The sequence below is a fragment of the Typopeltis vanoorti genome, chromosome 20, assembly GCF_054136105.1.
Source record: "Typopeltis vanoorti isolate ZY-2024b chromosome 20, IOZ_Tvanoo_1.0, whole genome shotgun sequence".
Lineage (NCBI taxonomy): Eukaryota > Metazoa > Arthropoda > Arachnida > Uropygi > Thelyphonidae > Typopeltis > Typopeltis vanoorti.
In genome coordinates this window covers 29,602,017-29,674,105 of record NC_143568.1, presented here as the reverse complement: position 1 = coordinate 29,674,105, position 72,089 = coordinate 29,602,017, and the positions used below count along the sequence as shown (strand labels likewise).

Here is a 72,089-nt window from a genome sequence, read left to right as displayed (position 1 = left end):
GTAAAATATTGTAGAAATCATAAAAAATGCGTTTCCTAGTAGCATTATTTTTTTTTATTGTGGCATCATTCATTATCATAACTGATGAAACCTGAGTTGCTGTTTGTAACTTTTGTGCCATAAACAATTTCCGTAATTCGTCATCAGCTAATTTCGCTTTAAAAGTTTCTCTTCAACCAGCTCATTAAAAAACGAATCAATAAAGCTCTTATAAAATGCTTAAAATGCTCATCTTCTGCTATAACTTTCTTAACTTGATCTGCCTATGTTTCATACTCTAGAGAACCAAAGGCGATATTTGAAATCTTCCAAACCATTTTGTCCTAATGGACATTCAGGATTTCAAATCAGTTGCTTCATTATGACTGATTTGTAATCCTAATGTCTTTTTATGTTTTATTAAGAAATCAAACTTCTGTCTGTCTTTTTTTTTTTTTTTTTTTTTTACAAATGCAGTAACGCTTCTATACGATCCCAGAAATCTTATCGATGTATTCGCATCAATAAAGGCTCTTCGTATCCATTCAGACGATCGTAAATCAATCAGACATTAATCAGACAATCCAGTTATCAATTCCAAACAAGCCCACAAAATACATTTACAAAATCATCATTGGAAATTCGTCTTAACTATGGATGAATTGCAAATGTTGAATGCAAGTATTATTCATTCCATCCGCAGTAAATGTCTCTTCATCGGTCAATAAAACGAATGCATCAGAATTTGAGAGCACTCGAAGAACTACGTTTAGGGATGCAGATGTTCGCCAAATACTTCTTTGATGTTGTACGGCTGAAACTTGCTAATCTGAGTTTGGTGAGTAAGGTCACATCCAAATACCACACGTATGATCCAGTTTGCACAATATGTCAGAATCCATCCACTAAAATTGTCGATTACCGACAATTCAATCGGAAATTTGCTGATGGCATTCCTCAGTAGTAGTTCTCCGCTTGATACTACAAGAACCATAAATGTCATGAATATCCATGTACGTTTAAAAAGCAAACCAGCATCTTTTCAACTAACGCTTTTGGTTATATGTAATCAATGCAACAACACACAACAGAAAAATGCTCCAACATAACTGCATGAACGTGGCTATGTGGCTAACACATGATATTAACAGTCGACAGCATTTGTTTCTTGCAGAGATATTATGAATTGACCGTTACTTCTTAATTCAGATTCATGTTGATTATACAATTTTTGGCTTAAAATTACTCAAGGATCAAATCTCCATAGATCTGCATGGAACCTTTTCATTGTTTTGAAAAAATCAGCAAATTTTCACTGAAATAGTTCTATTTAAATCAAAACTGGGTTGACTGGACAACACTTAATACCAATCTAAAATACGAATTCGTTAAAACCCAGCCCGATAGACAGATGGACGGATAAAGCCAATTTAATCAGGCAAATAGATATCATATTTTTGTGAAATTCATCTAAATTGATAACGTATTAATTTAAGTGATGAATTACTATAAAGATAAAATATCCTAATTTAAAAAATGTGATCTAAAAGTTAAAAGCCACAATCCCTGACCAATATAACCTACTAAGTAGTAGGTTATATTGGTCAGAGATTAGTAGGTTATATAGATATAGCCTACTAAGGCTTTAAAGCCAGTAGGTTTATATCTATTAACTGGGCACATTCTTTTTAAGGGAAGAAATACCATATTTTATGCAAGAGAAACTCTGCCCTTTGCGAGGGCAGAATAACTTATCTGCCAACAAATGAGAAGCGTTTATAATTATTCTTGGTAGTATCTTAACGGGATTCTAACCAAGGGTTTGCATTGGAATCCGGTTGAAGATACAAGAAAGTGTACTCAAACCAATATGTATTTCCTTTTAAACAGTTAAATGAATATTAAGAAAACGAAAAAGAAGAGAGATGAATACATGAAAAATTACAGATTTGTGTCATAATCATAGCGTAAAATCCAAGACAATAAGGACTGACTATCCTGTTTTGACGATTAGCGGATTTAATTTAGAAATATAAATTTAAAAATAGCTGTTTATTTTTATTTCTTTTATAACTTAGCGAATTTAATGAGATACAGACCCTAGGACTTTACGTGCAATTTAATCGTATATCTATACCTGTATTTTAGATAACTTAATGTCTGTGAAAACAAGCGAAGCCATTGACCATATAGTGAACATGAAGTCTGTTAGGCTACAAATCGTTTAAGAAATCATCTATGTCTTCAAACTCTGAGTCGATGTGAGAATGCCTTAAATCACATGGGAAACTAGGTAAACCATAGAGGACTTCCGTGGGGCTCTCTCTTGTCGCCGAATGAATGGCAGTCCTGCAGGCAAATAGAGCCTGTGGCAGATATATGTCCCAACTAGTTACCCTATTGTCAGCCAGTTTAGCCAGAGTGTGTTGTAGGGTTTTGTTGAGCCTCTCACACATCCTGTTACCTTGTGGGTGGTATGGGGTGGTGAATATTTTCTTGATTCGTAGTGTTTTGCATAATTGTAGCATCATTTCAGCCGTGAAGTTTGCCCCTTGGTCAGAAAGGAGAGTCTGAGGTGTCCATATCTCGACACAATACGTTTCAGGAATTTATTTGCCACTGTCTCTGAGGTTTCGTCCTTCAACGCGACCGCCTCCGGGAACCTGGAAAACATGTCTATTGTGACTAAAATATACTTATTTCCCTTTTGCGTAGTAGGCAGGGCCCAGATTATGTCTACTGCCATCGCCTGGAATGGCTGGGCTGGGATCGGAAGCGGCTGCACGGGGGCTTTTCTTCTAATGGTGGCCTTCTTTTGACATATGTGGCATGAAGATACATAAGCTAATACATCTCCCTTCATTCCCCTCCATAGATATCTGCCTGAAATGCGTATCCATGTTCGCTCCAAACCCTGATGCCCTGCCAAATCAGAGTCATGGAATGTATGTAAAATCCATAGGATCATGATTGATGGGACCAGTATTATATCTCTCCATCTTCCATTTATCTCCCGTTTAGTTAGCAGTAGCCCATCATCATCCAGGTGCAATGTCTTCAAGAAAGAGAGCTCACTGGGCATGGGTTCTCCCTTCTCAATTCTTTTATGTACAATACCTCATTTGGGGTCTCTCCTCTGGGCTGCTATGATAGATGATTTGTCCCAAGATTGAAGGTGGGGTTTTTTATTACTATTAACCTCTAGATTGTTGTCGTTGTGTATGGGGCAGGGATTATCATTATTAGTGCCTTGTTCATCACTTCCATTATTTAGGTCAAGGGATCTCGAAAAGTAATCGGCCACCACATTTTTCTTGCCAGGGATGTACTGAGTGTCTATGTTGTACTCTTGGAGTTCCAAGGTCCACCTAATAATCCTCTGGTTTTTATCCTTCATGGAGGATAAGAAAGACAACGGCTGGTGGTCCGACCTTATCACTATTTGTTATCCCAACAACAGGTATCTTAATTTTCTGAACGCAAATACTATTGCCAAGGCTTCTTTTTCTATGACAGAATAGTTTAGTTCAGAGGAAGAAAGTTCCCTACTGATAAATGCTATGGATCGGAAGTCGTCCCCATGCTTCTGTTCCAACACTGCGGCAATGGTGTGGTGTGAGGCATCAGCCGAGAGAAAACATTTCTCCCCAAATCTTGGGTAAGTAAGGACAGGGGTTCTTGTTAATGCTAGATTTAATGAGTCATAGGCATTTTGCTGTTCATTCGTCCATTTAAACTTTCTTCCTTTCTTTGTTAAGTTGAAAATTGGCTCCACGAGCAAGGAACAATTTGGGATAAACTTCCTGTAGAAGTTAAACATCCCTATGTACCTCAGCGCTTGTCTTACAGTTCTTGGGATTTCCGCCTCTAAAATGGCACATACATTGCTATGGGTAGGGATTATACCATTCTCGCTTACTTGGTGGCCCAAGTAATTCTCTTCTCGCAAAAAAAAATTGGCAGAATACTTCAATGATAGTTTGGCCAGGTGCAGTCTCTTCCACACTGATGATATTATTGACTTATGTGTTTGTAAGTCATGTGAATATATGAACAAGTCATCCTGAAAACAGATGACTCCCTTGACCAGGATACCTGCTAGGACAGAATTCACGAGAGACTGGAAAGACATAGCAGAGTTTCTCGCGCCTTGAGGAAGCCTACACAGTTGGTATTTTTGCCATTTCGTTGTGAATGCAAAATACTTCCTATCCTCATTCCTTAACGGAATTTGATAGTATCCCTAATTCAAATCGAGCTTGGAGAAGTATTTTGCATTTTCAAGTCCCAATAATAGCTCACCTATCTTACACAAGGGGAAATCAATCGGCTTAGTGATTTTGTTGACCTCCCTCAAGTCTAAAACGAATCTCAGACCACCATCAGATTTCTGCACTAATATATATGGGCTATTCATTGTGAGTTCGACTTCTCTACTGTCCCAGCTTTCTCATACTCTTGTACCATCGTTTGAAGCTTCTCCATTTGCTTGACCGGTTTTTGGTATTGTTTTACTTGAACAGGTTTCGTCGTGGTGATGTGAACGGTGTGCTCCACTAAATTTGTACAGGATAGTGAGGTGATTTCTTCCGTGAAAACCCCATCATATTGTTGGAATACAGATAGGAAAAAAATCCTCAATTTCCTTACGATAAATCTCGCAAGTTGTATGGCAAGTGGCATCCCTCATTAGTTCCCCTTTCCAGTCGGGACCTCTGTCCATTTGCCTTGTTGTTTTTATTTTCAGCGCAGCATTTGTCCCCCAAATTTTTTTTGTTGTTGTTGTTCTTTGAGGCCAGCATTTTGTCTGAGTTCTACACCACATTGAGACACAGTATTTTTGGCATAATTATATATGAATTGGTATTTTTTCAGAAAGTCAGTTCCTAAAATTACGTGGTCGATTATGCTGGTGGTGATGGGAAATCAATCAGGTCGTGACATAAGTTTAGTTGGGCAAAAGGCAGAGTGATGACCACACTTAATTTTATCGTAGTGTTGAACTCCGTTTTTACCACTCCCATCACTTTGATTGGGTGGACGAGCTCCGAGACTTGGTTTGGAATTAGGTTCCTAAGCTTATTAAATAAAGGCCACGAGATGACAGAGACATGGGCCCCTGTGTCTAAAAGGATCTCACAGGGCACATTTTCGATAAGGCCAGTCATGGTCATCAGCGATTCTTCCTGCTCCCTGTTCATCCCCCCCACACTCAGCATTCTATAAAGACTAGATATGTGCGCATTCCAAGGACCCAAAAGATATCTTGTCGGCTCTTGGAATAGTTATATATTTATATATATGAGCAAGTGGATAACTATATAGGAGTCAACGTTAACAGCCACAGTGATATGCATCAAGAGATAGAAAAGATAAATATGAAGGCCAAACCTGGATATTTTGTAATTTTACATCTCATCTCCTGAAGTCTAGAATATTATCAAGAAAATCTAAAAAAAAATTATGTTCAAGATATCTCGACCAATAATAACCTACCTTCCAACTTCATAAAGGGAGATAATTGGGAACTTATCATGTTTGAAAGAAAAGTACTGAGAAACATTTTGAACCGTCTTACAATCGATACTGAAAACTGTGTGAACGAAGACATAATGAAGAACTGCGGAATCTGCTTCAAAGATCCAACATCCTATAATTTAAAAATAAGTATGAGAATTAAATGGTTTGGTCACGTTTGATAGACTGATGTCCATCAAAAGACCCACGACCCGAACACGATGGATGGATGTAGCAATGAAAGACTTAGTACAGCAGGATGAACACTTTAACCAAGATACAGCTTATGAAAGAGACAGATTGAGTAACCTAATAATGGAAACATTAGACCTAAATGGTCCATTGCTCCGAGTTGTCCTAGTGTTGTACTACCCAAGTGATGACTTACGCTTGGACTCGCCGATAGTTCTTCGGCATTAAACTCTTAGATTTCGATCTCCGTGTTTCGTACCCGGCTGTAAAATAATACGAGATTTACTGTCCCTCTTAACTGGTCCATTCAACTGTTGAAGAAAAGTAATAAGTTAGGTTTTTTTTTTATTTCATGTATAGGTATATAAGTAACTGCGTACTTACCAAAGCACTCATAGAGTTTATTAATCCTGGCAGTATCACTGAATCTTAGTCTTTTTCCATACAGGCAGAAGCGGTTGACCTGATTTTGCCGATAGTCATAGACCCATTTAAAGAAAATGCGTAGTTGTCATAAAGCATAACAGAATTAATATCAAAGTTTTTCTGAAGAAGATTGTTCTCCCAGTAGTTGAATTTGTCGAAGTTGAAAAGCATGTCTTTTTTTAGAAAGAAGAAAACAAATAATAATTAAAATATATTCAAAATAAACTCAGTTCATTTTTAAACAATAATTCGAATCTAGTAATACACTGCAAAACGTTTAAATTTAAAGGGAGTAAAGAGAGATCCGATTCTGAACTAGCTACCGGATATAGTAATAAGACAATTTCCGAAATGTTGTTTTATAGGTATTTTAAGTCATTTTTATTATCTAATGGGAGATTTATTTTTAGTTACCATATCTAGTGTGTGTGTGTGTGTGTGTGTGTGTGTGTGTGTGTGTCTGGGTGGGTGGGTGTCTTCTTTTGCCGATATTTCTGAGTTGTTGGGTTAAAACCTCATTGTCTTTTGCAATCAAATTCTACTTCTTACACAGGCCAGAGATCAACTAAGGAATAGGCCGAAAAAAAGCCAAGAAAATGTCATTTTTTTCTGAGATCAGAATTGTACCTAAGTCTTTCTTCTGCCGATCTAACATCATGTAAGTAAAGCTACATGGGTACTTCCTCCTCCTCCTACTTTCACGTATATTAGGCCTAGTGGCCCGTCACTTTCGTATTATGCATGGCCTATTGCGAATTGAAACGGGACCGCTTCGAGGATAAGGTGACTAACTCTATGCACATGGATGCTTAGTTTGGTGGAAATTTAATGCAACTAGATCTATGATAGGCCTCCATTGCTGCTCTGATAATGTCCGTATAGTTTGCTAAAGGCAAAACAACAATCAATTGATGAAACGTGAATAACGATCTTAAAACTAAGCAATTGAACACGTAGGATAAATGTATTGAATGAGCGTTAAATAAATGAATTTAATAAATAAATATTAGATACAATTTAATTAGATCTGATTCTGCATTTAAATCTCCATACTGACTGAGAAATGTTTAACTGAATTTTATTAATAAAACCCTTTCATAATGTAAAGAAGGACATTATACTTCTATTAGAAGGATTATTATATTCTTACCAATATTTTCATCAATAACATAAGGAACAACACCATTTGGCCACAGTTTCTGCTCATTAATAATCGCATTCTTGTGCTGCGGAAATAAAAATCAAAGACATTAAATCAAACGTTCCTTAAATTTTAAAAAGAGATGGATCACTGGTTGAACCAAGGCCATACTTTATTTCGCTAAGAAAAAGGAATAAATAATGTTTATTTCTACTCTATATTTCTAAACTATTGCACAATAAGGATACAAATAAATACTCTGTTAAGATCTGATGTCAATGCACATACTTAATGAATGAAAAGCTAATAATTAATTAATTATTAGCTTTTCATTAAGCTTAATATTTAGTAATATTGATTATTAATTATTAGTGTTAATAATATACATGTAGTTAAGACACATCGATTATGCTTTTTTGCTATAATTCTGTGCATGAAGGAAGTTATTTACGGATACCATTATTCTTAATTTCAATTGAAAAGACTAATCAAAGAATAAGTAATAACCTTAAATTGCTCTTACCGTCAAGCGTATCGAGGGAATGAGCAAGCGAAATACAGATGCACAGCACCACAGGTAGTATGGAAAGCATCGTCGATTGTCTTTTATTTTCCTTCAGTTTGTCCTGCTGTTTGCTCTGAGATAAGAAAATCTTATTACGAAGCTGTTTTACATTTTTAGTTCTTGAGTGAAGTCAACGGAAAGCCAGATCATGTCTCGTTTGCGACACATTGATTCTAACCAATGATACTATTAGAGGGGGTGCTTATCGCGACTTCCGACTTTTATGACTTTCTCATTAACCTTTAAGAATGAACTCAGAAAAATGCGGAAGGGTTCTGATTTTTTTTTTTTAATTAAGTGATCTTTATTTAAAAAAATGAGAACGAATTTAAGGAATTTTTTAAAAAAATGAAATTTGCTTCCTGAAGAAACTAAAACGCTGTTATATTCGATTCTGTTTCTTTCGTTAAACCAATACGAAAGACGAAATATTTTAATTACAAAACACGTAAGAGGATGACTTCTGCACTAATGCAAGTCCTTTCCCCCAATAAAAAAAAAAAGAAAGGTATGCTTTTCGTGTAATGAAGATGCAGTAAATGCAGAAGCTTGCAGGACTTTCGTCACAGTATGGCGGCGGCATTTTGCCTCACGGAAGCTGCACGTGAATTCATGTCGAAAAACTGCCCAATATTTGTCAGCGCGAAGGACCACATTTACACCAAATATTAAGTAGTGAATGGACTCATATTATTTATGAGTCCATTCACTCAAACGAAAATAGAAAGATGGGAGGAGAACCCTTCCATCTTTCTATTTTCGTATTGAACCAGCTATAAATTCTTTTCTCAGTTTGCATGGGATTCTACCCTAGATACTCATTGACTGTGCTTCTTGTCATCATGGAAAATCTACGGTAGAATCCCATGTAAAAAGAGAAAAGAATTTATAGCTGGTTCCATACGAAGATAGAAAGATGGAAGGGCTCTGGGAAATTCATGTTTTCCATCCGCAAAACATGCAAACTAGCCAGAGTACACATACAATTAACAGTATACTGGCATCAGGGCCTTAGTTGCTTCTTCCCTAAACCTTAACAACCTAACAAGTTTACATTGTGGTGATTTTAGGGCGCCAGCTTTTCCACTTTCCAACATGATAATGCTCTATGTCATAAAACAACAATGTTAATCACGTGTTTTTACAGATTGTTACATTAACAATAACAGTGACCTGCATAGGATTCTGAAAAGAGATTTTTGTGATTATAAGCCTGTGTAAGTTTCCCTGGATGTGCGTGGGTGAGCGAAGGGCGTTTCATCTCACTTTCCCTTAGGGTTTCCTTCATCACCGGCAGGGAAGTCTATTTTTGTTGGTAGCGATGTATTTTTTGAAGAGAAATATTTCTTGTGCGATGAATAGATGAAAGGAGATACCACTATACCAAATATTGCTTCTATCTGCTCCCATATTGATGGGATGGTGGAAATATCTAGGATGCGGATTTGTGTTTCTTTAGTGTGTATTTCTGAATATTTGTTCCTTTCTGTGGTTGGGTTTTGAGGATTAACCATTTTTCCCTACGTATTATCGAATATTGGAGGTGTCGGATGAAGGTATAAGTGCTTTCTATTACTGCAGAGAAAAACATTATTGATTTCAATAATCTTTATAAAGGTTAAATAGTTTTTGAAATGACTGATTTTCATTTCATCTTCCGGTATTCATAATAGTTGCTCTTTCATTATTTCCTCAAATATCTAAAATAGCCTTCGTAGTATACCGACTCAGTCTACCTAGGTATTCTGAGTCTACCGACTCAATATACGTACTCCGTAGCTCAGTCTGTATAGACGAAGCCCGTTGGTCGGAAAGACCTGGATTCGATTCCCATCAGTGACGTCAGGAATGTTTATGTGATCTCTTTCTACGAAAGGTGAGTTAGCCTGTCTCATACGGAGGTTTTTATGGGGTTTTTTCACCTGGAAACTAGGGTTTTTCTCCCCTCAGAACAGGCAAACCGCCCCGTGAACACACACGGATTACAGTCAGAATACTTAAGACGGTCCCTTCCCTTAAGACGGCCACAAGCCTTATTCATCAGCTATGCCGGTCCCGACCACGGATAAAAATAAAGTGGGGGGGGGGGAATTAAGATGGTGCCGTACCTCCCTCGTAAAAAGGGACTCACGGCCGTTGTATCATCATACGAAATGAAAAAAATAAATAAATAAAAATATCTAAAATTGAGTGTTGTTAAAGTTTCTTTGCTGTCGATCCAATTAAATTTTCACCAGTTCCAAAAATATTACTTAGTTTGTCCCATTCTTCTTTTTTTTCTAATTGAACTTTCTGTTTAGAGTGAAGCGTTTCTTCTTTTATAAAAACATTCATTGATTTTTGATAAGCTGAAACTGTTACACCACTTTGTACTTCCCTAATGACTGGTTTTCCCTCTGTTATAGAAAATAGAATAATTCAAACTTATGTTTCAGGTGGTAAGAATATGCTACCGTACCAGCACCAATTTCGAGCCTCTAGCTCGGTTGGAATAGACGAGCCCTTGTTGGAGAGAACCGGATTCGAATCCTGTGTATGACCAAAGGAACCTTTATCACATGTTTCACTCAGATGGTGAGTTAACCGGTTTCATACAAAGGTGCAGGTGTTTATGCCCGAGTGTTTCGTCGCACAAATGGCCCATGTGAACACACATATTATCCATGTCCATATCTACGGACATGGATACTAACTGCGATGGAATAGATTAGCGCCTTACCATCTTAACATTCTACTGGACATTGTAGATCTCAGGCAAAGATCCATAGTAGTCTACCAACTGGATGGAGATTACACGTGACAGGAGGAAACTGTACCAGTTGAAAATACGCTCACACTTACAAATGGAGCTAAAATCCTATAGTTATGGGCTCACCTCCACCAAGATGTTTATAGAAGTGGGATGACTAACTGGACAGTGATTGCACGGATCATTCTACAGTCACTCAAACCAATGTGGAATCCATTTAGTCTTTCTCGGAATGAATAAATCTCATACTGATCTGAAAAAGAGGGGTGCAAGGGAGATTGCAGAATGTTCTTTCTTTTGCAGCTGGCCTGCAAAAGGCCTCCTTGAGGATAATGTTGATGTCAGTCGCCTGCCTTTGCTCAATCTTTCAATTTTCATCTTATCTCATTTTCCAGATACGTGTGTGGTGACGTCGTTGTTCATGTAATTGGTGGTTGGTACTCGTAATTGCTAGTAATTTGCTTTATTTTTTAATTTAATTTTCCTATTTTATTATTTTTTATTTCAAACACAAAGTGCAGCTGTTCACTTCTGATTAGAGATTTTCCCGCTGTTCTCGAAGTATCTTTATCGATATGAACTGTCATTCTTTTAATGTATTAAAACCACTTCTAAAATTCGTATATTTTGTAAATGAAGAAAGTACAAGTGCCAACTTCGAAGCACACTTTTCGATGCGACTTGATAGTAGTGAGTGTTTTTGCCAAAGCTAAATTCGTTCGATGCACATCATCTATGATTTTTTGCATAGCTGAATAATAATAGCACCATATTATTAATAGCAGAATACATTTTCAATAATGTGCAACTTAATAAAGTTTTTTTAGGTAGCAGCCATAAAAAAAGGTACATTTATTTAACAGTGATGTCCTTTTGTATCACAACAATTAATCTAGAGCCATTTTTGGGCTTGCGTACTGCAGGCAAGTTATATGACGTCATTGTAACTAACACTTTCTCAATTGCAAATCTTTTTTTTTTTTTCTAAATTTACTATCAAAAATCGCGAATTTAATCATAAAGTGAAATCGCCTGACAAATCTTAATAAAGCTTTAAATTATCAAATTTTATTAAACATCAACAAATGAATGTGGATTTGTTATCTTAGTACATAGGAATAATAACAATGAGTCTAATAATAGATGCTAATGCATCTTTTGCGAAACGTAAGATTTCCTGGCCAGTTGCACACTTGTGAAGATAAGCAAACATTCACCATATTCACCTAAGATCATCTAATTCTCCTGCTTAAGGAACTATGTACCATCGGGAATCCAAATAGCATCCATTGAAATTTTGAAGTGTGATTAACATCATAAATTTAATGCCACTTCAGTATACAAAATCCGATGTTTCTCCACGATTTAATTGTACTTTAGCAATCTGTATTCTTGCACGGACATCCAGTAAATACAACGTTGTCGAAGGCAATCGTTCCTTCTCCACGAGAACCCAATGTCTGTGCACGAAAGGATATCTATCGGAGAAAATGACATAAATTAAAGACCTTTAATTTTCAATTTCTTTCATTGATTTCTGAATGAATTTATTATTATTATTTTAACATTTATTTATGTTAGCATGTAATTTCAATATGTAATGTGTGTTTGCACCTTTTCAATATAAAGTTGATGTTTTTTTTAAAATGTCTGTTAATGATTTGTTTTTCTCGAAAAGGTTGTTTTTAAATGGTTGTATGTTCTTAATGTACTACCATTTATAAGGATATCATCTCAGATCTTAGGTTTTTTTCAGTTTGGTGAAAGTTAATTGATCCGACAGGAATGAACATCTGCATGATCGAGTTGAGTTTATAAAATTGCAGAAAAGAGTTGAGAGAGAGAGAGAAAGACGAAGGCTGTTTTCGAAATGAGTGTGTTTCAAGAGTATTTAAAATATTTTGATTTGAAATTATACCAAATACTTATTTAAATGTTTCTTCCTGCTGATATGTAGAATCTTTTCCGGATTTTCCCACCATTTATTGATATTTTATTATTATTATTATTTGAAGATGCAGACAATGGGAAATGCTTAGTACAGATCTTGAAATTTGTATTATCAGAAGGTGATGAAATATATTTTGTGCTTTTAAGTGGTATAGCTAGAATTATGCTCTTGTTATATATATATATATATATATATATATACATATATATTTTTTTTTAAAAAAAACAAGAAAAAGGAAAAAGGTTTAATAGTATCACACGACTAGTTTCGGCTTTTTACAGCCTTCTTCAAGTGTTTTTATAAAACAAAAACACTAAACATTGAAGATAAAAACTGCGAACAGCACAGGAAAGTCACTATACATATTTAACGTGAAAACGTTGTAGTTAACGTATTCAAAGCTGTTCCTTTGTTGGCCGCATTGTTGGGTGAGTGGGTGCGTATGGCATATCGTGAGCGCCAGTATTTGGTCACAGCAGAATGACAGTCTGGGAGGTTATAGCTTAAATTATTATTTAAATGTACAGGGTTGAGGGTGATTTCTCTAGATTCTACAGTTTTTCTCTCCAATTCGTCATGGCAACGGAAAATGTTGTTAGATTTATCCCAAAGGATTGTATGCCATGGTTTTCATCATCAGAATCGGCCGAAAAAAGGATATGGCTGGATAAAGCACTGGCACGTGTTCTCTTGTAAGCAATGTTCTTCCTGTGCTCCTCCATACGCAATTCAATAGACTTATCCGTCTGGGCAAAATAAGGGATATCGCAGTCCCACCATATCTTGTACACACTGGGATATTTTAGATTTTGATGGCTGGGCTTTGGACGGCTCACTAGGGAGCGGATCTTAGGAAGCGGAGTAAATAAAAATGCCTACTTGCTTTAAAAATGAGGTTACTTTTACATCAGTAAAAAAAATAATAAAATAAAATAAATAAAATAAACCTGGAAAAAATTTCCTAGTGGTGGTTACCAGAAAATCGAAAGCAGTCTACTTTTCTTTTTTTTTTTTTAAATACAATTTACTTAAAATGTAAATAATATTGACGTTATATTAATAAATAAATCTCGAAATAAAACATCAAATTTCAAAGTAAAATTTTCTATTACTTGAATTTCATTAACGAAATGTGGGCTTGTCTGCCTGTGGAAATGCCGTTTGGTTTCATTAAGCTATTTTTGACCCCCCCCCCTTTTATTCAAAAAATCAACTGTGGAACTTACACATTAACAGACATTTCATATGAATTTCGGATCTACGGCCACAAGATGGAGTGGTTGTCTATAACTCTCTCTCTCTTCCTGAAAAGCCTTGAATCTTTCTTAGCTTAGGCTAGACTTAGGGATAAAGTAACTCGGGTTAGTCACAGCCTTTGGGAAATAAAATACGTTATAGGAGTTATTTATTAAGAAAATTGAATTTTTGTTAAAAGCAGTTCGGGCTTTAAAATCCGCAATATTTTGCTCATTTGAAATGTAAAAAAAAACAATTAATAAGCCATGAATAAAAAAAAATCGAATGTGTACTTAAAAGAACTATAATATAGTGTATTAAAATGTAATTAATATCAGAACTGTAACAGAATGTACACAGAGATTAAAAATATACCAACCATTATCTGATCAGTCGAAAGATCTAAATCGATTGATACTGACTTCCAGGAATCAGATTTTTGGTAAGAAGTAAAAAATGGGGTGAAGCGGTTTACAAGATATTGACGCAAAGCAAACTGTATCCAATCGGCTCCTTCACCATTGATGTAATAGTCAAATGATAGACACGCCTTCCTTGCCCATTGCACGTGTAGCCTAACAGACTTCATGTTCACTATATGGTCACTGGCTTCGCTTGCTTTCACAGACATAAAGCTACCTAAAATACAGATATAGGTATAAAATTAAATTGCACATAAAGTCCTAGTGTCTGTATCTCATTAAATTCGCTAAGTTATAAAAGAAATAAAAATAAACAGCTATTTTTAAATTTATATTTCTAAATTAAATCCGCAAATCGTCAAAACAGGATAGTTAGTCCTTATTGTCCATGTTGGATTTTACGCTATGATTATGACACAAATCCGTAATTTTTCATTTTTCATCTCTCTTCTTTTTCGTTTTCTTAATATTCATTTAACTGTTAATATTTTAATACGTTATCATTTTAGATGAATTTCACAAAAATACGATATCTATTTGCCTGATTAAATTGGCTTAACCGTCCATCTGTCTATCGGGTTGGGTTTTAACGAATTCGTATTTTAGATTGATATTAAGAGTTGTCCAGTCATCCCAGTTTTGATTTAAATAGAACTATTTCAGTGAAAATTTGCAGATTTTTTTCAAAAAAACGAAAAGGTTCCATGCAGATCTATGGAGATTTGATCCTTGAGTAATTTTAAGCCAAAAATTGTATAATCAACATGAATCTGAATTAAGAAGTAACGGTCAATTCATAATATCTCTGCAAGAAACAAATGCTGTCTGACTGTTAATATCATGAGTTAGCCACGTAGCCACGTTCATGCAGTTATGTTGGAGCATTTTCCTGTTGTGTGTTGTCGTATTGATTACATATAACCATAAGCGTGACTTGAAAAGATGCTGGTTTGCTTTTTAAACGTACATGGATATTCATGACATTTATGGTTCTTGTAGTATCAAGCGGAGAACTACTACTGAGGAATGCCATCAGCAAATTTCCGATTGAATTGTCGGTAATCGACAATTTTAGTGGATGGATTCTGACATATTGTGCAAACTGGATCATACGTGTGGTATTTGGATGTGACCTTACTCACCAAACTCAGATTAGCAAGTTTCAGCCGTACAACATCAAAGAAGTATTTGGAGAACATCTGCATTCCTAAACTGGATTGTCTGATTAATGTCTGATTGATTTACGATCGTCTGAATGGATAAGAAGAGCCTTTATTGATGCGAATACATCGATAAGATTTCTGGGATCGTATAGAAGCGTTACTGCATTTGAAAAAAAAAACTGACAGAAGTTTGATTTCTTAATAAAACATAAAAAGACATTACGATTACAAATCAGCCATGATGAAGGAACTGATTTGAAATCCTGAATGTCGATTAGGACAAAATGGTTTGGAAGATTTCAAATATCACCTTTGGTTCTCTGGAGTAGGAAACATATTAGGGAGATCAAGTTAAGAAAGTTATAGCAGAAGATGAGCATTTTAAGCATTTTATAAGAGCTTTATTGATTCGTTTTTTAAAGAGCTGGTTGAAGAGAAACTTTTATAAAGCAAAATTAACTCCTGACGAAGTAGGGAAATTGTTTAGAGCACAAAAGTTACAAACAGCAACTCAGGTTTCAACAGTTATGATAATGAATGATGCCACAATAAAAAAAAGAATGCTACTAGGAAACGCATTTTTTATGATTTCTACAATATTTTACTTATTTTTTGCTAATTAACGTGAGATGGAAGTATCATAGTTTGAAGTTTGGATGATTGAAAACCGCAATGACAATTTCACAACAAACCAACAAAAATATAAAAAATAATTACCTCTCCGGTTGCCAAGTGTTTCGTTAACCCTTCGAATCCAATGAGTATTAGGTTCAGTCTCTGGATGATTATAAAGAAAGCATTCATTCACTTCAAAATCACATTTATATCGAGTCATTTTTGGAACAGGGGGACGGGTGTTGCCTGAAAAAAAAATCTTTTGTATTTACAATTTTTGAACTGTGCAGCTCGCGCTTTAATATTTCAAACTGACGCAAATTTCAATTATTTTGAACGTACATACCAAAACATTGGTAGAGTTTATTAATACGTCTTACATCTGCTGGAGTGAAATCATACTTCTTGGCAGCCGACACTAATTCCTTTCCAGGGATTTTGAGAGACATCGTCTTCTTTTTGTTTTTAGTAAAAGAGTAGGAGTGATAGATCATAACAGAGTCGGGATCAAAACGCTCGTCAAGAAGGTTTGTTCCCCAAGAAGGCATTTTGTCGAAGTTGTGCTTCTGTTCTGAAACAAGAATATTTTATCTATTATTAATGTGTGTGTGTGTGTGCGTGCGTGCGTGCGTGTGTGTGTGTGTGTGTGTGTGTGTGTGTGTGTGTGTGTGTGTGTGTGTGTGTGTGTGTGTGTGTGTGTGTGTGTGTGTGTGTGTGTGTGTGTGTGTGTTGGCATTCATCAATATTCCTAGACATCTAAGTACAACATTATGTGAAAACCAGTATAAAATAAATCTTACAAAAATTAGTGATGCAATGATTTTATTTACCAGGTATGACGTTATCCCAAAATATGTTTACATAATCGTCTCTGTCCGGTCTGGTATGTTCGTGCCATAATCCCACAGCATGACCCAACTCGTGCATTATGATTCCAGTATGGTCACACCTATGACCCAGATTAACATGCTGCACTCCTCCGACCATCCCTATATGGGAATTGCATCTGGAAGAAGTCAATCTCGGTATAGAAATAAAAAACAGTATTAAAATTTAATAGGATCAATACGTTCATTGTAGTTGTAATAATGCGTTGGATAAAGTCTTTCAATGATTGCCATTTTTTTTTTAATTCTCTTTTATTATATCTGGAAATTCAGGAAATTATATTCAGAAGATTCAGGGGGATATCAAACATACTTACCCCTCTCCCACTCGTATGAGGATGTAGTTTCTGTCTTGGTTTACTTTTGGACGAAATCTGATGCAAGTTCGATTGTGAAATGCAGACATTGCTTGCATTACAATATTTCGATGTTCTACAAAGAGAAAGTGAATGCAGTGTCTTCCTTCGTTCTTACAGTGCAATTCCATTCAAGTTAAAGAAAAAAAAAAGTAATAAAATTTGAAAGGTTACTTAAAACTGCTTTAAAAATTACCTAATTTTTCTTAAAAAAGGAAATTATTCTATTGGTAAGGAAAAGAGAGCCTCCGTAGCTCATATGAAATGAGCCTTGGCCGGAAACACCTGAGTTCGATTCTCGTCGGTGACGTCCGGTCTCATACGGAGGTAGGTGGAGTTTTCGTCCCCCAGAATAAGCAAACCGGCTTGTGAACACACACACATCAACAGACATACGACACTCTGGGAGGCATTGGGCTAACCACCTTATCCTCGGGTTACGGTTGCAAGAATAATTACCTCGACACCGTACAAGGTAGAAGAGGAAAGATTATTAAAGTAAGCGGTTAGGAAAAGCACTGGTGGTCTTTCTTATGAGAGACGTGTCTAATATTAATAAGGTTACTTCATCCTGAATGATAATTATAAAAAAAAGTCTGAATGTTCAGTGCCTTGTTTGCGTAGAATACACCGGCTTTCCATTCCTCTTCTGCATTCTTCTAAGGGTAAGTATTTAAAGTCTTTAGATATGTGTGTTCCAAGGCCGATTTGCGTGTTTTAAGGGATGAGAAACCCTCCATCTCCACATCAGTACGGTTCATACCTTTAATTAAAAAAATAATAATAATAAAGGTTCATTGTGGCGGACAGCATTCGAACCTAGGTCATTCAAACCAAAACGCTTCATCTATACCGACTGAGTTGCTGAGTACCCGCTCATTACATACACCCTCTGACCAAAAAGAAACCGAAAGTTTAGAAAATAGAAGAAACTAGTGGAGTCAACTGTTGTATCTTTTTGTTGTCGAAAGCTGCAATCTTCATATGTGTTGTGTCAACTGTTTATGGCATTTGTTTCATTAGAAGCCGAGTTATAGTGCCAAGAGTGACAGTTTGTTTTGACGAACAGTCGGTCGTCACGATATGCATGCCGTACGCAACGAATTCTCGTTATCAATCTCTTCAAAACTTCGAGATAAAACTCACCATTGACCGTTTGGCCAGCGGAACGAATTCTTTGTGTACAATGCCCTTGGAATCGTAGAAACAAATCAGCATTATCTTCATTTTTGACTTCTCCAAGCGACTTTTTTTTCGGATGCCCCTCTTCTTGTAGTCTGCACTCAGCACTCTGGCGCTTTGTTTCGGGCTCATAATCAAAACACCAAGTTTCGTCACCAGTAACGATCGTTTCAAGGAAGTTTGAGTCCTTACGAGCGGTTTTAATGAGGTCCTTGCAGTGTTCAATTCGATACATTTTTTGGTCGTCGATCAACTTGTGGGGAACAAATCGCGAATTCAATTTACTAAGGCCCAAACTCTCGGTCAAAATGCTTTGCACAGTTGATTTTGAATTCCCAATTCATCTTCAATTAATCTCAAGGACGATTTCGGGTTTTCTTTGATGAAAACCCGATGTTAACTTCGATCAGTCCAGTTTTTGGAAGGCCCGGCTTTTTGTCGTCCTCAAGCGTCTCACCACCACTTCGAAATCGCATAAACCACTCGTAAACTCGAGTACGCGATAAGTATTCATCACCATATGCTTTTTGAAGCATTTGATGCGTTTCGGTAAACCGTTTACCAATTTTAACACAAAAGTCAATCGCAGCTCTCTCTTGTTTGAAACTCATTTTCCGACTGTTCATCAAAACACACTGTCACTCTTGGCACTATAACTCGGCTTCTAATGAAACAAATGTCACAAACAGTTGACACAACACTAATGAAGGTTGCCGCTTTCGACAACAAAAAGATACAATAGGTGGCGCCACTAGTTTCTTCTATTTTCGAAAAGTTCGGTTTCTTTTTGGACACAGAGTGTAGAATAAATAAAACAAGCAAAATTAGGTACATCACAATTTTAATTATTAAATGTTAATAATTCCCTCATCCATGCTATCGATAAAACTGATGAATACATATTACAGAATTTCTGCATTCGTAATTTTGTTTCTTATGCCGATGAGTTTGAAAAGCTAAATGCCAATGAGCTGATACGCTTGCCAAACGAAGAAAGTTTAAATTTGAAATGTAAAGTGGCAGGATTAGCTTACTTTGAAAAGATTTGTCAATCACATATGGAACTTCAGCATTTGTCCAAAATTTAACAGGATTGGTCATTGAGTTTCGGTCCTGAAATAATAAAATATGCTAATAATACGTTATACTGAAATCAAGGTAACTTTTTCATACAAATTTAATCATTAATTAAGTATTACTATTCATTAGCCAAACAGCAGACTCATTCTTGTAATCATAGAAACAATGTTCCAATAAACAACAGTATCTCTTGTACTTGTATACCAGACGAAAAAGGAGAAAAATGTAAGTGAGAAAATCAACTACCGTCTTCCTGAATTAAATTAATTTAAGTAACTAGAAAGATAAACCAGAAACCAGCAGCGCTAAACTGGAAGTCTACTTGTGCTCTTCCCTTCATCCATGAGATATTGTATTAAATATTCCTTTTTTAAATCATGCGTTTCTTATTTCATTATATCATGTTTAATAAACATTACCTAATACAATTTTTGTTGAGCCGTCAAATATTCAAGGATTAAATTTAAAACGAGTAGTGAGGATGCGAGAGTGTACTGTTTCTGTGTTGGCTTTTCTGGATTTTGATGATTGGTTGTTGTTATAAAAAGAAAGACGATTAAAATTGATTATGAGGGCAGCTTTTGCGAGTTTGGGAAGCAAGTCTAATCGACGAAAGGTTATTTATTTTTAACGCAAGTTAACCAATCTGAAAAATATAAATTTGCTTTCCTTTTACTGGTCTTAAGTGAATGCGATAGCAAAAAGTATTATTTAACGAATAATCAGTGTAATAATTATATTTAAAATTGATAAATAAATTTGTAAATTTATATATTAATTAGAGCACAATCATCGCATTAACTTTGCTTTTGCTTTCTCTTTATTACGATATCAGAAGGCTTGACAAAATATAAAAAATCCTCTCAAATTAAATTACTAATTCCTGGGGTTAAGAAAAAATTTATGCTACTGAAAGAAAACGTTTTTTATTCCGAAATTATAATATTAATTAAAATCCGAAGTAAATGATACTGTCTTCACTTATGAATAATTGGCCTATAGAAATTATAAAAAAAATTAAAATCTATGCACCCACTTACTCCTAGATTGTATGTTCTTCCAAAAATTCACAAAGAAGGTATACCATTACGTCCAATAGTTGATGGAATCTATTCTCCCACTTACCAACTATCCAAGTATCTTGCGAAGATTTTACAACAACACATTCACGTCTCGGATACTTATATTAAAAACTCAAAACATTTTATAGATAAAATAAAAAACATCCCTATTTTTGAAGAGGATATACTAGCAAGCCTGGACATCACATCTCTGTTTACTAACATTCCAGTGGTTGAAGTCATCAACATCTTAGACAAATTGTTCCCAAGAAAAATCACTACTTTGTTCAATCACTGTTTAACTTCTATTTCATTTAGCAAGAAACGATCTACAAACAACTCATTGGATTAGCTATGGATTTGGTACAGATATGTAGATGACATCTTTATCATTTGGGATCATACAAAAGAAGAACTAATGAATTACCTCAACCAAATCAATAGTTTCCACAATACCATCAAATTCACATTAGAAATGGAAAAAGATAAAAATCTGCCATTCCTTGACATTTTAATAAAGAAACAATCCAATAATACTATCAACTTATCTGTATACAGAAAACCTACAAATGCTGGACGTTACCTCCATTTCAACTCAGCTCATCACATAGCTCAGAAACTTAGCATTAGTCTTATGAATAATTGTCAAGAAAAAATTCAACAAAATGAATTTTTATTTATTTTACTCATTTTACCTGACGAGAATCGATGCCAAGTATGTCTCCCTCGAAGAGATCTGAAAATAAATGAAGCATATATATATATATATATATATATTATAACTTATCAATAAATATCGCGCGAAACAATTAAAATAACGGAAGGGTCTTTTTTTTACACACCTGGGTTTTCCATTGGACGAAATTTCCATTCTGAAAGTAGAACAAAATACATTTTATTTTAGTAATTAATTTCATATTACAATATATTCGAAAACAGCAAACTAAACCGTGACTAAAGAAACAATTAATTTATACAATAAAAAGGCAACAATGAAAAATATGAAAAATTACATGAAAACAAGCCAAAACAATAAAGCATTTGCAAGTGATTGCTCAATTATAATGCTCTAGTAACAGTTGAAGGATTACAAATTTCGTTTTGTTGTCAAGAGTACTATAGTCAAATATTTCTAGCATCCTTAATACACACAGCATGCCTATGTCTCCTAGAAATGTCTACTCAGTGGAAGAAACGTTTTCCTCAGGTAAGTGAGGAATATTTGTTAATATGATTTGACATTGTGGTTGTAGGATATAAAACGTAGCATTTATCATGTAATAATGAATTTATTATTGTAAATAATACAAATAGTTAACATGTATTTTTCATTCATTTTTGTTATAATTCTACGCTTCGAAGAAGTTATTTCCATATAACAGATTCATTATCATTAACAAAGACTAATTATAGTATGAATAGTAATCTTAAAATATGCTTACCGTCAAGCGTGTCGAGCGACATAGCAAGCGAAATACAAGTGGATACTTCAAGCAGTATGGAAAGCATTTTTCAATTAGATTCTGTACTTTTCCTCCCTCAGATCTTCAGCTATTTTACTTCAGTTTTCAGTCTACTCGTATGTAATAGGAGTTTCTTACCACAAGGCTGATTTTTCTTCTTTAGCGAAGTCAAAAAAAAAATAAACGGATTATATTTAACTTGCGATATACTGGCTCTAACTAATCATACTAACCGAGGGGATGCTTATCATAACGGCTGACTTTTTTATGGCATTCTCATTAACCTCTCAGAATGAACTTGGAAAAATGCGGAAGGTTTTCTGTTTTGTCTTTTATCCAGTGTCATTGAAAATATAGAAATAGTTGAAAGGAATCTATCGGAGAAGGAACAAGAACAAGAAGGAACTAGCTACAAAAATTATCGAGCAAATGAACAACAACGTGGAACGAGTTAGGCATCCAGTATTGAGACATGTACCTCAGCAAAAGCTGAAGGAACTTCTACAAGAAGCCAATAATGCTGCAGTGGCTATTCCTACTGGAACTATTGAATAAACGAGTCCACTTATGTACTCGATAGCCTATGTCGTAATATCTGAATTAGGATATAAGATTAGTGAACCCAAAAGCAATAAAGCTCAGAAACCAAAGTGGAAGAATCGACTGGAGAATAAAATTTTTAAACTTAGAACAGACGTGTGAATTTGAAAAACCTTAAGGAAAAGAAGCTGAAAAACACGAAATAATCATATAAAGAGATATAATATTGGAAGACAACCTATATGAAATAGTAGAAGAACTGAAGCAAACAAAAGTTGCAGTTGCAGCTAAAATAAGAGGATAAAGTGCACGCATTGAACAGTACAAGCAAAATTCGATGTTTCGCGCGAATCAGCATCAATTTTACAAGAAACGTGATAGCTGCAGGAATGGTAATTTAAAAAAATATATATAATTACTTTTAAATTTTTGCAAAACCTATGAGACAACCCTAAGAGGAGCCACAATAATAAGACAAAGTTGACTGAACGAATCACCATTACGAAAAATGGACCAACTGAGAATAACAACTGAAATAGTTCAAAAACAAGCTAAAAGGATAACAAATTGGTCAACATCTGAGAAGGACGAATTACATGGTTACCGATTGAAATATCTGACAGGCTTACACAAAAGACTTGCTAACCAGTTTAACGATGTTTTAGAAGGACAAAGCAAAGAAGGGTGGCTCACAACAGGCAAAACGTTTTTGATCATAGAAGATAAAGAAAAAGGTTCAAAGCGAGAAAACTTCCGACCAATGACCTGCCGACCAACACCTTTTGAAGCTACTCACAGGCATTCTACCTGACAAAATATACAGCTATCTTCAGCATATCATTTTTATCCAATTGAACCAAAATTTGAGAGGCACGAAAGACCAATCGCTGTTGACAAATGGTTTTTAAACATTGTAAACGCAGAAAAACCAACCTTCATATGGCTTCGATAGATTATAAAAACGTTTGATTCCGTGCCTCATAGTTGGATTTTAAAATGCACACAACTATTCGGTATTAGAGAAAACGAATTATTATAAAAAGTCTTGCAAATCAGCATGAAAAATTGGAAAACAATGTTGGTCCTGAATAGTGAAGAAATTGGGAAGGTAAACATAAAATGAGGTATTTTTCAAGGAGACTCATTATCTCCTTTCTTATATTATTTATTTGTTCATTGATCCCCTTAACTATACTTTTAAATAAAACTGCTCATGGTTACCAAACTTCCCCAAAAAAGTGCAAAGATGTCTCGCCTTTCATACATGGACGATCTGAAGCTGTACGCTAAATCGGAGAATGAACTGGGATCGTTGCTAAACACTGTGCACCTATTCAGTCAAGATATTTCAGTGGATTTCGGCTTAGACAAATGCGCAATTGCTGGAATAACAAGAGGAAAGTTTTTAGACCTGAACGAAATCGAGCTGCTCAATGGCGAAAAAACAAGGCAATAAAATTCGAAGATAGCTGCAAATATTTGGATATTTTAGAAGCATCAAAATTCTCCACAAGAAAATCAAAGAAAAAACTAGTGCAGAAAACATAACGCTTTTAAGAAAACTCCTTAATTGAATGCTTATTGCTGGAAATTTGATAAAAGCAATCAACACCTGGACGATACCCATTCAGAGATATTCATCAGGCATTGCTGAATGGACCCAGCAGAGTTTGAGAATTTGGGCCTAAAAATTCGAAAATTAATGACAGTGCACCATTCCCTCAATCTTCGCAGTGACATTGGTAGGCTCTCTATCACTCAAAAGAGGAGGTAGAGGATTATTACAAGTGAAGCAAGTTATTGAAGAGGAAAAACGAAATCTGAATGATTATCTGCTGCAAACAATGGAAGAATGTCTTATTGAGGTAAGAAAAGAAGGTTTATTTAAACCCATGGAGACCAAATTGGAGTAGAAGACGAACCAAGTAAAAGTGAGAACTGAAAGATGGAAAAAGAAGGCATTGCATGGAAAGTACCTTCACAGCATAGAGGACAGTGCTGAGAATTTCACCTGGTAATGGTTGAAAAAGGGAGCACTAAACAAAGAAACAGAGTCGGTAATATTTGCAGCACAAGGACAGGCCATTAAAACCAACGTTATGAAGGCAAAAATGCAAAAAATTTCAAGAAGACAGTAAATGCAGATTGTGCAAAGAGAAGGAAGAAACGGTAGACCACATTATAAGTGGGAGCAGCAAAATCGCTTACATTGAGTACCGTAAAAGCCACGATAACGTAGCTAAGATAATCCACTGGTATTGATGTAATAAAAGTATCGGTTTAAAGTATCTAAAGACTATTTTAAGCATAAAGTTGACAAAAAACGTGATTGAGAATGAAAAAAGCCAAAATACTCTGGGATTTCAAATCCAGACTGACAAAAGCTTGGAATGTAATACACCCGATATCACAGTGGTTGAAAAAAGTGTAAACAAGGGCATTCAGTTTATCGAAATATCAATACCTGGAAATAGTCGAATTGACAAAAAAGAATCTGAAAAAAATATAAAGTATCGCGAGTTGCATGTCGAAGTTGAACGAATTTGGCAAAAGAAAACGAAAGTTGTTTCCATAATAATAGGTGCTTTAGGCACCTATCCCCAAAAGATTGAAAAAAAAAAAAAACATCTAGAAGCACTCGAGTTAGATGGATTAAAAACTCGGCAGCTGCAAAAGGCCGCTTTGTTCGTCACAACACTCGTATTCAGAAGTATTTCCACTTGGGAAGGGCTCGAATTAATAGATTATAACCATCCTTTTACTGAGGAAGCAAATCAAGCTTGGATGAATATTATGTACATAATTCATGTAACGCCAAGGCTGTGATACTGAACTTAGAGCGGAATAAAACCGTGATGTCACTTTGGTGTATTTTTGCTTATTGGAGACGATAAAATAACAATAAAAAAAGTTAAATCAGAATAGCATTTTTCCATATATTTTCACTGCTCACTCTGTGCACAACCGCACCCATGTAACGTTGTTATTTAAACGAGGAATTTGACTGGGATTATTAAGATGTTGTATGAATCATTAGCGTAAATCTGGTTATTACCTCCTGTGTTGAAAAATCTGGGTTGTGTGTGGGTAGGGGGGGGGGACACAGAACAACAACAATTCATGTAGTAATAATTTAACAGAGATTTTAATGGTATAATTTTATTTATTTTACAGAACCGTATAATACACATTCTTTGAGAATTTCATCGTGTGCAATTCTGAATAGCAATTAACATAACAATTTTACTAACACTGCAGTTAGAAAAACCAGATGGCAACACGAATTGCATTTTAACAGTTCGGATTATTGCATGGACATCCTGTCAATATAACGTTGTCGAAAGCAACGATTCCATCTCCAAAAGAACCCCAAGTCTGTGCTCGAAAGAATATCTATTTAAAAAAATTAAAAGAATTTCAATTACAAAAGTTTTTGAACCATTTCTACATAAATTTAAATTGGGTTACGTTTACTTCTATTATTATTTTATTTTATTTTATTTTTTCACGACAAGCATGTCGTAGGTGTATCTTCTTTGGGAAGGACATAAAGAACATATGTTCCTTTCCAGGATAAACTGACTTCTAATGATTATGTGATTTTTTAATATTCTAGTCATAAGTTTAATTTTGACAAGGCTAACAGTCGTCAAATATACTACTGAAAACTAGTAATATCATGCATTATAATACTCCTTTCCCGAAAAAATATCGATCAAGCTATAAAAGGCTTTCTCCAGGTTTGGAATGTTTCCAATCATCTAATTTCAGCCAAATCCACGGAATAAGAATGTATTTACCAACTAAATGTTTCTCTAATTAATACTAATAATACTAATCCTAATACTAATAAAAAAATTAATTAAATATTCCTCGAACATAATTACTCGTAAATTTTACGTCAGCGATATTTTAGTAAATATTTAGGGAACTAAGAAAGTGAGCAACAAAAGAAAAAAACTGTTGATGTTTTGAAGGAACTGAGAAATCAAAAGAAAATTATAGTGATTTTATATTCAAGTAAATCTCGAAATAAAATATCTAATTTCACATGCAGATTTCATAATATTCAAACATTATTGAAGACATAAAGGTTTCTGCGATGGTGTTTACTTCCATAGTGCTAGGCTGCCTAAATAAAGACGGTTATAGGTTCGATTCTAATCACGAACTAGAGAATTTTTTTTCAGGCCTTTTTTCGGCAGGTTCTCGAGGTAATCGATCTTTGCACGAGCAAGTAGGGTTTTTTCCTAGGAACCTTGGGTTTTTAACCATGTCTCTCAGTAAATTGACTACAGAACTCATACTATTATAGATACAGTCAATAACACCAGTGTTAGTATTTAGGACCACAAGATGGAAGCAGTTGTCAGCCATGCTCTCTCTCTCTCTCTCTCTCTCTCTCCCCCTCTCTCTGTAAGACTTGATTCATTGATAGCTTGATCTCACTATCAATGAGGTCTGAAGAATAGAGACTGGCTGCCTGCTTGTCTTCAGAAGGTTAGGGGATAAAGGGGGCTCTGTCTAATCCCAATGGGAAATAAAATGCTTTTCATTCTCCAGAGCAGGGTTTCCCAAACTGTGTTCTGTAGAACACTGGTGTTCTGTGGAAGGTGAATTGTTCCTTGAGAAGTTCTCCTGGAATTTGTCATTTTAGTTTTCTAAGCACTTTTCATGAATAAATATTTTATAGTGGAAATATTCTGAGGAGAATAATATTCGTGAATATGTCGAAAAGCTCAGATCCAGAACGCCTAATAACATCTGTGTATCGTTAATTTTCACAAATCGAAACCTTTCTACATTTGGGAAAGGGAATACCGCTGTTTATGGCTGGTAATAAAAATTGCCTGCAAGCGGATTATAACAATGGGCTGCGTATCCTTTGTTCTCAAAACTGAAGGAAATGATATCTGTGTAGCAAATGTCAGTGACCAAGCGGCATATTTTAAAACATGGAAATAATTATGAATTATCGTTAATTTTCACACATCGAAATCTTTCAACAATCGGGAAAGAGAACATCGCTGTTTATGACCGATCATAAAATTTGCCTGCAAGCCGATTACAACAATGGGTAGCGTATCCTCTGTTCACAAAACTGAACGAAATAGCATCTGTGTTGCAAATGTTAGTGACCAATCAGCAAGGAAGTATAAAGAAACTTTTTCCACTAAAATTGAAGATCAAGGTAGTCTGTATCCGGTTCTCAAATCTAGTAATACTGAATACTTTCTTCGCAAGTTCGTATTTTAGGGTAAAAGTTTCCAAACCCTAGTGCTGCGATTTTTTAAATGTAATAGGCCTGCAGATTTAAATTTAATATGAATAAGAGACAAGGGACTTTGTTTACTTTTGGTATTAAGAAATCTCTTATTGAAGGTGTTTGTGACGCAACAGGTAGTGACTCATCCACCACAAGCCTACAAAGCGATCTCCAAGATGTACAAAAGGAGGGGAAAACTACCAGCAGACAGGAGAAAAAGACTGCATTCACTCGTAAGTACTTATAATAACAATATTATAAATTTTTGGTAATTTATAATACCAAAATTATAAATTTTAGAATGTGTGAAATATTTCTGCTTATTCTTAAAAGTCACTTAAAAAGCAGGAATATTTCACACATTCTAAAAGTTCAAGAGATAAGCTATGAACTAAAAAAATCATATGATTGCTTAAAATAAGAATAGTGCAATGCAGTCATAATATATTAATATCAGAACTATAACCGAAGGTAAATGAAATAATAAGATTAAGAAATACATACCATTATCTGATCAGTCAATAGATCTAAGTCGATCGATATTGACTTCCAATCGTTAGATTTTTGTCTTGATGTAAAAACTGGTGCGAAGTCTTTTACAAGATATTGAATCAAAGCAACTTCGAACCAGTCAGCTCCTTCGCCATTCATGTAATAATCAAATGCCAAACATGCTTTTCTTGCCCATTGCACGTGCAGCATAACAGATAACATGCTCACTACGTTGTTATTGGCTTCTCTGGCTTCCACAGACATAAAGCTACCTAAAATACAGGTTTAAATATAAGAATTAAAATATATGCACAATATTACGTCCTACTGTATTCATATTTCCATTAGCAGAGTTACAAACAAACTAAATAAAAATAGCTGATTGCCTCCGTTAATTTCAAACAAGTGTAAAATGATTTCTGGCAAAAAAAAATCATATAATTAAATATTAATTTGTAAATAATTAACATTTGTGAATATCGCGACTTCGTCGTCACAAGTGAATTTAAACAACTATGAAGGTATTCTTACTGATGCATTGCCTTCAGAAAGGGATAATTAGCCTTTATTCTCCATGTTTTATATCAATCCGCTTTGTGTGTTCTCCAATTTGCATGCGTTTTGCTGGAAACAGATTTAATCCTTAAGACTGAAATTTCTTTACATATCAAAGATTTGAACATAACAAAAATTTGCAATAGGTGATTTTCCCGCCTAGTCACAGGAGACCAAATATGGGTTCGTCACTTTACCCCGGAAAACAAACAAGACTACACGACCTGGAAATACTCACAATCTCCTGTGCCCAACAAATTTAAAACTGTTCCCACTGTACGAAAAGTCACAGCAACTGTTTTGGGATCACCAAGGCGTTGGTGGACTCTTCTTGCAGGAACGATCAGTGCAGAACTTTACTGTGCAATTTTAGAAAAACTAAAAGCTAACATTCGACACAAACGACCAGGACTCATGACAAGTGCTTAGGTTTGGTTGCGACAGCAGTACTCCATTCACTGCACACACACCACTCTGGAGTAGTTGTGCTGTAATCGTTTCAAAACTTAGCGACCCCCCCCCTCTTATCCCTACAGCCCAGGCTTAGCTTCGTCAGACTTCCATTTGTTCTTCCCCCCCGTCAAGAACCATCATTAGGCATGTCACTATGGATGAGGGAATTCATCAAGCCGATTGCTAGATGTGTCCGAGCGGTTAGCCGAGTGGCTGTGCGCTTCGAAACCATATGCCTGGGGAAGGAGTGTCCTAGGTTCGATTCTCGTCGGAGACGTGAGGAGCTTAAGGATCTTCCTCAGCCATAGCCAAGTTAGCTGGTCTTGGGCGTGGACAGCAGGGTTTTTCCCCCCTGTTTATGTGGGGTTTTTCATCCCGCAATCAGGTAAACCAGCCCCGTTAACACACAGGGATACAGTTAGGAATATTTAGAGGCATAGGGGTGACCATCCTATCCTCGTACGTCAGTTACGAAATCCAAGCATGCTTGGAAGGCTGTAGGCCTTAAATGCCTGTTAAGACCATTGGGATAGGAGAGGATAGGTATGTGGGCACAGAGTTCTTCAGTACTGGTATACTGATCTATCGTTGGGACTGAGGCATCAATAAAATTTGGACACTTTGTGGAGAAGTAGTGCTTGTTCACTTATTTCTTGGTGTATCATTTCAACTTCCTATTATTGAACATCCTCGTGAAAAAATGTGCTACCTTACTTTTCGGAAAACATTCATATATGCTAATAACCCAAGTTCCTGAACCGAAATTTTTTTGATGATCAGAAATCGGATGTGTAAATTATGTTTCATTAGTCGATCAGGCGACACTCCGGATGGAATGAATGATACTCGCATTGGGCTCAGCATTTATTGGGTTCAGCATTTACAGGTTTCTGAAAATCCTCATGCAACAGTCTTTGACCAAATGTGTTAAAAGACCGCATCGATGGATACGTTTATCTTACTCTTCTTGGAAAATGAGCTTCCTCACATTTCGCAGGATGTTCCTTTGTTGTTGTTGCGAATTTGTTTTCATGATGATGGAGTTCTATCGCATTTTATCTTCTGATTAAGTGAACTGTCACTATCAAATCATTAGAATCATCGAGGAGATCCTTATCTTTGTCTTACTAGCCAACTAATTGCTCTACCTTACACTTTAGACTATTGTATCTGAAGTCATATAGAGGCGTAAGTGTACTGGAAAATGAGTGCCAGTTGGCTTGCATCAATGGTCAGCATTAAGTCCGTTCCTGTTTAATATTGTGGTGGACTTGGTGACGGAGGAGGTGAGAGAAGATGCGCATTGGACTATATTGCATGCAGATGACATCTTGCTGTGTGCGAACTCAAGAAAAGAAGTGTCAGCTAAACGGGAAAGTTGGAGGAAAGTACTGGAAGAGAGAGGTATGAGACTGAGCAGAAGTAAGACAGAGTATATGTGTTGCAAAGTGGATGGTAGCCAGGAGACAGATCTGGAACCGAAAGGAAATGTCATCAGGAAAGTCAGTAACTTTAAATACTTAGGTTCAACAATGAAAGAGGATGGTGAGGCTGAGAAGGAAGTGGGTTGCAGGATACAAGCAGGATGGAAGAACTGGAGAGAGGAATGGCTGGAGTTCTATGCGATAAGAAGGAGAGATCAATCTAAAAGACAAAATCTACAGAGAAGTAGAGAGACTAGCTATGACATATGCTATGGAAATTGTGGGCCTGAGGAAAAATAACATCACCAGGATGACGGTAGCAGAGATGAGAATGCTTAGGGGGATGTGTGGTGTTACCAGAAAGGATCGTCTGAGAGATGACTATATGAGGGGAACGGTGAAAGTTATGAATTTAGGAGCGAAGATACAGGAGGCAAGGGTGAGATGGTTTGGTCATGTGATGAGGAGGGGGACGAATATCTGGGAAGAAAAGTCATGCAGATGGATGTGCAGGGGAAGAGGAAGCGCGGGCGGCCAAAGAAGAGATGGAGCGAGATGGTGGAGGAGGACTTCAGGATGAAGAACTTGGATGTAGATACAGCCCAAGACAGGAGGTTGTAGAGGAGACGCACTACAAACAGCGACCCTACTTACGTGGAAATAGTTGCAGAAGAAGAAGAAGTTTTTATTCTTGTATATGAAACACTAATTAGTCATATTTAACGTATCAAAAGATCAAAACAATTACCTCTTCGATTTCCGAGCGTTGTACCAATCCTTCGAATCCATCGAGCATAAGGTGCAGTCTCTGGATGATTATAAAGAAAGCATTCATCCACTTCAAAATTACACGCATATTGAGTCATTTTTGGAATGGGGGGACGGACATTTCCTGAAAAAGGATAACGTTTTAGTTCAAATGTTTCGCTTTGTTATGATTAATGAATCATCGAAACAGATGCAGATTTAAATGATTATGAATGTACATACCAAAACACTGGTAGAGTTTATTAATACGTCTTACATCTGCTGGACTGAAATTGTACTTTTGGTAAGGTGGCACCAATTCTTTTCCAGCCATTTTGAGCACCATCGTCTTCATTCTGTTTTTAGTAAACGTGTAGGAGTCGTAGATCATAATTGAGTCGGAATCAAAACGTTCGTCAAGAAGATTAGTTCCCCAAAAGGGCATTTTGTCGAAATTGTGCTTCTGCTCTGAAATAACGATATTTATTCTGTTATGAATATTAAATTATACTAAGAAACGAAACACTTCGTTTAAAAGGTTGAGATGTTAGATGACTAAGGTAATTTTGTTTAATAATTGGTTTCAGATGGAAATGATGTCAGCAGTTTTTACATCGCTGCACGGTTTATTGATAATTATAATCAATTAATAAACATAATTCCCTTAAGTTTGATATCAATTATTTAATGTAAGCAGAATTTTCGTTCTCATTTCATAACCATTTTCAGTGCATTAGTTAAAGAGACAAAATAAAAGAGAAGAACAATTGAAAATTGTAGAATGCGTCATAACATTTGATATTAAATGAAAGAGAGCTTCGATCTGTAGCTATTCAGGGAAAAGAAACCGAAATTATTTTTTAATATTAATTAAGTCAGTCACGAGGTGTATTCAGCAGGAGAACTTTCCAACATTTGTAAAGTTCTAGACTTTCTTTTCTGTTTAGGTTCGAATGATGATTAGGGACTTCAGCTTTTTCAGTAGAATCTTCCAATAAAAATCTTTTGTTTAAAATTTTAATCTTATTAAATTGAGTCCTGCATCCAGAAGGTATGGTGGCATAACTGGCAAGACCTCATCAGAATCATGGACGTGATATAATCATGAGGTATTTGAGCAGACTGACTTATCTATCTGTAATAAGAGAGACCGCATGAGCAAGAAATTCTGTAAATTCCTTGGTAGGAAAGAATTGAATATTTGTCCTCTGGGAGATTGTAAAAATAAACTTAGTTTGAGAAATGGCAGGAAGAAGAAAGAATTGAAAGTTTTCTGACTTAGAAGTCTGAAGATCTTGATATACATAATGGAGATTCCAGAAATTTTCTCTGAAGAATGGCTGGGATGAAGGCCAATTTATCCATCACTTGGGTGACGATATTATGGTTGATACCAGTGAAGAAGAAGAAAGGTAGTTATAATAAAAATAAAGGTTTTTCAAAGAGAATCACTAGAGGGCTTACGGATCAGTTTATATAAATATGCATGGAGGAACACCAGTGTAAAGAATGAGGCCTAAAACGACACCTGGTGAGTCTGTTAAACAGACAATTCATTCATTAATTTCGTTGTGTTTTATTTATATTCTAATACTTATTCTAATTCTAAAATTCTCTTCCTGCATTTAAAATCATGTGGGCTATAATAGGGCGCGCTATAATTTGCGACGCTTACTCTGTTTTAGCCGGCCTAGGCCGAATGGTTAGCATTTCAGTTCTCTACCAAACAGACTGTTGGTTCGAATCCCGGCATGCAGACGGCTTTATTCGTAAAACCCTATGAAGTACAGGAGTGACCTGTGACATCACATATGAAATTATTCTATTTTATTTTGTCGCTAATTGAAAATGGTTTGGAAATGTGACTTAACACTTTCATTGCCAAGCTGAAAATTAGAATTTCGTGTGGTGGCCAAATTTTTTTATTTTTTAATTTAGTTAGCGACGTCAACGTGATAAAGCGTGATCGGCCGTTTGGTGAGAACTCGTATCGCGCGATATCGCGTGATTGGCAATGAACGTGTTAAAAAAACTGTTCATATTAAGTAATTTCCAGCGCGAGTTCCGTATTGTTATAAACATGTTCACTAATACGTATCTGCATTCCATAATATGCGGTTTATCAATATCATTTCTTTAATTTATGTAAGAAATAAGAACAACAAAACCACTAATACTACTAATAAATATATACATTTTTTATTCATAATTCAACATTTTATTTAAACGGCTGTCTAAATTTCCAAGAACTCAAAGTATACTTTAAACGTTTTCCTAATCATAATATTACAAGTATTATTATTATTGCAAATAGTAAGCCTTTAGAATAGACTCGACTTAACATTAGTTCACTGAGAGCTCCAAAAATGTATTCTGTTAATATTAATAGAACAGAAGGGCTAGGTGATCAAAGTATATATGCAGGAATTCACCGACATTATTAAACATCCCTATAAAATAAGCGAAGCAGAAAAATAAGTAAAATTACTCATGCAACAATTTTATTTACCAGGTATGACGTTATCCCAAAATATGTCCAAATAAGAGTCTCTGTCCGGTCTGGTATGTTCGTGCCATAATCCCACAGCATGACCCAACTCGTGTATTATGATTCCAACATATTCGCAGCTATGACCAAGATTCACATACTGCACTCCTCCAACCATTCCTATTTGGGAATTACACCTGCAAGAATGCAATATTCTTTAGAAAATCAAACATTCTAAGAGGATCGATACAGAAGTCATCGTGATTAAAACCCATTGACTAAAATCTCCCGGAGGTTGCCAGTTTTACTATTTTCTTTAATTATATCTATTAATTCAGGAGTTTGTTTACCCGGGCTGATATATCAAGTACACTCACCCCTCTCCCACGCGTATCAGGATATAGTTTCTGTCTTGATTTCCTCTGGGACGAAATCTGATACAAGTATGGTTGTGATATGCAGACATCGCTTGAGTCACAAGATTTCGATAGGCTACAAAGGAAAAATGGATACGCTGACTTCATTCATTTTAGAATAGAATCCGATTAAATTTAATTATAAAATAACACTCCACATGAAAGGTTTTAAAATTACCTAATGTTTCATTAAAAGAATATTACTCTATTGGGCAAGAAAAGGGTACGTTTTTTTTTATGAGAAAGTGAATAATATTAATGAGGTTACTTCGTAGATATCAATAATTATAAAAAAATCCTAGTTTTCGTTTTACGTTCGGTGCCTTATTTTCATAACATATATCGTTAATATAAATATATTACATAGATCACGACCAAATCCATTGTAAAAGAAGTCCTTTCAACAATAAAGGTGGACATTACCTTGAAGATCAAATTCGTAAAATAACAAATTCCAAATTTGATCTTCAAGATAATATCCTACGAGTCATTTCGTCAGGGCGACATTTCCTTATTTGTTATCCCTGATGAATCGATGAAGTTTTTTTCCTGTTCTCTTTGATGTATCCATCAAGTATTTATAGTTTACCTGTCCTTGATGTATCTATGAAGTATCCGTTATTGCTATTTTTTAAGTGTTGAGTTCATTTGTTCATTTAAAGGTGAAGAATTTCTGTTTCCCTCGATGTATCCATGAAGTATCCGTGCGAAGGATTAACCTAAAGTGTTATATCTACAGTATTGAGCTCTATTACATTTCAGGTTGAAGTATCTTTAATTAAATTTTTAATAACTGTTGAGTTGATTTGTTCATTTAAGGATAAAGTATTTCTGTGGTCTTTGATGCAATAACCATGAAGTATTACTGATTGCTACATCCTAGCGAAGAATTCTATTGCATTATAGGATGAAGTATCGTTAATTGTTGTTCATAATGAAGTATTCTTAATTGTTGTATCTCCTTTATTATATTCCATTACCTTTCAGAATGAAGCAGCTATAATTGTTATTCATGATATATCCACAAAGTACTTTTTATGAAGTATCCTTAATCTTGTATGTTAAGTACTATGTTCTATTACATTTCAGAATGAAGTATCTTTAATTTTTGTCACTGATGAACAATTTCTTTTCAGAATGAAGTACTGTAATTGTTGCTATTGATGTATCCATGAAGTACATTTAATGAATTAATCTTTAGCATTGAGTTCTATTATATTTCAGAATCAAGTAGGTATAATTATTGTACTTGATGTACCCATGAAGTACTTTTAATGAAGTACCCTTAATCTTGCGTATTTAACATGGAATTCTGTTAAAAGTATAGCCGAATGAAGTATCTTCAATTATTGTGTTTGGTGAAGTATTCTTAACTGTTATATCTCTCTCTGTTAATTTCAGTTACCATTTTCAGAATGAAGTAGCTATAATTGTTGTTCTTGATGTATCCGTGAAGTGCATTTAATGAAATACCCTTAATCTTGTGTCATCATCATTCAGTTATATCATATTTCAGAATGAAGTATCTTTAATTGTTGTCCCTGATGATTATTGCCTTACAGAATGAGTAATTATAATTGTTGCTCTTAATGTATACATGAAGGGTACTTCAGTAAAAGTACTTCAATGCCGTAAATGCAAGATTAACGGTATGTTAATCTTGCGTTTACAGTATTGAGTTCGATTATTATTACGGCATTGAGTTCTATTACCTGCCTGTGTAAATCAGTGGAAGTGGTGTTAGCACAACTCCGCGCTAGGCCGCCAGAAGAAAACGCATCATAAGTTCGATTCTAGTCTCCGAGTGGAGGAACTTTTGCCGGGCCTGGTTCACCGAGTGGTCAGCGTATCCGCTCTCCAACCAAAAGGCTGTGGGTTCCTGTCGTGGGCATGGATGTGTGTAATTGTCTGTGAAATTGGTGCAGTTGCGGTTCGTTTTAGTTGGAGGATTGAGTGGTGTAGAGTAGGTGCCCTTCCGCGATGAGTCTTTGGACTTGCTGGAGGGTGTTACATAATAATAATTATTATTATTATAATTATATTCAGGATGAATATAATTATAATAATTATATTCATCCTGAAGTTACTATAAGTGTTTCTCTTGGTATATCCACGAAGTTCGTTTAATGAAGTACTCTCAAACTTGCGTCTTCAGTATTGAGTTCTATAAATATTTCAGAACGAAGCATCTTTAATTCTTGTTCTTGAGGAACTAATAACATTCAAAATGAAGTTGTTATAACTGTTGTTCTTGATAAATCCAGGATGTTCGTTTAATGAAATACCCTTAATCTTGCGTCTTCATTTGAGTGCTATTCTATTTCAGAATGAAGTAACCTTAACTGTGGTCCCTGATGAACCTTTCAGAATGAAGTAGATATAAATGTTGCTCGTGATGTATCCACGAAGTAAGTTTAATAAAGTAGCCTTAATCTTGCGTCTTCAGCATTGAGTTCTATCATATTTCAGAATGGAATATCTTTAATTGTCGTTCTTGATGAACTACTGCTTTTCAGAATGAGGTAGCTATATTTATTTCTCTTGATGTATCCACGAAGATCTTTTAATGAATTACTCTTAGTCTCGAGTCTTCAGCATTGAGTTCAATTATATTTCAGAATCAAGTAGGTATAATTTTTGTTCTTGATATATCCATGAAATACTTTTAATGAAATATCCTTAATCTTGGGTCTTCAGCATGGAATTCTATTCTATGTCAGAATGAGGTATCATCAATTGTTGTCCTTGGTGAAGTATTCTTCATTGTTTTATCTCCTCTTTTAAGATCTATTACCTTTGAATGAAGTAGCTATAATTGTTGTTCTTGATGTATTCACGAAGTACGTTTAGTGAAGTACTCTTAATCTTTTGTCTTCAGCATTGAGATGTATTATATTTCAGAATGAAGTATCTTTAATTGTTGTCCTTGATGTACCTATGAAGTATTCGTAATGAGGTATCCTTAATTTTCTTCTGTTGGGAGAGTGATTTCAGTTATTACATTTGCATAGTGAGTTTATTTAATAACAATAATAATAAGTATATTTAGTCATAGTCTACTGTGTGTAAAAATCGTTAAGTATGATGTTAATTTTTTGATAAAAACTTTATCAGGAATGAAGTCAATATTTTTGGTTATTATAATAATAATAGTAATAACACATTTTAAAACAGGTGAATTCAATAGTAATAAGTTACAAGATATTTGAACAGGTGTTGTCTTTGGTGAAATATTCTTCATTGTTGTATTTCTTCAATAGTAAAAGATTTCAAAATTTTAAATATTCTTAATTGTTGTATTTCTTCAATAGTAAAAGATTTCAAAATTTTAGAGCAGGTGAAATCAACAGCAGTGGATAAGAAGAGTTTAGAACAATTATATTCATTTAACTGCGGAGGATGTATGATTACATATGAAAATAAAATAGATATATACCTGAAAATTGCGAAATATTGGAAAATGACAGGCGTAATTAACTCTATATTTAAACCAAACCTAGTTCAAAAACAAACCAGACTAAATGTATACAATACATATGCCCTACCAGTCTTAATGTATAAAAGCGAAATCTGGACAATAAAATAAAAAAAGACAAACAAAGATTAATAACAGCAGAAATGAAGTTTATGAGAAAAACTGCAAAGTATACCCTATTTGATCACAAAAGAAACGAAGAAATTATGAAATAATTAAACCAAGAATCAGTAAGAGAAAAAATTAAAAAAATATAAACATAAATGGATGGAACACGTTGAAAGAATGAAAACAGAAAGATTACCAAAACAAGCCTTAAAGTACAAGCCATTAGGAAAAAGAAAACCAGGACGTCCTCTTCAACTATTCAACGGAACAGGCCATGCTAGGCCTAAATCCTTGAAAAGCTTATTATTATTATTTAGCCTTAAACATTATGGCAAGCTCAATGCAATGTTTACGAAATAACTATCATGTTTCGCTTTAAACTCATTCATCGGCATCACACTCGATTCTCCATCAATCACCGTCTTATCCTGTCCAATGCCTTTGTAAACTCCAGCAGTATCACAATGTAGTCATTGCCAGTATCCCTATTCCTTCATTCTTATTACACTCAGTTGAAGACAACTGTACCTTTTTATCTTATTTTTAAGAATGCTTCCCCATTTCTCTCGATAATTAATTAGCAATTCATTATTTAAAGTTATGGTCAGATGTTTTTATGCTACACCGCTTAAAACATTCCAGTTAACATCAAACTGTTGGTTAATTAACCCTCTTGAATAGTGTGAAAATAAAGATTTCAATTTTATGAATTTGTAAATAGATAAGATCTCATTTATTTTAGGAGGTTTTTTTTAAAATGCATAGGCATCTATTAGAATCGTTTCTTCTTTCGTCTATGAGTTCTTCTCTCTCGTGTTATTCCTTATCTACAATACCCTACAGATTTTTGCCTTAATTGAGTTTTTTTGTGCTCATTATTAACATTTGTGGCATCATGTTAGGGTTTAAGGGAAGCATGCTTAGCGACAAAATGTTCAGGGAAAAACGAATCGCCTGAAGAAAAATAAATAAATAGGCATTTATTACATGGAACAAATAAAACAAGCAAAATTAAGCACGTTGCATTTATAATCCCCTTTTCTGTGTTATTGTAATGTATCGATAAATTAGCATGTATGGATAAATCAATTGATGACTCATAAATTGACACAATTTTGGCAATTATAATTTTGTTCCTTATGCCAATGAGTTTCAAAAGGTGACTACGAATGAGTTGATACATTTGACAAATAACAGAAGTGAAAATTCGAAATGCAAAATAGAATGATAAGCTTACATTGGAAAGATGTGTCGATCACATATGGAATTTCAGCATTTGTCCAAAATTTAACGGGATTGGTCATGGAGTTTCGGTCCTGAAATAAATTTTAAAAAAAATGCTAATAATATGCTTTATTTGAATAAAGATACATTTTTATACAAATTTAAACATTAATAATATTGTAAAATAAAAGCTAACGACGGAACTAAATTTATATTTTCAAGAACAATTGCAAAATTAATATAGAAAACTTAAAAATTTTTATTTTTTATTTTTATTTCAGAGTGTGATATGACCGGGTGATTCTCGGTGCAGTTCTTGTTCAATACGTTGTATTATATAAAAACGATACTCAGCATATATAATCATCACTACTTAGGGATACCTCTCCTCTTAATGGGGAAGTTTTCGGTCTACTTCTCCAATGATAACTTTGGGAAAGGGTATATAGGGAATATACACATTATATGATATAAGGTTCAGTATTGCAGTCAACGTTGGTGACGTGTATGTTCGCCCCCTTTGCTATATGTGGTTAATATTAAAAAATGAATATAAAGTTGAATGCTTTTCAGAATGAAAGTCACACAAACCACTTCGTTATTTGGATCTCAGAAATATTATTTCATATGGAATGTGAGTGACTGAATAATAATTCACAGTGTTTACAGGTCCTTAAAGCCAGGACCTGCCTAAATTGCCTTTCGTAACCATAAGTGAATGAGTTGCTCGTGTCAGTTATTAGTGCTTAGAGGATAATCATCAGTGGTTCAACCCTTTTCTTTTTATAAGTTAATAGGATATTAGGAGGCTTAATGATATTATTTTGTATTCTCTTTCAGAGAATACAAAACGTATTCTCTGAAAGTGTATTCTAGTGATTTAAGAAACAAACTTCTCCTGAAACATATTTTTAAATTATATTGTATTAATTAATAAATTTACCTGACGAGGATCAACGCCAACAATGTCTCCCTCGAAGAGGTCTGAAAATAAACGAAGCAATTTGTATTTGTGTTACACAATATAAAAATGTGTCAGTGGAAACAGTTAAAACAGTGGAAGGTTTTTTACACACCTGGGTTTTCCATTGGACGAAATTTCCATTCTGAAAGTAAAAACCAAAATAAATACATATAAGATTCATTTATGGAATATCATATATGTAATATAATAATACTGTATATTGAAAATTAAAAGAAAACCAGCTTTGAAGAAACAATGAAAAGTCAGAACTGAATAACATGTAAAATAATATAAAAACGTACAAAGACGATTATGTTTCTTTCAAGGTCATTCATCACTATCTCAGTCATTCATCACTACATCATCAGCTGCCATTTCCTCTCCACTGCTGGGCGAAAATATCCTCCTAAGTCCTTTATTCTCTCCCATTTTCAGCTTTTGTATGCCCCTGAGTTTCATCTGTCACTTCAATCTCATCCCTCAAACGTCACTTTATTCTTCCATTTAGCTCTTTCCATCTCTTTGGCTCTTTCCATCTGTGGTCTGCATCTCTTACCAGTAGATGCAAACCACAGACATCAACGACGGATATCAACTTTATTCATTCTCGAATGTTACTTGCTGTATGATCCTCTTATTGCTATTTGAATCTTTTAATGGCCATTACAATGTCTCTCATTCTGGTCTGAGCGCTGACAGTCCACGTATTGAGCTTTTTATCTTGAATAGTAATACCAAGCACTGATCTTTCAATTTTACTCTTGTGGTCTTCCACTCTTCTGTGATTTTTAAATCCAAGTCCTTATTTTTACTTATACATGTCACCATTGGAAGTATCGAATATTTTAGTTTTAAGGCAGACTGCGATATTCCCTTTTGAGTGTTTCTTTCCCTGTGTTTTCCAAATACTTTCCAACAATGTTGAATTCTTCAGATAATATCTTTTTCTTCACAGCTTCCCTTTATTATGATCTTTTGCGCTAGGTAAACAGGGTAAGTTACCAAATCAATTTCTGGATGTTCAGTCTGTACTGAATTTCTTGTTTATATATTATTGTATGGGCACCTCCATAGAGTCCGAAGACTCGTCGCAGGAGGGTCAAACTTACCCAATATCTATCATACCTCTCCTTGAAACCACTAACAGACAAAGCACCGACAATCTCAACTCATTCCATTCATTCCTCACTCTGAAAACGAAACATTTAGTCTTTACAGAGTTGCTAATCACACCACACACTAACCAAACTTCGGGGATAATCTTTTGTTCTGCACCCCGCATCCAAGTGCTATACTTTGTATTAATTCTATCTAATCTCTTAAGTAATTTAAATGTTTCCATCATATTCCCTCCCTTCTCCTATCACCCAACTTCTAGAATCCACACACCTTCAAACTAACCTCATAAGGACCATTCCACAGACCACTCACCATCTTGTCATCTGTGGATCCTCTCTATCCCTTTCTCATCCCAGAAAACCCAGGAGATCAAACCTGAACATGGTAATCTAGAGGTGGACATATCTAGGCCTTATAAAGAGGAATAATAACTTCCTTATATCTGCTTGTTAGTGTGTTCTTCAATAGCTAAGTAATCCTAGGAGCTACCTTCGAAACTTTAGCAATATACTTTCTAAACTTTAACTCTTTGTCTACCACCAGCACCATTCTCAAATCCCTAGCATGATATATTTAGTGGAATATAGATTCATCGATGTGGTACACAGCTTGTAATCTATTTATCCCACAACAAGCAACTTTACATGTGTCCACATTACATGGAGACATTAGAGACACACATGGAGACATCATTACATGTCTCCACATTAAATTGACATCCATCATCTTTCGCCTATACTGACAGCAAGCTCTCTCCATCGCTTTGATTAACTATTTCTCTACCCAGTTTTGCATCGTTTTGGCAACAAAAGGAGAATAATAGTCTCACAACTGTCGCAAATAATTACGAGATTCAATCAGCAAACAATTAAAAGTTTTCTTTACATTATTTCCCTATACAAACTAAACAGTAGTTTTCCTAGCATTGAACTTTGTGGCACACCACTAGTCATCTCCAATCCATGGATTCTGCTCCTCCGTATGCTACTTTTTGCTATCTGTCCAGCGGCCCACGTATCCATATTAATTTATTATATATTATTTTTGCCTTGTAAGTTTTTATATTTAGTTCCTTCTTTTTAATTTATGCATTTCAATAACATACAAAACTATGTATATTGTTGAAAGGAGGCTGATTGGGGGGGGGGGGGAGTGATAATTTTTAATATTTGTCTTCCTTTTTGGAAAACTACAATAAGAATAGCATTATTCCATCCTTTGGTGTTCTCTTTGGTCTCAAGCAAGATGTATGGATTTTGCTTATCACAATCATGACTACTTCGCCACCTGCTTTAAAAACGTTATGAATCTCTTCTTAATCTAGAGCTTTTCCATTATTTATACTTCTTGTTGCTTACTGAACTTATTTTAAAACATTACGCCATATTTCTTCAACCTCCACTTTGAATATTGCATTTTTGCTATCATCGTGGTCTGAGGTTTACAATCATGATTGTACATTGGCCTAGAAAGTTTAAATTCTCCTTATGATCAGCTCTTGTCTTTAATCGCTACTCCACTTTCATCTTTAAGAACTATTAATTTATTTTTCTTATCTTCAACTCTCTTAGTCCTTTTACACTTATGATTACTATTGTAAGTCTGATTTTCCTTGTTTTAAAGTTTCTAATTTCTCGAGTCGTTCTTGTTTCCTGTTGTTTTTTTCATAGCTCACTTCTCAAATCTAGATTTCTTTTCATCTCTGGAGAACACACGCACGCACACAGAGAGAGAGAGAGAGAGAGAATAGATGCATGGTCACTAGAAATAAGGGTTCATACCAGTTCTGGAACTTATTCTTTCTCACATGAAATACAGCTGTACAGACGGGAAAACATAACTAATTATTTTGATCCAGCCTCAAAGAAACCGATGCAGGTGCCAAATTACGGGGAAGGGCTTAAAGAGTTTTTTGCTAAATATGCCCATTCAGTGCTTTTACTGTGAATGACATGAAGATGGTATGAAATTGCCGACCGCTATAAAGAATGGTCGGCAACTGATGATGTGAATATTCCAAACTGGATCAATGATAGACTTTTTCTTTCAGCACATTTCATCAAACTCACCAACTGCTAAGTATTTTGATACCATTAGGACGTTAAGGATTGCATCCGCAAAATATTCTGCTCGATGTTGTTGTTGTTGTTGTTGTTGTTGTTGTTGTTTTGGATTAAGACAAGATGGCTAAATGAGGCGGAAAATATGTTATATCCCTTAAATGCGTGTGTTCTCTGACTGATTTATCTGCAATTTGTGAAAAAAATCACTACCATTTCCGCATTACACCAACTAAAGTTCCTTATGAAGATTCTTGCTTCTTAGATGACACCCGAATCGAAATCTTTCCGACCAAAGGATACTGTAATCTTCGTGTGCTTCGTCATAATTTTCTAAATCTTTATAAATCTTAAAGCAGTATTCAAAATTTTTGTGTTATTTATCTCTTACGCATCCCTTGTCTTCTCGGACACCCTTCTGAAGCCAATGGAGTGTTCTCCAAACTAAAAATCGACGATAATCATTAATGCATCGAACTTGCGTTGTTCATAATGGATCAAAGCGAGTTCCCTCTTTAGGTAGCAAAGCAGCTAAACGTGACGAAAGAAAGAGTTTAGCAAACGACGTTCGATGGTTAAATCGGAAGAACGAGACAATTTTGTGGATTTAAAAAAAAAAAAAACTTGAGTTTGAATTCTGTTAGGAATTCTTTATCTGTCCTTGACATCTGACCTTGAATTAGTTAGTTTACGATAGCTAATGTTTCCTTTCCAAAAATTCAGATTTTCATAAATTTCCAAATAACACAAAGTTCCAAAGAACTTGGTGTTATTTGGAACTTGCCAGCCGAAATTGTTTCAGCTTATGAGATTGTTTCTCTAGTATCGTATCATCCTCAGTTGATGAACTGAGGATGATACGACATTTTTTTAACATTTTACAAATTTACAGCACTTTTTTCCCCTCCCTGCAAGTCCTTTAGCTACCAACTGAGATTTATATTTGAATTAAACGCACGCACGCACGCACGCGCACACACACACACAGATTATACTTTTATTATTAAATTATTACTACTATTAGTGTTCAATTATTATGAACTTCCATGAACTAAATTTTACAGACATCACTTGAAAATAATACGATGATATTTTTGTTACCTTTGGCACTGGAAATTGTCGCAGTGAGTAGAGCAACGTAGATTACAGCTGGGGTGACCATCTTCACAAATAACGTACTCTCCTCAGGGCATTCTCTTTATTCTATGCTGCTCTCATGGGAAATATCACAGATGGAATATTTTCCGTATGGTTTCATATCTGCACGGATAATGCTTATCAACGTTATAATGCATCAATATGTGACGTAACATACTTTTGGTAGATTGTGGATGATTCTCTCCTCTTCACACACAAACACACAGAAAGAAATAAAACTACAAATTTATCGTATTTTTCCTGAAAGCGATTCTTAGCTCGGAAGTCCCGTTAGTTTAAGGTACATCCGGGACTTTCATTATTTAACTTGACGCAGAGATTTTTTTAATGTTTTCATGTGTCCTTTTTAAAAAAAAATGCCTACTTAAAAGAATCATTAACGGAGAGCGCCCATAAAGTTCAAGAGAACCAGGTTGTCATGGACTCTACAGGAAAATATTTATGAACTTAAGAACATCGAACAATTGAAAAAGCATATTTTCTAAGAAAACTGAATCTCTTCAGTCAACAGCTAAGCTTCAATGACCGGCTTTGAATGTTATGTGGTATTGGTTTAACGCTACACTGCGTACGGACAAAAACTATAATTAAAAAAAAACAGATTCTCTTGCCTTTTTTGTAATTTTATTGTTTTTTCCCTTAATTCTTGGGTTTATTTTTGTGAAGCGTAGAGTTTCATTGTCGCCGCTACCAGGAAAAAGCTGGTAGCGGCAGATTTCCCTTGAGCCAAGTACGTCCGAGCGGTGGACTATGGTCAACACAGCGTATCAAAGTACCTCTGTTTCCCCCCCCCAGTATAAAACTTCCGCATTTTTGTTCAATAGTAATTCATGCCTTCCTTCTCCGTCCGTGTCACAATAAATAATTAATATTATATTTTATGCATATTTTTATGTAACGATTTAAATAATGGTGGACGACGCGAGGTTTTTTTTTTTGTGTGTGGTTCCTCAATTTTCCAAAATTGAGGAACCACAACAGAGAGAGAGAGAGAGAGAGAGAGAGAGAGAGAGAGAGAGAAGGAGAGAGAAAGAAAACTTTCACATTGAACAAAATTACTGAAGTGATAAAGAGATCAAGAAATTCCATTTTATCGCATTTATGGGAAATAGAAATTGCTATCACAGGAATTGCATTACAACACTCAAAAGTGTGGAGTTATCACAGTCTTCATACACGCTTTTTTTTCATCTCTATTCCCACATTTGAAGGTTTTCCTAGATAAGGAAAGAAAAAAAAAACGTATGTAGTTGAAGGAGTACAGTTTTATAGTTAAGGCCTTTTTTCTGTATCCGAAGGTATCACAGTGAGTATTTCAATGCTCTCTGTTTTAATCTCTGGTTTGGATTAACATGAATAAATTAGAATATGATTTAGAATATGATTAGTTATTTTCATTTCATTTATTATTATTATTATTATTATTATTTATTTACTTATTTTTTGGCGCTTAAAAATGTGTTAGTTTTGGACGAACAGCAATTATTTTAAAAGTTTTTTTTTTCCTGGTAAAAGGGTTAACACACAACTCACAGTTAACATACGGATACATCATCATCGTTTTAGCTATTACTTCGACAATAATGCTGAATTATTGATGACAAGGTTCAACATATCCCGCAAATTGAATTTCATTTTCATTTTCTTCTCAGTTCAAGATCGCACGGTTGAAAATACAATTTATTATATTAATTTTTATTGCCCTTTATATTACGCATATTCTTTTTGGCTTTCTTAAAGTTAAAAAGATATGAATTTTTCGATCCGTCATCTGAGTTTAAAAAAAAAAATACTGCTTTAGTAATTAATGGTGTTAGAAGTAGTCAAAGGGTCCTGGATTTGCAGCAGAGAAGAGCACCTAGTTTTTTAGGCGCAGAGTTGCCTATGGATGGGATGTGCTTATACAGAAGACACTGGAGGCGTAACAAGAGCGATCTCACCTTATGTGGAGCCCTAGGTATGATCAAATTTTGGAAGGACGTGAAGTGTGGTCTTCCCTGCATGACATAATACAGAAATGTACTATGGTAGCATTCGTGGTGACAAGGTTTCCCTTACCTATTCAACTGAAATAGACTAGGTCAAGGAAATTAATGCGACGATTATGGAAGATCTTGTAGCTTGAGTGCCTTAAGATATGAAAAAGGGAAACAGAGAAAACTGTCATCGGCAGATCTATGGATAGAATTTGAGGTTAGGGATAGAAGATCATTTATGAATAGGAAAAAGAACGTGCAGAAAGGGTACAGATCCCTGAGGAAATGCATTCCCTCTATTGAATGAAAGAATTTCATCCTGCAACTTCTCCACTGCTGGGTTACAGGCTTCTCCCACTGCGGGAGGGTTGTGTTTACTTATCGTCTGGTGACCCGCTCCATCTTGAGAGAGTGTGTACATATTTGTGTGGATGAATGTATGAAGGTGAAAGACAATCACAAATATCCATTTCCTAGGCGAGATTCGAACCCGTAGCTTCTTGGCTGGAAAGCGGATACGCTAACCACTCGGCCAACCAGGCAAACTTTCGTACCTTAGTAGAGATTATTTTGACAAGGAAATAACTGTCTTTCCCATTAAATCATTTTTTGGATGACTTCATGACTTGAATACGAAACTTTCTGTGTGTGTGTGTGTGTGTGTGTGTGTGTGTGTGTGTGTGTGTGTGTGTGTGTGTGTGTGTGTGTGTGTGTGTGTGTGTGTGTGTGCATTCGTGCATGTGCGTGTATATGTGTGTGCATTCTATAAATTATCGCTATATTTTAAGTATAGCGAGCGATTGTATTGATAATTTTAATATAGCGATAATAAAATCAGAGAACATGGCGCGTAAATTACGTGATGAAAAAGTAGCAACAACAATAGAAAAGTATGGACCAGCATCATATGGATCGAAGGAATGAATTTAACTAACAAAGAACTTATTTATTTATTTATTTATTTATTTATAGTCAGTAGTGAGGTCATCACCATCATGCGTGCTAAAACAGTAAGCTGAAAGATCGAACATGATTTATGTAAAACGAATGCACCTAAATATTATATGAAGGGGTATTTTCAGCAAACTAATGTGAAGAAAAGATGGCTCTTTTAGTGTGGCGGCAGATCAAAATAACTCAGTCATAAACGGCGATTAGAGCATGCTCACGTGTTATTTGTACCATTTGTACAATATATCCACATCACTAGGAATGGTTGGCACTCATTTAGGATTAAACCCCAAGAACACGTGAGTAAAATTTTAAGTAGTTTCGCTTTCTTTAGTTCTTAAATATTATTTCCGGTGAAACTAACTTGTTTGCTTTTCCGCCTATTTAACAAATTACACTGCCAAATTATAGAAGGAATGTTCAGGTTTGCGGCTTGAATAATCAGTTTCGGTATGCTGATCAAAGCGCAACTGAAACATTCCCTAGTGCGTAATCCACTCTTCGGTCGCGTGGATAATGAGGCTTACTGATAACACTCTTACCTCTAGAAAACACAAGCTGAGAATCCTCTGGCGCAGTGTGATTCGCACTGAACACTGCTGAGCACTGTCAGCCATGCGAATAGTGTTAGTGGATTCAATGGTGGGCAAGCTCTAATTATCGTTGTAAAGGAAGCTTCAGTAAAAATTCGTGGGAAAGTTTGCTAAATATACAAAAACCTCAACTTATCATTCCAATAAAACACAACCATCTATTCAAAAATATCAAAACAAATCGTACTACGTTCTCAAAAATGGGTTTAATAATTAAAAGTTAACCGAGAAGTTCATTTGTAAGTGATGTAAGTTAGTTTACCAGCAAATGGTGGCGACGGGTTACAGAGTGGACAAATATCTTTTTAGACGATAGGAAGGGTTTAAGAGAAAGAATGAAACTAGCTCGGATTTTTAACAAGGAGATAATAAATAGCTGTGATAACTACTAGGGTGAGCAGATTTGTTTGATGCAATGCGCATTACGGTACAGATTTTGTTCAACTTTTTTCCATCGTCTTTATTTTATTATTTCTTACCGTTTTAATGAAAAATTCTGCGTATCAAATTATGCAATTTAAAATTTTACAAGATACTCAATATCTCTATATTATCTAGTTGCATACTCACCTGCTACTTCAGTTCTCTTTCACTCTATCAATTTCAGTTCGGTGGAACAGCCTCCCCATGAAGCATTTCCAACGGACTATGCTTCAACCTCAGCTGTTTGGGGAAAATATCAAGAGATTATTCTGCTCCTGACTCTTTACCCACAGGCCACATTTATTTGCTATACATCCCGCTCTGTCGTGTATGGGAATAATATACACACATACAAACTAAACCTATGAAGCCAACGTATTATTGTTTGTTTCTCTTGTGGAGCTTTAATGCAATCGGTGTTGATAACGGCTCTTTGTTAAAAAGGCCTGAGTTCGAAATCTCCTCTAGGATGTGAGTAATTCTTTCTCTCTCTCTCTCTCTCTTCAAGTGAAAGTGTGTTTCACTTGAAGAGAGAGAAAGTGGTCAGCATTTCTTCTCAAAAGCTTGGATTATTCATCCTAAAGACAGACAAGCTGTCTTCATAACAATTGGTCTGAACATAAACAATTAAAAGACATAACAAACTGTTCATATTGTCTCAGTTGTTTCAACAATAAAACAGAATGTTGTTTTATTGTTGTTTTGTAACAATAAAAAACAGCATCCTGTTTTAGAGAAAGAAAAACGTTGCTGTATCTCTATGAGATCGGCTATCTTGCCTTTAGTTTAAAAGCCCGTATAAACGTTTTTTGACATATCGCCCTTAGGATGTATCACTAAATCAGCCTCTTTCGAGCACCCTTAGAAACGTGTGAACGTCTTTGAAGGAATTTGAACTCATATATTTTGAATGCGATTTTTCCTGTTAGCACTTCGTCAAATACCTGCCTGTGTGGTGGCATACGTCATCAGTAAACACTTATTGTGCTAACGGCTTGAATGGCTGCTGCCACGCTTAACGTTCCTTCAAGCTCAGTAGATCATCATTACAGCACAAGCCACGAAAAGAGGGGTTGGATATTTCAGTGGTTTACCAGTTTATAAATAATAACACTGCTTACAACATTATATAAATACAATACATGTTAAAGATTACAGCTTATGTTTTGACATTGATTGAATAGTTAATAATTGGAATTGTTCGATTAACGCTTTAGATTACGACACAAATGCACTGCGATCTAACGCAGTGTTGCAATTATTTAAATAAATTCTCAACCAGTTTTCAAATTTTTCCGTATGGAGAAACATTTCTCTTTAAGATCACTTCCACACCGAACAACATCATTCTCTTACTAGTAGATCTAATCATCATGGTGAGCATGTGTTATTATTACTATTATTATTACTATTATTTATAACAGAAATTATTATTCTTTACTTTTTATTACCTGGAAAGAAATGTTGGTTTCTTGGATTACCGAATTGGAATCTTCTTGTTTATGTTTACTTACATAATTCGACTTTATATATATATATATATATATATATATATATATATATATATATATATATATATATATATATATATATATAGCTTTACAACATAAAAGCACAAAATATATTTCATCATCTTCTGATAATAAAAAATTCAAGATCTGTACTAAGCATTTCCCATTGCCTGCATCTTCAAATAATAATAATAATAATAATAAAATATCAATAAATGGTGGAAAAATCCGGAAAAGATTCTACATATCAGCAAGAAGAAACATGTAATAAGTATTTGGTATAATTTCAAATCAAAATATTTTAAATACTCTTCAAACACACTCATTTCGAAAACAGCCTTCGTCTTTCTCTCTCTCTCAACTCTTTTCTGCAATTTTATAAACTCAACTCGATCACGTAGATCTTCATTCCTGGAGGATCAATTCCCTTTCACCAAACTGGAAAAAACCTAACATTTGCGATCATATCCTTATAAAGGGTAGTATATTAAGAATATACAACCATTTAAAAACAACCATTGGTTGTTTTCGAATAAAAATCATTAGCAGCCTTTTTAAAAATCGTCAACTTTATATTGAAAAGGTGCAAACACACATTACATATTGAAATTATATGCTAACAGACATAAATGTAAAACAAAATACTAAATTCATTCAGAAATCTATGAAAGAAATTTAAAATTAAAGGTCTTTAATTTATGTCATTTTTTTTTTCAATAGATATCCTTTCGTGCACAGACATTGGGTTCTCGTGGAGAAGGAACGATTGCCTTCGACGACCTTGTATTTACTGGATGTCCGTGCGAGAATCCAGATTGCTAAAGTACAATTAAATCGTGGAGAAACATCGAATTTCGTATACTGAAGTGGCATTAAATTTATGATGTTAATCACACTTCAAAATTTCAATGGATGCTATTTGGATTCCCGATGGTGCAATTCCTTAAGCAGGAGAATTAGATGATCTTAGGTAAATATGGTGAATGTTTGCCTATCTTCAAAAGTGTGCAACTGGCCAGGAAACATCTTACGTTTCGCAAAAGATGCATTAGCATCTATTATTAGACTCATTGTCATTATTCCTATGTACTAAGATAACAAATCCATATTCATTTGTTGATGTTTAATACAATTTGATATTTTAAAGCTTTATTAAGATTTCTCAGGCGATTTCACTTTTTGATTAAATTAGCGATTTTTGATGGTACGTTTAGACAAAAAAAAATTTGAAATTGACAAAGTTTTATGTTACAAATGACGACGTATAACTTGCGTGCAGTACGAGCCCAAAAATGGCTCAAGACCTAATTCTTTTGATATAAAATGACATCACTGTTTAATAAATGTACCTTTTTTATGGCTGCTACCTAAAAAAACTTTATTAAGTTGCACATTATTGAAAATGTATTCTGCTATTAATAATATGGTGCTATTATTATTCAGCTATGCAAAAAATCATAGAAGATTTGGAGCGAACGAATTTAGCTTTGGCAAAAACACTCACTACTATTTAAGTCGCATCGAAAAGTGTGCTTCGAAGTTGGCACTTGAACTTTCTTCTTTGACAAAATATACGAATTTTAGAAGTGGTTTGAATACATTAAAAGAATGACAGTTCATATCGATAAAGATACTTCGAGACCAGCGGGAAAATCTCTAATCAGAAGTGAACAAGTACACTTTGTGTTTGAATAAAAAATAATAAAATGGGAAAATTAAATTAAAAAATAAAACAAATTACTGCAGCAATACAAGTACCAACCACCAATTACAAAAACAATTACATCATCACCCACGTATCTGGAAAATGAGATGAGATGAAAATTTGAAAAATTGAGCAAAGGCAGGCGACTGACATCAACATTATCCTCAAGGTTTTGGAATTTTCTTACTGCTTTATGATTGGCCAACTGCAAAACAAAGAACTTTTTGCAATCTCCCTTGCACCCCTCTTTTTCAGATCACTATGAGATTTATTCATTCCGAGAAAGACTGAATGGATTCCACATTGGTTTGAGTGACTGTAGAATGATCCGTGCAATCACTGTCCAGTTAGTCAACCCATTTCTATAAATATCTTGGTGGAGGTGAGTCCATAACTATAGGATTTTAGCTCCATTTATAAGTGTGAGCGTATTTTCAACTGATACAGTTTCCTCCTGTCACGTGTAAACTCCATCCAGGTGGTAGACTACTATGGATCTTTGTCTGAGATCTACAATGCCCTGTAAAATGATAAGATGGTAAGGCGCTAATCTCTTCCATCGCAGTTAGTATCCATGTCTCTAGATATGTGTGTTCACAGGGACGATTTGGTTAACTCATCATCTGAGTGAAACATGTGATAAAGGTTCCACTCGTCATACACAGGATTCGAACCACATTCGAACCAACAGTTTCACCTTATCTAAAATCACTGAATGTTGTAATAAAAGACGAAAATTTTCACTCTAAACAGAAAGTTCAATTAGAAAAAAAAGAAGAATGGGGCAAACTAAGTAATATTTTTGGAATTGATGAAAATTTAATTGGATCAACAGCAAAGAAACTTTAAGAATACTCAATTTTAGATATTTTTATTTATTTATTTTCATTTGGTATGATGATACAAAGGCCGTGAGTCCCTTTTTACTGGGGAGGTACGGCACCATCTCAACTCCCCCCCCCTCTATTTTTATCCGGGGTCGGAACCGGCATAGCTGATGAATAAGGCTTGTGGTCGTCTTAAGGGAAGGGTCCGTCTTAAGTATTCTGACTGAAATGTGTGTTCACGTTGCGGTTTGCCTGTTCTGAGGGGCGAAAAACCCTATTTTCCGGTGAAAAACCCTCTCGAAGGAGACAGGCTAACTCACCTTTCGTCGAAAGAGACAAGATAAAGAAATCGTTAAATCCTTAAAACCCAAGGAGTACACAGACAACTTTGTAAAGGCCGATCTCCTCAAAACCCACCCACAGCAAGGAACAAATATTCAGAAATACACACTAAAGAAACACAAATCCATACCATAGATACTTTCAGCATCCCATCAATGTGGAAGCAGATAAAAGCAATATTTGGTATAGTGGTAACTCCTTTCATCTATTCATCGCACAAGAAATATTTCTCTTCAAAAAATACATCGCTACCAACAAAAATAGACTTCTCTGCCGGTGATGAAGGAAACCCTAAGGGAAAGTGAGATGAAACCCCCTTCGCTCACCCACGCACATCCAGGGAAACTTATACAGGCTTATAACCACAAAAATTTCTTTTCAGAATCCTCTCCGAGAACCCTTTTTATGATCCCCTCTTTTAGGTACAAAACATCTTTATTGACAGAAATTAATAACATCTTCTGTAATAATTGCTTCAATACTTATTCGGAGGCTGTCTAATTTCTGGTAGAAAGTTAGCAGTATGGTAATATGCTGCACTTCTCCTTTAAGCAATCGTCTCCATAGGGCAGTCGCGAGGAGGATGAATAATGTGTCTTTCGGTTGAAAAATCTCCCAGCTCTTTGGGAGTTTCCAGAGTGGAAAATTTTACCTCTCTCTCTCTATCTATCTATCTATCTATCTATCTATCTATATATATATATATATATATATATATATATAGTCGCGACTATATATATAGTCGCGACGCTGAAGAGTGCAGACGTGTCCAAGGTCGCTCTTGCCTAAAGTTGTATTTTGTGCGGTCGAATACGTCAATTAACTTCAAGATTTATACCTACATAATCGTAAGCATCTAATCTATCGCGTTAAAAAATTAGTTTTCTAAATTTGTGAAGCTAGGAAAAGTTATTTTAAATTTTAAAATCTTCTTTGTTCGTGTGCTTATTGTTACAACGGTATGCCTTCGAGTACCGGGAAATTGTGATAGCTTGCGTTTCCCCTTATTTGCCCGAAGCAATGGCCAGTATAAACCACAGCATATCACCACCAGCAGCAGCCGGTCCACGCCCGAGCTCAGCAGGAATCGGTCAAAGGTCGCAGAATTCCGTTCAAGGGAAAGACGCCAGCCACAGCTCCCAAAAAGGAAAAGACATCAGTCTCAGCCCCCGGACAAAACGGACAAAGGTCAGTACTCTCTGTCTCTTATGCCAACATTGTAGCTAATACCTCCACGCGAATTAATACTACTGCAACAACCACCACCGCGCGTACAAACGTTCAGCTAGCCAACCGCGTTTCCCGAGACAACAGAATTGTAATTTTCGCAATTGAAAATACCCCACTGGAAAAATATCTAGAAGCAGTAGTCCAATATGTTCCCCCAAAAAATATAACTCACATTTCAAGAGTTGCCGGAACCATACAAATGTACTTTAACAACGCATCTTGGTCTGAGACATTAATTGAAAAGGGAATAGACATCGGAGCATGCCACGTGAATGTCTCACCAATCGCACTTGCTCCCACAAAAGTAACAGTGTCAAATGTCCCACCGGAAATAAGCCATCAAATGCTTCGCGGATTACTATCAAAATACGGCGCAGTGACAGGTAAAATCCGAACGCTACGCGCCTCTACAACTAGTTTTAGAGTACCATTAGCCTGAATTCGCTCACATCAAGAGCTTTAGAAGACAGGCTCTAATGCACTTTGGCGACAATACAATCGGCTCCATACCCAAAATAATCAACACAGAAATAGACGGAGTACCCTACACCTTTTATATTACTGTTGCTGCTCAGTGCTTTTACTGCCACGAAGAAGGCCATGTAAGGAAGTCATACCCGTATATATCCAGAAATGAGAAACCGGTTAACAATACTACCAACCTTAGCAGATCAGAGAATCAGAAGCAGAAAGCAGCCAACCCCAAAAAAACAGAGCATCCCTAACAAACAACAAAGATCTCAATGAAACAGCTCTCAGTCAAGTACCGGGGAGACAAAATCAAGTGGTAGCACTAACGAAACCCACCTTTCGGAAGAACCTCCACCAACATTGAGTATAAGCAATCCTAGAGAAGAGGAAACAGAACACAGACAACTAACTAACTCTGAAAAAGATAAAAATAACGAAGAGGAGAAAGAAACAAAAACGGAAAAACAGCCAAAGACAAACCAGCGCAGCTGCAGCAGGGAACCTTTGCCTCCAAGCATTCTGGAACCCTCCCAACAGCCTGGAGAGGGGGATGAAGAGATCGAGCTTCTTGAGTCCTCAGATGATGAAGAGGAAACTGGACATGCAGGTCTTCCTCACACTGAAGGTCCACTTACAAATGAGCAGCTTCAGAGCTTTCTTAAAAAGGTTCGAGGCTCTTCACAAAAACTGCTGGCCTATGACTACACCACTGACATCAGTGGCTTTATCACTCAGCTGGAAGAATTAAGAACTATTCTGGCAGGAAAAAGAGGGAGAAAAGCCACCAATCTCAGGAAAAGGATATACTACCTGATAAACGGGCTTGAATCCCAGCGGCAGCGTAACTATCCGTAAAGGAAGTGAAGATTACCACACCAAATAAAACTAAACCATAAAATAATGAGCACCTCAGTAAACCTTCTCTCACTAAACGCTAGAGGATGTGCCACACCACTGCGAAACAGGCTGGTCCTGCAGCATATCCTTGCCCACCGGCCAGAAATAGTTATGCTGCAGGAAACTAACTTCCATTGCAACAGCAAAGCTTCATATCAACACTGGAAGAACTGGCCTTATACCATGCACCACTGTCCTGCCATACTTCATGGATCTGGAGTCAGCATTGGAATTCACCAAAACAGCGCTCTAAAAGTAGAAATAATCGATATCTTTCCTGGGTGTGCAATATATGCACTCATTACAACTCAGACAGGGAAGAAAATATATATCATTAACATATACATCCAGCAAAATGAACAGCTTGCAGTGCAGGTACTAGAGTTTGTGCAAAACCACCTCAGCAAGGTGAATGACCACATCATACTTGGAGGGGATTTCAACTGCACTCTGGATCCTGCAATGGACAGACAGCAATGCCAAGAACATCGACACGCACTAGCTCAGCTTCTCCAGGATGTAATAAATGACCTCGAGCTGACTGACACCTTCAGAAACTTGCACCCACATGAGAACGTGTTCTCCTGGAGAGCCAAAGGTGGTCCTACCAGTGTCCTATACCAGGCACGGCTAGACAGATACTACACTTCGATGCACACAATACCCTACATCAGGAGAGTCAATTACCATCCATCTCATGCATCAGACCATGATTCCATCCTTCTTAGCATTTGCATTCCTGGACACACCAGACACAAAGGAGGAGCATACTGGATTTTTAACAACAGCCTACTAAAGGATACAGAATATCTCAGAACCTCCAAAATCTATATCGAAACTCTCATCAGAGATATACCTACTTCACAATCAATTTCCGAGTGGTGGTCACTTTTTAAATCCAAAGTTAGGGTATTCACCCAAAAATATAGTCACAGAAGAAATTTGAATAAGCATTCAGTCCTTAAAAATTTGCAACAACAACAGCAATTGCATCATCCAGAATCTGAGGAATACCAATCCCTAGAAGTCACCATACGCTCACACCTAGAGCACTCTGCAAGAGGAGCACTAATAAGAGCACGACGCAAACATATCAACTTCGCAGATGCCCCCACAAATTATCTCTTTTCACTAGAAAAACGCCAACAAGAGTGCACTACCATATCTGCTATTAAAACAGATAATGGAAACATCATAGAAAATCATGACGAAATCCTCTTACATACCTTTCAGTACTACAAAAATTTGTACCAAACCAACTCAACATCAATGGAGGCCATGAATATAATTCTCTCCGATGTGAAAAGACTCTCACCAATAACAAGGAGTAACACAGAACTCCCCATCACGTTACACGATCTGAAAACTGCCTGCACCTCCTTACCTAAAGATAAATCTCCTGGCATAGACGGGCTCACCACTGAATTTTACCATTCCTTCTAGGAACAGCTTGGACCTATCCTCTACAGAGTTTTTGTCGACGCGAATACCAATGGCTTCCCACCCAATATGACAACATCAGTTATTAAACTCATTCCAAAGAAAGGAGACGCGACGAAACTAGGAAACTGGAGACCCATCTCTATCACATATTTCCAAAGCCATTGCCAACAAACTTAAACCCGCTCTGAGCGAAATTATAAATAGGCATCAGAGCTAGTCCATCCCTGGAAGATCAATCCACGAAAACTTACACCTCATAAGGGATCTCATAAGCATAGCAAACAACAACAATGAAACAATGGGTCTTACAACACTAGACCAAGAAAAAGCGTTCGACCACGTTGAACACCTGTACCTCTTCAACTGCTTGAAAGCATTTGGCTTTGGTTCAGGCATCATTCACTCTATTAAGATATTGTATGCAAAGGCACAGTTTTGCATGAAAATAAACAACAGGCTTACCATAACTGCACCATACAGCAGAGGTATTAAACAAGGCTGTCCACTCTCCAGTCCTCTTTACACAATTGCCATTGAACCCTTTTTGTGTAGACTCAGCATGCTGCTCAGGGCATGCCACCCTAAACTTCCCTACCAAACCATAACCGACAGCATATGCTGATGATGTTACAATCATAACCCGCAAAGAAGAGGACTTCCATAACATGCAGATGGCATACCAACAATATGAGGCAGCCTCAGGAGCGAAACTAAACACACATAAAACCACAGGACTGTGGTGTGGCAAATGGAAAAACCGAACGGATTCCCCAATGTCTGGTACCTGGTCCACAGAGGGAAACAAATACCTGGGGATTTACCTCGAAAACACACCCTCTTATATGGATAAGAACTGGGATGCACTGAACAAGCGTTTCAAGCAAGTACTAGGAAAGTGGGCAGCAATACGAGCCTCTGCCTCCACAAGAGGGAGAGCAATAATCGTTAACCAAATAGCCACCAGTGTCCTTTGGCATACACTAAAGATTCTTACGCCACCAGAGCAATTCATCAAACAAATAAAGTCAACCATATATCGATTCATATGGAACAAAACAAACTGGCTTTCATACTCCAAGCTATGTACTTCTCTCAAAGATGGAGGACAAAATTTGACCTCCATTGACAATAGGATAACAACGTTCCGCGCTCGATTTCTCCTGAATACCATACAACCAAAGGAAATATCACACAAATGCACCACTGAATATATTTTCACTTCTGCCACTAGAGGTCTCTCTCTCTCTATCTATCTATCTATCTATCTCTGTCTTCAATTTCGGAGACGTAGAGTTCTTGATTCCAGAAATATTGGTGGCGTTACTCTTACTTGTTTCGGCCGTAATCATTCCAGCCAGTTTTAAAATTCTCTAAAATAGTAAATCCCACTAATGATGCACCATTTCTTTACTATGCACAGTACTGCTTCATTCTAGTTTGTTCCGAGGTCTATGCAGGTCACTGTTATTGTTAATATAACAATCTGTAAAAACACGTGATTAACATCGTTAGTTTATGATATAGCGCATTATTATATTGGAAAGTGCCAAACCTGGTACCCTAAAATTACCACAATGCAAACTTGTTAGGCCGTTAAGGTTTAGGGCAGAAGCAACTAAGGCCATGATGCCAGTATATTGTCTGTTAATTGTATGTGTACTCTGGCTAGTTTGCATCTTTTGCGGATGAAAAACATGAATTTACCAGAAAGGAGAGCCCTTCCATCTTTCTATCTTCGTATGGAACCAGCCATAAATTCTTTTCTCTTTTTACATGGGATTCTAAAGTAGATTTTTCGTGATGTACGAGAAGCACAATCAATGAGAATCTAGGGTAGAATCACATGTAAACTGAGAAAAGAATTTATAGCTGGTTCAATACGAAAACAAAAAGATGGAAAGGTTCTCCTTCCATCTTTCTATTTTCGTTTTAGTGAATGGACTCATATTATTTATGAGTCCATTCACTACTTAATATTTGGTGTAAATGTCGTCCTTCGGGCTGACAAATATTGGGCAGTTTTTCGACATGAATTCACGTGCAGCTTCCGTGAGGCAAAATGCCGCCGCCATACTGTGACGAAAGTCCTGGAAGCTTCTGCATTTACTGCATCTTCATTACACGAAAAGCATACCTTTCTTTCTTTTTTTATTGGGGGAGGATTTGTATTAGTGCAGATGTCATCCCCTTACGTGTTTTGTAATTAAAATATTTCGTCCTTCGTATTGGTTTAACGAAAGAAACAGAATCGAATATAACAGAGTTTAGTTTCTTCAGGAAGCAAATTTCATTTTTTTTTTAAATTCCTTAAATTCGTTCTCATTTTTTAAAATAAAAATCACTTAATTTAAAAAAAAATCAGAACCCTTCCGCATTTTTCTGAGTTCATTCTTAAAGGTTAATGACAAAGTCATAAAAGTCGGAAGTCGCGATAAGCACCCCCTCTAATAGTATCATTGGTTAGAATCAATGTGTCGCAAACGAGACATGATCTGGCTTTCCGTTGACTTCACTAAAGAAGTAAAAATGTAAAACAGCTTTGTAATAAGATTTTCTTATCTCAGAGCAAACAGCAGGACAAACTGAAGGAAAATAACCGGAAAATAAAACACAATCAACGATGTTTTCCATACTACCTGTGGTGCTGTGCATCTGTATTTCGCTTGCTCATTCCCTCGATACGCTTGACGGTAAGAGCAATTTAAGGTTAATTCTTATTCTATGGTTACTCTTTTCAATTGAAATTAAGAATAATGGTATCCGTAAATAACTTCCTTCATGCACAGAATTATAACAAAAAAGCATAATCGATATGTCTTAACTACATGTATATTATTAACACTAATAATTAATAATCAATATTACTAATAATTAAGCTTAATGAAAAGCTAATAATTAATTAATTATTAGCTTATTATTATTCTCTCTCATACACACAGACTCATTTTGCTTTTTCTTTAGGTATTTTCGTGTGCGCTGTTCTGCTGAACGCTCAGCCACCATCCCACTCTCACCACTTTCCATTAAGACTGCAAATACTCAAGCTGTTCAACACGCGCTCAAGAAGACCGCATAAAGAATTTATCTTGGTCTCTTTCAACTAGGTTTCATGTGGAGGCTCGGGGTTATCGTCCCTCAGACAAATCGTCCCGTGAACACACACACACACACACACACACACACACACACACACACACACACACACACACACACACACACACGGATCTACAGTCATAAAATACATAGCTTAATCCCTCATTACGAAGGCTCAAACATTCATAAGGGACGGTTGAAGAAAGCGAATGAATAAATTCGAATTTAAATAAAGAAATTCCCACACGAATAAATAAATAAATGCACCAATTTAGAGTTGAAAGTATACTTAGCGAAATAAAGCCATAATGCATATAAGCAAAATATATTGGCGAGTAAGTAGTAGGGTAGCCACTTCTGACAAGATCAAGATCAAGATAAGATAAGGAATCGTGACGTGTTCGTTGTTCATTGGATGACGTCATTGCTTGCTTGACGTCATGAGTTTGGAATGTTTGGAATTTTTCTGGGGACCATCTGTGTCAATGGCTTCAGTTCTTGTGTTTTGGTTCGTGTTCGTGTTATGGGTGATGGTAGAGATAAGGATTCGTGTCGTGATTGGTGGGACACTTCTGACCAGATCAAGATCAAGATAAGATAAGGAATCGTGACGTGAATGTTTGTTATTATCAGATGTAGATAAGTGACTTAATTTGTTAGTTGTAAATAAATGATGTAATTGTTAATTGTAAATAAGTGATGTTATTGTTTTGAATGGAAAAGGGAGATATATTAGTGGATAAGCATTTGTGTCGTGATTCGTGGGACACTATGAACCAAATATGAGTAAGGTGAAAGGGGAAGCAACATCACTGTCTTGGATGTATTGTTATGAGTTGTAGATAAGTAAATGGTTTGCGTATGTCATTATGGGTGATGGATAGTGATAAGATAAATTTTGGAATGTTAGGAATTTTGCTGGGTCCCCCCTTCTGTCAGGGACATCACATGGTGTGCTGGGTTCACATTAAGCATTGTGGTTTTATTTAGAGATAACCAATCGTGACGTTATGTGTTTGGAAATTTCTGGGGGACATATGTCTCTCTGTGATATCACATGGTTTTATGGTTAACCTATAGAATTGTGGGCGATTTTTTTGAGATAAGATATCTTGGAATTTTCCCAGGGTGAAAAACATCCATCATTGTCTTCAAGTTTTGTGTTGGTTGCTTATAGATGGCAGTACTAATTTTCCAATAGAGTTTGGGGGATTTCTTTTCTATTAAAAGACTATGTGAATTCTTAGAGTATTGTAGATTCCAGAGGCGGCAACGTTTAGACTTTTCTGAATAATTTAATAATAAGCTGGTATCCCTCAAACACACAAACGCGCACACACACACAAACATTAGACATGAAAAGTCGCTAATGTATCCATGCTAATACTCTAATATGTACCCTATGTTTATTCTTATGAAAAAAAAAAACTATTGAGTATTAGATTTATGCTTACCAAAACATACCAGCAGTGATTATTGAAGTTACAATTATCAATTTTCTGTTTAAATTTTTAAAAAACATTCACTGATATTTCTTTCCAGAATGGGAAGGTTTTCTGGATATTCCAAATTGATTTTTACCATATATTCACAGCACAGACCACAAACACAAGTCTGAAAATGCAGTTGACTTTTTCATTATTGATTACTGGGGATAACATATATTCACAACACAAAAACACACAAAACATAGAAAGATATTTCTGTAAATAACCAAAAAATATAGCTGACACATCATTTAGATTACCACCTGTTTGGTTCTGTTCATTTTCTTGGAGATCACTCATTAATTTCCAGTCTTAGTTTTCGGTTCTCTTTTCAGACTATGGAACTATAGTTACTCATTTTGTATACAACTAATCACATCCTGTATTAGATGACGTTCAAAAAGTATAATTTCCCATGTTTTTTTTCCCGTGCTTCTGGAGCTTCTCTGAATACCGACAACGTGGAAGAAAAGTTAACTCAGTGCTTGCCTTTCTGTTAATCTCATTTATTTCTGGTATTAGTCTGTTTGTATTAATCACATCCTGTAATATATGAGTTGCGGTATTGTTCAAAAGGTATAATTTTTCCATGGTTGGATGTTTCTCAAACACTTACATATGGCTAAGTGATTAGCATTCACATGATTGTGATGACACATATCCTACACTTATTCATTCCTGATTAAGGATTTTATACACTCATTGTTTTCAAGTAGATGGCTTGTTTGTTTGTTTACATTTTTGTAGCTAGGAAACTGGAATTTATTTCAAATGGATATTTCTCTGTTACCTTTTATTTAACTGTAATATTATTAGCAAATTGTATTTACTGAATCTAACATACAGAAATTAAATAAAGTGTAAAAGTCAGTATTTTTTTCTTATTCTTCTGATTTAACATTTGCGTTGTGTTCATAGTGTATGATTTCCACTGGTGCTTACATGTAAGCATGTGTTTTTTCTCCATGTGACATTTCAAAACAAGTTGAACTATGGTTTTACATAGTTCAACTATGTAAAAATCATTTCCGTTAGTGCCTCTTGGACCGACATTTATTTTGCAGTAGGATTATTTATATTATATTTTAACACAATTATTATACTAGATATTCTTTCCAATACAAATAAATAATTATTTATTCTTATTTCAAATGAAAATTAGCTCACAAAGAAAGAAAGAAAAAAAATGTTTACTCTCAAATAAATATCTATGATCACAGCAAACAAGAAATTCACCAGCTTTTTCAAAGTTTTGAAATTTATCCGAATATTGTTTTCATCATTTGGTATCATTTAAATAAAGAACGTGTCTGGCTATTAAGTTAGTTAATGTTTTGTTTTATTTTCTCTTCCAATGATGAGTATTATTTGATATATGCATGTTGATTCACCTGATTTTATCTGTACACTATGATACCTTTTTTCTACAGCAATCTTTTTAAGAGTTTTAGTAATGTGTTGGTTTTAAATATCTAATGTCTCTCTCTGTAAAATAACCAAATTCTAACAGTATTGTGACTTTTCAGGTGAAATCTTCTTCACTAAAATTCTAGCTATTAATTTAATATCCGATTCCTTTTGTTTCCAAGAGTTGACAGTTTCTAAAAATATTTGAGGGCTTGCATGATCAAATACGACTTTTAATTAACTGAGTCAAAAATAAGTCTCTGGTTAGTTTGTGGCATGAAATTTCACAAGGGGAAAAATGTTATGGTCTTCAGTTTGTATAACACATCAACGACACCCAATTTGTTCATTTAAATGTACACATTTTATTTGAGTGAAATATTATTGACAAATCATAATTACTGTATCTAATATACAGAAAATAAGTAAAGTGAAAACAACAATCTATTTTTTGTTCCTTAATCTTCTTTTTGTTAAATTTGCACTGTTGTTCAAAGGTTCTTCCCATGCTTGTGGAATTGCCATCATGTGGTTTTTGACAATGTGACTCTCATCTGAAAGTTAATTTTCATTTGATGATTGTTGGGAATTTATTACTGTAGTAAACTTAAGGGTTGCATATTTCTTTTTTTGAAACAATACATATATTTCTGGGCATTATTAAAAGCACAGAATCTTTCATTATGTTTGCAAAAGAATTTAAAAGTACACTTTATGTTTTCACGTTTTGGACATCCAATTTCATTTAATCAAGAACAGGCCTCCCTATTAACTTCGTTAATGTTTTTGATTTTTCTCTTCCTTTGGTGAGTAATATTTGATATTTGCATGTTGATTTTATCATCCAGTTTCTTAGTTTGTCCAGAGATAGTGAACCAATTTCCCACTTCAGCTGATGGTTATATTTTATTAACCAAGAATTCTGTTTTTTAACTCTTTCAGATAATTCTTTCCAACTACAAGGTGATTTTGTCAATGCATATCTTACACTAATTCCATCAGAAATACAGATTTCTTTAGGAAATAAATTTGAAGTCTTATTCAAAAGAAATTGTACATCAATTATACCAATGATAACCGAAAATTCGTATTTTTCACCCACTGTAGATTTTGCATATTCATTTTCCTTCATTCTTCTTCTTACATTACTTCATTTGGCACCACAAATAAATAGTTTTTTATCATAATTATTATTATTATTTCACAGATTATTAGCTCTGATCTTATATTTTATGTTAACTTTCTGTTACAAAATTTTCAACAATTAGAACTTTTCACAAAGTAACTTTCAAAGAATTTTGTGGCTCACCCATTACTTTTACATTACCAAACACAAAACACCACAACACAACACAGCAGCTGCAGTGGATGAACGATTACCTTAAGTCCAAAGTTACTCGACTCTATGGTTTTTACTTATTGTACTGTTTACCCTTACTATGCCTTACCCTGACACTTTTCCTTCAAAAATAAACATTTTGTGCAGATGACTCAACGACATGTTTGTGCATGCTGTTGGATATACTGTAGGTGTGTTTTTATCTTACTTTGTGTGGGGAAAGGTAAAATTTGTATTTGTGTTATCTGGAGAGTACAAACATTTTTTCTATACCAAACTTTAAGAGTTTAAGTCACATTTTGGGTTTATTATCTGCTATCTCTCTGTAAAACAACCAAATTCTAACAGTTCGGATTTTCGATTATGTGAACGAATTGTTTTTAGATAACTCAAACATGTCAACAGCTAGCATTAGACAATTTCTAAAATAATCAATTACATGGAGATCAGTTTTCAACACCCATCCCCTGTTCCTCACATTAATTTCACAGTAGTGATTTTTTTTAAATAATTAAACAGAATTGCATTAAGGTATAAAGTTCTGGATTTAAATATCAATTTCTAATCAGAATAACTGAGTAAAAAATTCACTGTGGAAAAACACAACAACAAAAGCACAAATCTTTGTTCATTTAAGTTTACAAATGCATATTTTATTTTGCTGAAATACTATTTACAAGTATATTCACAGAGAACAATTTGAAACATAATTACCTAAAAATATTTCACAATATTAAGTTTACACTTTTAACATTTTCCAAAGAGTTCAATGAATAAAATTTTTGTTACTCACTGTTTCTTGGTTACATTACATCAAAATAAATCAGATACCATGGTATGCACACATCCATACATTTCATATTGTGTCATTCTGGAAATGACACCATGCCTCCCTAAACATTCTGTGTATTCTTTTGTCACCAAATATACACAAACAGTTTTTGTAAAATGTTCGTAAATGTCCCAAAATAAAGAATCCAATTCAGGATAAAATCTTGAAAGTCTAATTTTACCATTGATGAATTTAAATGATTAGCGATAATTTTCCCCATGATACGAATAGCTAGTAATTCAGGTTCCAAAAATAGTAAATGATTATCAATATCATACAATTTTGGTGAAAATCTCTCAGCTTCTTCACAACTAATAGAAAAACATTTACTTCCATCAGTGCCTATATCATCAAGTATTAGTTCCCCATCTTGGCATTTCAGAATATAACACTCACCATGGTCAATTTTGTAGTCAACTCTTCTTTGCAAGTAGTCGAGGATATCAGACCACTTCCTGCGTAACATTTCCCAAGTGGTCCTGGATAAATACATCACAATGTACATATCTTCTAAAATAATAATTGGTTTCCATCCTTTTAGAGCTATGGGAAGACTTTTGTCTTGTGCTATTTTCCTGAAGAAAGAAATTTTCAATGACTTTTGTGGCTTACCCATTATTTTACTTTACTTTCCTAGACACAAAACACAACACAATAAGATAGCTGCACTGGAAAAACGAATTGCCATAACTGCAAAGACACTTGACTCGTTTGTTTTTCCTTATAGTACTGTTTACCTGACCCTTAACCCTGACCATTCCTTCCAAAATGAAACTTTCATGCAGATGATTCACGGACATGTTTCTACATGCTGTTGGATAGGATGTTGATGTGAGATTAACTTACTTTGAGAGAGATATCATAGGGCAAATCTTATCTCTGTGGCTTGAAGGGTATTCTATATTATTTTTCCTTATTATGTTAAGTATTTTATCCTCAAAACGTGTTTTCAATGTTAGACAATGTGACTAGTTCTCTCACTCATATGTCTGAAAACTGATGGGATGGCAAAAAAATGACATTAGGTGGTGGATGTGAAAAGGTAGTCAAGAGGGTGACAGAGATCTTCCCTGCAATGCTCCTCCACCCCACCCCCTAACCCCCATCATCCCCCTATTCTCCCCCTCTCCTCCAGAAGATGTTTGCTCAGGCTAGTGGAGATGAGCGAGCTCATCATTTGTAGATATCTTTTAGTGATGTCACTTCCAAATGATACTGATAACTTTGCAGGGAAAAAACCTCCAACTGATACTGATAAATGCAGAGCAAGAAAAAAGAAGAAAGAAATGCTTCCCTGCAATGTTCCCCCACCCCATACTCTAACTCCTCATCCCTCTCTCCTCCAGGAAATGTCTGCTCAGCCTAGTGGAGATGAGTGAGCTCCTCATTTGTGGATATCTTTTAGCGATGTCACCTCCAACTGATACTGATAACTTTGAAAGGGAAAAAAAAGAATGCAGTTTTTTTTGTGAAATTTCATGCCACAAACTAACCAGAGACTTTTTTTGATTAAGTGATTTAAAAGTCTTATTTGTTAGTGCAAGCACTCAAATATTTTTAGAAACTGTCAACTCCTGGAATCAAAAGAAATCGGGTATTAAATTCATAGCTAGAATTTTAGTGAAGAAGATTTCACCTGAAAAGTCACAATACTGTTAGAATTTGGTTATTTTACAGAGAGACATTAGATATTTAAAAACAACACGTTACTAAAACTCTTAAAAAGATTGCTGTAGAAAAAAGGTATCATAGTGTGCAGATAAAATCAAGTGAATCAACATGCATATATCAAATAATACTCATCATTGGAAGAGAAATTTAAAAAAAAACATTAACTAACTTAATAGTCAGATGCATTCTTCATTTAAATGATACCAAATGACGAAAACAATATTTGGATGAATTTGAAAACATTGAAAACGCTGGTAAATTTCTTGATTGTTGTGATCATAAATATTTATTTGAGAGTAAACATTTTTTCTTTCTTTCTTTGCGAGCTAATTTTCATTTGATATAAGAATAAATTATTATTTATTTGTATTGGAAAGAATATCTAATATAATAATTGTGTTAAAAAATATATATATAAATATCCTTACTGTGAACTAAATGTCGGTCTGAGAGGACAACAATCAATTGGGACTAATGGAAATGAGTTTTACACAGTTGAACTATGTAAAAACCATAGTTCAACTTGTTTTGAAATGTCACATGGAAAAAAATCACGTGAATTATATATAAGCACCAGTGGGAATATGTACATCAGTGCAAATGTTAAAGCAGAAGAATAAGAGACAAATACTGTCTTTTCCACTTTATTTATCTATCTGTATGTTAGATTCAGTAACTACAATTTGTTAATAATATTACAGTCAAATAAAAGGTAATATAGAAATTAACAAAGTATATATTACAGAGCTAATATTCATTTAAAATATTTCCAGTTTCCTAGCTACACAAAATGTAAACAAACAAACAAGCCATCTACTTGCAAAGAATAAGTGTATAAAATCCTTAATCAGATATGAAGAAGTGTAGGATATGTGTCATCACAATCATGTGAATGCTAATCACTTAGCCATATGTAAGTGTTTGAGAAACATCCAATCATGGGAAAATGATACCTTTTGAATAATACTGCAACTCATATATTACAGGATGTGATTAATACAAACAGACTAATACCAGAAATAAATGAGATTAACAGAAAGGCAAGCACTGAGTTAACTTTTCTTCCACGTTGTCGGTATTCAGAGAAGCTCCAGAAGTGCGGGAAAAAAAACATGGGAAATTATACTTTTTGAACGTCATCTAATACAGGATGTGATTAGTTGTATACAAAATGAATAACTATAGTTCCATAGTCTGAAACGAGTACTGAAAACTAAAACCGGAAATTAATGAGTCATCTCCAAGAAAACGAACAGAACCAAACAGGTGGTAATCTAAACGATGTGTCAACTATATTTTTTGGTTATTTACAGAAATATCTTTCTATGTTTTGTGTGTTTTTGTGTTGTGAATATATATTATCCCCAGTAACCAATAATGATAAAGTGAACTGCATTTTCAGACTTCTGTTTGTGGTCTGTGCTGTGAATATATGTTAAAAATCAACAATGTGGAATATTCAGAAAACCGAGATAGTACCATGATGTTCCCATTCTGGAAAAAAATATAAGTTAATTTTTTTTAAATTAAGGGTATATAAAATCCACATTGTTTTTTAAAACCGAATAAGAAACTCAAAGATTGGAATCAGAGAGTTTCATGCCAAATATAGTATAGTAAACTATAAAAGTGTCGGCGATCATCAGCGTGAGCTAATGCAAGTGACCCTAATACATAGTACCATACCGGACAACTAGTTGCAAAGGTGGGGAAAGTTCAGATCGCTATTCTTAGGTATTTTCCATAATGTAAAAACACATTTCCTAGGAAATGTATGCTGTTATTACATTATGGAGGGAGGTCACTACCCAGACGGTTTCAACCTTTTTTGAGGCCTCATCAGTGAGTAGCTAGACCATAATACCAAAGTGTATAGTGAAAAGAACTTATGTACTCTGCTATACGAGTTTCCAAAGAGGTGCAACCATTAAGTTACTTAAAATATAAAGTGCTAATAAGCTTGATTTCGGCGAAATAAACAATATGAAAAATACCTAAGAATAGCGATCTGAACTTTCCCCACCTTTGCAACGAGTTGTCCGGTATGGTACTACATACTAGGGTCACTTGCATTAGCTCACGCTGGTGATCATCGATACTTTATAGTTTACTATACTATATTCGGCATGAAACTCTCTCATTCCCATCTTTGAGTTTCTTATTCGGTTTTAAAACAATGTGGATTTTATATCCCCTTAATTTAAAATATTGTTTATGTCGCCGAAATGAAGCTTATTAGCTCTTTATATTTTAAATATAAGTTAATTTTTTTCTTTTAACTTAAACATAACAATTGATAATTGCAACTTCAATAATCACTGCTCGTATGTTTTAGTAAGCATTTTAGTAATTCTAATACTGAATAGTTTTTATTTCATAAGAATAATCATAGGGTACATATTAGAGTATCAGCATGGATACATTAGCGACTTTTCATATCTAGTGTGTGTGTGCGTGTGTGTGTGTGTGTGTGCGTGTGTGCGTGGGTGCATGCATTTGAAGGACATCAGCATATAATAAAATTATTCAGAAAAGCCTTAGTAAAAGTATAGTAGAGTATACTCTACTATACACTAAGAATTCCCATAGGCTTTAGAATATGAATATAGAATAAAATATGTATGAGCTATGGGGAAAAAAATTGTGTTTGAGGGACACCAGCATATAATTAAATTATTCAGAAAAACCTGAACGTTGCCGCCACTAGACTCTACAATACTCTAAGAATTCTCGTAGTCTTTTAACAGGAAAGAAATACCTCAAACTGTATTGGAAAATTAGTACTGCCATCTATAGACAACCAACACAAAACTTGAAGACAATGACAGATGTTTGTCACTCTGGGAAAATTCCAAGATATCTTATCTCAAAAACATCGCCCACAATTCCATAGGCAAACCAAAACACCATGTGATATCACAGAGAGACCTATGTTCCCCAGAAATTTCCAAACACATAACGTCACGATTGTTTATCTCTAAATATTACCCACAAATTTTGTGCGAACCCAACACACCACATGATATCCCTGACAGAAGGGGGGACCCAGCGAAATTCCTAACATTCCAAAATTTATCTTATCACTATCACCCATAATGACATACGCAAACCATTTACTTATCTACAACTCATAACAATACATCCAAGACAGTGACGTCACTTCCCCTTTCACCATACCCCTATTTGGTTCATAGTGTCCCACCAATCACGACACGAATGCTTATCCACTAATATATCTCCCTTTTCCATTCAAAACAATAATATCACTAATTTACAACTAACAATTATGACACTTATTTACTACTAACAAATTACGTCACTTATCTACATCTGATAATAACAAACATTCACGTCATGATTCCTTATCTTATCTTGATCTTGATCTGGTCAGAAGTGTCCCATCATGACCCGAATGCTTATCCACTAATATATCTTCCTTTCCATTCAAAACAATAACGTCACTTATTTACAGCTAACAAATCACGTCACTTATCTACATCTCATAACAACACACACCGACAACACCACGGTTCCTTATCTTATCTTGATCTGGTCAGAAGTGTCCCACCAATCACGACACGAATCCTTATCTCTATAATCACCCATAATGTCATACGCGAGCCAAAACACAAGAACTGAAGCCATTGACACAGATGGTCCCCAGAAAAATTCCAAACATTCCAAACTCATGACGTCACACACGCAATGACGTCATCAAATGAATAACCAAAACGTCACGATTCTTATCTTATCTTGATCTTGTCTTGTCAGGAGTGGCTACCCTACTACTCGAGTATTTACTATTAATTATTAGGCATCAATAGAAATCAGATAAATCAGACGTCAAAATTAATTTTAAGCAATTCACCTATTCATTCATTCATTCATACTATTTCTATTGTATTTCAGATAGATCAATACGTGTTCTTCTGGAAGATCCAGGTGAGCCAAGTAGAATATTTAGAATATCTCATTTATTTATACAGCTTTATATAATAAGTAAATATTGGGCTCTGATAGATAGATTAAAAGAAGAAGAAGAAGATGCGGCATAACCAGAGAGAGGAAGATGGGTAGTTATCAGAAACGTAATATACTAATTAAACAAAAAAGGGTTAATTTTATAATAAATCAAATTTAATAGTAACTGACTCTGTGAATATATTACATTATATCGTATGTGTGAAATTTAGCTTGAAAATTATATTATGTTCTTATCCATTGACTTAAGCTTCTAAGCATTCTTATGATCACTCACCTCAGCATCATCTTAATCACAAAAAAAAAAAAAAATAATAATATTCTGCGACTCAGTTACTGTATTGCCAAGGAATTCTTCAGCTGATACTTTCCCAGTTACCTGATCCTAGGATTTACTCATTTTTCTACCCATTGTTCATTGTTTAATCATGTATAATTGTTAATAAGAAATCATTTTTATATTTTTTTTTCTAACAGATTTATTTCAAGGAGACATTTTGGGATACGATGAGATCATAGTAAGTTACCATTTCTGTGTTCAATAAATACTGAATGTTTATTTGAAACAAAAGTTTAAAAGCAAGCGAGAATTACTTTACGTTTAATGTATTTACACTAAAAATAAAACTTCTTACTAGAGACTTTTTTCCCGCACTGTTGTTCTACTTGAAATCCGAGAATTATAGCAGTGAAAATGGCAGAATGCGGAGACAATGTCAGCGTCAAAGAAAGAATGGACAGTAATTTAGTTTCTCACTACATAATTCATATCTAATGACACCACAATTCACTGTGAGAGAGCTACGTTGAAACACAGAGCAAAGAAAGAATAACTGAAGAGTTCTCCAACACGATAATGAAATTCCTCATACAAGCGCACGAACAACTGCAGATCCTCCATCTACGTTTTATTGTCTTGGATATCCCATCGTATAACTCATATGCCCTTGGTTCCATTAGTGATTCATCTCTTTTCAAAATTTAAGGAACATTTGATAGGATATCGCTTCACGTAAGATGTCGTATCCTATCAAACAGAGTCAAAACCAGTGGCGGCTCCTGGCTTGAAATCGTGGAGATGCTGCAACTTTCGAAATATACATATACACTGTAAGTACAGTGTATACGTGTTTGGATAAAATATCAAAATTATGGTAAAAATTTAAAAAAAAATTAATCATGAAAAAATATTGTTTATTATCGATAAAATTATTCAGTTTGGTATAATTCAAAATTACTTAAAATAAAATCCATTCCTTTAATTGTAATTAAAGGAATCGATTTACAATTTTTGTACCAAATATTTAAAGAGACGGAATAAACACGATAAGCACTACGAACACTCTACTACTGGCGCAGACTGCATATAAACAACAGTGGAACTGCACGACGGACAGTGCCGCATTTCTCCAATTGCTCTCATCTCACTATGACAT

At 35.1% G+C, this 72,089-nt stretch overlaps 1 protein-coding gene across 2 annotated transcripts; it reads right to left on the bottom strand.

Annotated features, from left to right (window-relative positions):
- Window positions 1–25,681: 25,681 nt before the first annotated feature.
- On the bottom strand, window positions 25,682–48,895 carry LOC150095321 (astacin-like metalloprotease toxin 1). Of its 2 annotated transcripts, none has more exons than XM_090410507.1 (10): window positions 48,565–48,895; window positions 40,250–40,279; window positions 40,117–40,157; window positions 39,187–39,265; window positions 34,328–34,442; window positions 33,972–34,147; window positions 31,706–31,930; window positions 31,464–31,607; window positions 28,296–28,555; window positions 25,682–25,918 (listed from the first exon to the last, which is right to left on the bottom strand). In XM_090410507.1, exons 2-10 carry the CDS (start codon window positions 40,260–40,262, stop codon window positions 25,817–25,819), a joined length of 1,155 nt encoding a protein of 384 aa, XP_090266633.1. In that variant the 5' UTR covers window positions 40,263–40,279; window positions 48,565–48,895; the 3' UTR covers window positions 25,682–25,816. The 2 variants fall into 2 exon arrangements, with proteins under 2 accessions (XP_090266633.1, XP_090266632.1); XM_090410506.1 differs by lacking the exon at window positions 48,565–48,895 and adding an exon at window positions 44,418–44,644.
- Between the last annotated feature and the right edge of the window lie 23,194 nt (window positions 48,896–72,089).

What these genes read in the sequence shown, in the direction of transcription:
- LOC150095321 (XM_090410506.1), bottom strand. Translation starts at nt 44,478, where the DNA reads ATGGTCACCCCAGCTGTAATCTACGTTGCTCTACTCACTGCGACAATT. An exon ending in CTGATACGCGTGGGAGAGGG is followed by an intron (nt 34,148 to 34,327) that starts GTGAGTGTACTT and finishes GCATTCTTGCAG; the next exon opens with GTGTAATTCCCAAATAGGAA. An exon ending in TTGGGATAACGTCATACCTG is followed by an intron (nt 31,931 to 33,971) that starts GTAAATAAAATT and finishes TCGTTATTTCAG; the next exon opens with AGCAGAAGCACAATTTCGAC.